At 40.3% G+C, this 72089-nt stretch overlaps 1 pseudogene; it reads left to right on the top strand.

Moving 5' to 3' along the window:
* Positions 1-16846: 16846 nt before the first annotated feature.
* LOC123455972 lies at positions 16847-59650 on the top strand (annotated as a pseudogene).
* The last annotated feature ends 12439 nt before the right edge of the window (positions 59651-72089 follow it).

Here is a 72089-nt window from a genome sequence, read left to right as displayed (position 1 = left end):
ACTCTTACAAGAGTATTGCATGTAATTTTTGTAGCATCCTTTTGCAATCAGGTTCACATTGCTGGTAGAAATCACCCAACCAAGAGCAGTTTGTGGAAAAAAAAAGAGGTTTATTTTGGCTTACAGGCTTGAGGGGGAAGCTCCGTGATGGCAGGGAAAAATGACAACATGAGCAGAGGGTGGACATCACCCCCTGGCCAACACAAGCTGGACAACAGGGACAGGAGAGTGTGCCAAACACTGACATGGGGAAACTGGCTATAACATCCATAAGCCCACCCCCAACAATACATTGCCTCCAGAAGGCAATAATTTCCAAACTCCATCAGCTGGGAACCTAGCATTCAGAACACCTAAGTTCATGGGGGACACCTGAATCAAACCACCATATTTCGCTCCTGGCCTCCATAAACTAATAACTGTACATGATGTAAAATGCAATGTATTCATCCAACGTTAAAAGTCCCCATAGTTGGGCTAAAGAGATGGCTTAGTGGTTAAGTGCTTGCCTGTGAAGCCTAAGGTCCCCGGTTCGAGGCTTGATTCCCCAGGACCCATGTTAGCCAGATCCACAAGGGGGCACACGCGTCTGGAGTTCATTTGCAGTGGCTGGAGGCCCTGGAGCGCTCATTCTCTTTCTCTCTCTCTCTCTCTCCCTCTTTCTGTCTGTGGCTCTCAAATAAATAAATAAAAAACAAACAAAAATGTCCCCATAGTTTTTATCAGTCCCAATGATGTTCAAACATTCCCAAAGTCCAAGTTCTTTTAACTGAACCAAACATCAAAATATAACCTCAAAAAAAAAAACCAAAAACCAAAAACCATAATGGCACAGAACACACATTCACATTGCAAAAGATGGCATTGGGCATAGCAAAGAACTACTCAGTCAATATAAGATTTAAAACAACCAGGGCAAACATCAAACTCTGTAACTCCAAGTCCAACAACTCTAGTTAGTGACAAATCTCCAAGTCTGATAATTATAACCAGCAACAAGTCTCTGGACTTCCAATTCTGTCCCACCAGCTAGGTTACTCACAGTCCTGGAAAACTTCACCCGGGGCTGGAAGCTTCCCTTAGCATCCACCTCGTAGTCTTGGCATCTCCATTGGGTCTCCACTGCAATCCATGGTTCATCCTCATGGCTCCATGGGGTCTCCATGCAGGCAACCAGCAAACCTGCTTCACATTGTCCATGACCATTTTCAAAACATAAGACCATGTTGTAAACTCAATGACCCTCTCTTTCCTGCATTTCTTATACTCCACAGTAACAGGTAGGGTACTAATTTGTTAATAGGAGGGAGTAAAGCAGACTTTGAAGAACTGTTCACTTCTTGAGCACTCAGGCCCCTCCAAAAAAGTCTACATTCTTCCTGTTGTCCCAGTGCAGGTTAGTTGGCCCAATCTCAAAGGTTGTAATACCTCAATCAATTTGCAGGTGAATGGGCAGCAGTTTAGGCCCAAAGATTTCTTTTCTTTTCTTTTCTTTTTTTGTGCCATATCCCTCTGCTCACACCAATCCATTTCTACACAATGCAACCCTGCACAGCTTCTCAGGATATGTCCATAAGAGCATGCTTCTCACACAAACTGCTAGCCCAGTCCAAACAGAGCTCTTTTCCACCCTCATAAGCCAAACCTCACAGTCCATAGTTCTTACTGCATTCAGGTCTTTTAACTCTCACCAAAATAGTCCATCAATCTGTACTTACAGCACTGCAAGTTGTCTCTTAGGCCAAGATTTCAAATCCTTCCACATTTCTCTTGAAAATCAGCTCAAAAGGCCAAAGCCACATAGTCAGGTGTCTAGCAGCAACCCCACTCCTGGTACCACTTTACTGTTGCAGTCAGGTTCACATTGCTGGTAGAAATTACTCAACCAAGAGCAGCTTGTGTGAAAAAAGAGGTTTATTTTGGCCTACAGGCTTGAGGGGGAAGCTCCATGATGGCAGGGGGAAATGATAACATGAGCAGAGGATGGACATCATCCCCTGACCAACATAAGCTGGACAACAGGGACAGGAGAGTGTGCCAAACAGTGGCATGGGGAAACTGGCTATAACACCCATAAGCCCACTCCCAACAATATATTGCCTCCAGAAAGCATTAATTTCCAAATCTCCACCAAGTGGGAACCTAGCATTCAGAACACCTAGGTTTATGGGAGACACCTGAATCAAACCACCATACATCCCTTGGAGTATGATTATATATTACTGCCACCCCCATTTTATAGGCAAGGAAACTGAGGCATGGAAGCCTAAGCTATTTTCTTAAAGTCACACCAGGGATGGAACATTCATTTGAGTCATGTGCTTTCAGTGTGTAGTCCATTAACCACCATGCTGTGCTGTCTTTCTGGGTTAGAAGAAAAACAAAGATTGAAAGAAGAAGAATAGAAACTCCTTGGTATGCCACTTGGGACCACACCTTTTCACTAAATTACTTGACATGATACAGAAATTTGAAATGCAGTTTTGGTGAGGAGGAAAATAATATTAGATAACTTCCATATTCTTGTTAACTGTTGAACAAAGTGGTTTGAGACTTCAGATTTCCCTGAGAAGATACTATTATCATTACTATTTTGCTGAAGAGATTCGGACACAGAGAAGTCAAGTAAGTTGGTCAATATTTCCCACCCAGGAAGTTGTAGAAATGGAATTTAAAGCCAAGTGACTGGGTTCCTGATTTGGGGTTCCTAACCACTTTGCAATACTGCCTACAGCCTTTGTTAGTCAAAAGAAAGAGCCGATATACCCCCCAAATCTAGATTTATTAGTCTCAATGATTTTAGAGAAAATATGTTATTTTTTCCTTTATGCTTTTCTCCTGTATACAGGTATCCCTACCAGCAATTTGGTACAGTTTTGGTTTGGACTGTCCTCCAAAAAGCCCAAGTGTTTAAGGGTTGGTCCCTAAGCAGAGTTATTGAGAGATGGTGTAACCTTTAGGAGGTAGGAGGTACTTGAGCTTTTGGGAGTGTTCCCTCAGAGGAGATTATGGGATCCCAGTCCTTTCTTCCGTTTCATGAGTTGAGCAGTTTTGCCCCACCACACACTTTGTATCTGCGCCACCCAGCACCCCAAGGCCCTGGGGTCTGCCTAGTGTTGGACTGAAACCTACAGATTGCACTAAATAAACCTTTTTTCTTTAGAAGGCACTTATGCCAGGCATTTTGTTAAGGCGATGAAAAGTTAATATTCAAGTAGATCATGTCTCATTATGGGAAAGCCCAACCTAGGACACACCGCCCAAGTCCTGGAGAACAAGGAAAGGACAGAGCAGTCCAAGTGCTCGTGGCCACCTCGGCCATCTTCTCCTTTTTCCTCCCTGGTCTGGTTTGACTCCCTCTGTCCTCACATGTTGCTCACACTAGATACTCAGTTTCTTTTGCCTTTGATCATGACAGGCTTTTATCTGGAAGTGGAGGGCTGACAATCCAGACAGAAAGATAAGATCCCAGTGGCTAAAAGAATTTGCATCTTTCTCCTCCCTGACACAGGGATGGGCCTTCTTTCTGGACACGTTATCAACCTGGCCTCTTTGTAAGCGAGAGTCCGTAAGAAGAAAAGTGTTGGTTACCAGCCCATTTCATTGTTGCCTTGGTGTCTCCAGTCATTTCTGCTCTGCCCGTGAATGAGTTGTCTTTGTAGTTATGGAGGAAAGGCTCTAGGAGATTTCTGGTGGAGTCCTTTGGGTATCTTTTGTATATAATCATATCATCTGCCAATAAGGATAGTTTGACTTTTATTTGTATCCCTTTTATTTCTTTTGCTTATTGCTCTAACTTAGACTTTGTGCAGTGGATTAAATAGGAGTACAGACAGTGGATATACTTGCCTTTGTCTTTGATCTTAGTGGAAATGTGTTGAGATTGTCTATATTTAGTATAATATGGGTTATAGGTTTGTCATGTATAGCCTTTAGCATATGGAGATATATTTTCTCCATCCCTAGTCTCTCTGGGGTTTTTGTCATGAAGAGATGTTAGATTTTGTTAAAGGCCTTTTCTACATCTATTTGAATGATCATTCAATGTCTAATTTTGGATATATTTATGTGATGAATTACATTTATTAATTATGCTGAGTGAAGTCAACTTGATTGAGGTGAATTATCTTTTGATATATTCATGAATTCAGTTTGCATGTAATTAAGGAAGCATACTACTTTTGGGCTCATCATGCATATTGGTATATACTTTAGTTTTTTGTTGTGTCTCTATCTGGTTTTGTAATTAATGTAATCATGGCTTTATAAAAGGAATTAAGGGTTCTTTGTCTGGGTTTCCTCTAAGTAGCTCTCATGAGGGGCCTCTGCTCTGAGGTTGGTAATTCTTAGAGGAGGCATATTGCCTTGGTTTTTCATGTTACCCATTTTGTATTGAGACTGACATTTGGAGGTAGTATGATGGTCATGTCTTTGTGGCATATATGTGTTAAATGAACACTTGGAAGGGTGCTTGGTGTTTCTTTGTGGTCATTGTTCCTCACTCCACTTGTTGCAAGTCAGCCATCGGTCATGGAGACACTTGGTACTGAGGTGTGCATGGGCTAGATTAGATGGTCTCAGTTTGGCTGCATCTGTGTCCACATTCATAAAAGAGGCCTTCTCTAGTGGTATAAATGCCATTGGCAGTGAGGAGACTGTGGCTAAGACATTATTATTTGTCCAAATTCACTTAGTTAAGAAATGATACATGGATATAACTTAGATCACCTCAATTCTAGATGCCATCTTCTAAGCTGTTGGGTTATTTTCTAGGCAAGATACTTTTGGCTTCATATAAAAGTTAATGAAACCACATGGAAGAACTTTTTATTTTAATGTTGGAGATTGAAACCAAGAGCCTTTTTTCATGCTAGATAAGTACTCTACAACAGAGCTACAACCCTACCTCACTGAAGAATTTGGAGAATTATATAGGCTTTTCATTTTAGAAAGATCTGTCTAAAACTTGTGAACAATATAGTAATTTAAATTGGTATGGAATTTTCAAAACTATTTTATTTATTTACTTATTTGAGAGATAGAGGGAGAGGAAGAGAGTGAGCAAGGGAATAAGAGAGAGAGGGAGAGAGAATGGACATGCCAGGGCCTCCAGCCACTGCAAATGAACTCCAGACACATGTACCATCTTGTATATCTGGCTTATGTGGATACTGGGGAAACAAACCTGGGTCCTTAGGCTTCTTAGGCAAGTGCTTTAAGTACTAAGTCATCTCTCCAGCCCTGGTATGGGATTTGCCTTGCACAAATACAGACAAGGTGGTGCTGGATAAATCTCAGTTAAAATAAAAGCCTTGGAAAATGGCTCGGTGGTTAAGGCACTTGCCTGCAAAGCCTAAGAGCCCAGATTTGATTCCCCAGTACCCACCCATGTAAGCCAGATGCACAAGGTGGTGCATCTGGAGCTCATTTTCAGTGGCTAGAGGCCATGGTGCTCCCATTTTGTCTAGCTTTCTTCTCCCTATCTTTCTCTGATTGCAAATAAATAAACAAAAATATATTAAAATTTACAAGCCTTGTCTGTCACTTTCAAATAACTAAATAACAATAAAACAAAAAAAAATTTAAATTACAAGCCTCATGTATAATGCAAAAATGCCAAGTTCTCAAGTGTCATAAAGGAAGAAGGGGGGCTGGAGAGATTGCTTAGTGGTTAAGGCACTTGTCTGTGAAGCTAAGAACACTTGTTCAAATATCCAGGTCCCACATAGCCAGACACAAAAGTGACACAAGTGTGGAATGCTGCATATGCTCACAAGAGGGCACACTTATCTGGAGTTTATTCACAGCTGCTGAAAGGCCCTGGCATTCCCATTCTCTCTCTTTCTCTTTCTCTCTCTCTCTCTTCTCTTTGTCTCTCTCAAAAACAAAAAAAGGAAGATGGGAACCGGTGTCGAGTAACTTCAGAAGTTTCATAACCTAGAAAATACCAGTATGATGGAGTTTTAACAACAGATGGTTGATGAGATCTAAGGCCTTTGCATGGCAGGAAGCCAGAAATGAACCACTTATATAAAGCTGGAAGTTATCCACCCATGAAATAGGCATCAAGTGTCTTCTCTTATAGAGTTCAGAGATACCACAAGAAATTACTTCAAGGGACCATGGATAGAAAACACCGGTGGAAGAAATCAACCATCCAACCTAACTTAGCGTACATGAGACCTCTGTGTGAATCAGCTTTCTGTCACTGTGACAAAATTCCTGAGATAACCAACTTTTAAGGAATCAAAGTCTATTTCAGCTATGGTTTCACAGGCCAAGGTCTTGGGCTTGTTGTGATGCAGTATATCACATACAGCACAGTTTCACATTGTGGCTGGGAAGAACTTCCAGACCAGACAGTTTATGGGAGGAAGGAATTTATAGGTGTTTACAGATCAAGGGCAAGTTCCATAATGGTGGAAAAAGCTGGCAAAGCTCAAGCACTCTGTATCTCCTTAGTGTGGAATTTCATACACCTTAGGTCTGGGCCCTAGGATCTGCCCACAGTGATACCACTTTCAACCAGGCAACTGAAAATCCAAGAAACTTTAATAAAACTGAATCTATTGGGGGACATCCAGTTAAACTACCACATCAGCATGTTATGTGGTGGAAGATGCGTGTTAAACCAGGAAGCACAAATACAGGAAGGAGTTAGGGTACCAGCTTCTCCTTCAGGTCATATTTCCAATGACTTTCCTTTTGGTCCCACTACCTAAAGGTTCCACCACCTTCCAGTAGCACCACAGGCTGGGAAGAACCTTTCAACACAAGGATCTTTGGAAGGACAGTCAAGATCCAAAGAATTTCACTCTTAGTTGCAAACCTGCAGATTATGGAAGTCCAGAGTTGGGATACATTCTCCAGTTCCTCCAGACCAACTGGAATCTGTAGAATCACAGCAAGGGAATTTTACAACTGCCCCAGAAGATTGTTCCTAGGTCCCAAGACATGAGGATCTTCTATAGAAAATAACTATCTTTAAAGATGAGCTTAAGGGGGCTGGAGAGATGGCTGAGCTCTTAAGGCATTTTCCTGTGAAGCCAAAGGACCCAGCTTTGATTTCCTAGTACCCACATAAAGCCAGATGCACAAGGTGGCACATGAGTCTGAAGTTTGTTTGCAATGGCTGGAGGCCCTGGCACACCTATTCTTGCTCTTTCTATCTGTTTCTCCCCAACCCCTCAAATAAAAACAAAATAAATAAAATATTTTTTAAAGATTTTGTAAAACAAATGAATAAAGATGAGCTTAAGATTCAGAAAAATTGGGCTAGAGTGATGGCTTAGCAGTTAAGGTGCTTGCCTATGAAGCCTAAGGACCCACTTTGTCCGACTCTCTAGATTCCCCTGTAATCAGATGCACATAGGTGAGGCAAGTGTAGGCTTGCACATGCCCACTAGGTAAGCAGAAGCATCTGGAGTTCGATTGCAGTGGCTGAGGCCCTGGTGTGCCAATTCTCTCTCTCTCTTTTCTCTCTATCTCTCTGCACATGCACACTTTCTCTAAAATAAAAAAAAGTCAGAAAAATTGTAAGCCACATAAGGAAGCAAACTGCCTTGAGAAGGGAAATAGAGAGATACCCTTAGTAGAACAAAAGAAGAAATTAGACAATCCAAAAGCCCAACTCCATGATTCATATGGAAAAGGTACAGAGAAATAGGCATTCATGTACATTACTAATATCAATGTCAGTGGTTTCACTCCCACAGAGTACAAGTCATCAACATCTAGCACGATAAATGGCTATCCCTGTGATTCTGATTTTCATTAGAATCTAGATGTGGAACCTGAGTAAGTATGTGTTTTCTTGGCTGCTGCTGGTGGTTATAGATTCTTTCCCTGTCAGATGATTTTAATTTCATTACTGGAAGTATCATGAATTGGGTGCCTGCCACTGGTTGGCTCACAGTCCACAGTACTCGATGGTCTAAGAACACTGTTGCAGTCAGGTTCGCATTGCTGATAGAAATCATCCAACTAAGAGCAGCTTTTTGGGGGAAAGAGGGTTATTTTGGCTTACAGGCTTGAGGGGAAAGCTCCATGATGACAGGGAAAATGATGGCATGAGCATGAGCAAAGGATGGACACCACCTCCTGGCCAACATCAGATAGACAAGAAGCAACAGGAGAGTGTGCCAAATACTGGCGAGGGGAAACTGGCTGTAATACCCATACGCCTGTCCCCAACCATACATCACCTCCAGGAGGCTTAAATTTTCAACTGGCGTCAGCTGGGGAGACTAGCATTAAGAATACCTAAGTTTATAGGGGACACCTGAATCAAACCACCACAGCCACCCACTCTCCAAACTGTTCTATGGGTCACTTCCAAGCTTAACTTCCTGTCCTTCCTTAAAATACTATCAAGCAGTTTGACATGCCCTAGAAGCCACCAAGCCCGTGGGCAGTTTGACTTTCATGTATTGCAATACACAAGTCCAGGAAAGGAAGGAGAAGCGGAGAACTGGTTGTTTGGGTCTTGCTTGCTCAGCTCAGGAATGCCAGTCATGGAACTACGACATTTCTTTCAGATCCTTATGTATGAGTCATGCATATAAAGACTGACTAGTATTTGCTTCCAGACTCAACACACACCCAGTTTCTGGCCTACATAAGAAGTATTTAAGGGGCTGCAGAGATGGCTCAGTGGGAAATGTGTTTGATATGCAAGGATAAGAACCTGGATTTGGATACCCAGTACCCACATAAAATTCTGACCATGGCTGTGTATGCCTGTAATCCTGGCGCTGAAGAGGCAGAGACAAAAGGATCCCAAAGACTGGCTGGCTACCTTGTCTAGTCCAATCGGTGAGCTCCAAGTTCAGTGAGAACCTATCTCAAAAAGTAGGGTGGAGAGTGATTAATACCTCCAGCATCAAGCTTTGACCTCCACATGGACACATGTGCCTGTGGACTTTCACATACATGCTTTACATATGAACACACATACACTCACATATACCACAAATGTGCAAAAAAAGAGGTATTCAACAACTATTTGTTCAATGAATAAATAGTTGAATGTATTTTGGATTATACTACATAACTACTCTGAATTTTTGCTCTTAAAACTATACATTAGAGAGTGGCATCTTCATCCAGTTGAATCCCTTTCTCTTTGTTTCTAGGGAATTTCCCTCTTAAAATAACATTCATGTTTGAATGTATTAAACAATAATCTTATGATGCTCATAATAGCTTGAAACTCAGTGGATGGCTGTATAACCACACTTTCTAAAACACATGCAGAAATTGTAATGTGTGCTCTGGACAGCCTAGGGAAAGGGGCATTGTCTGCTAGCTGACTATGTCATTGGATCTTTGTGGGATACCTTTCGCAGACACAGGATGGCTCAAATGTTGGCACATGCCCCTTAAATATAGCATGCTGGACTTGTAATAACCACTAATTAACAATCTTGGAGTATAGTGTGTGAAATTCCATCTTAAAATATTTATCTAAGTGAATCTACTTCTAAAATTTTATATGCTGCCACCAGGTGGCGATAGAGACAAAATTGTATTTTGTACCTATAGCATCTTTCAGTATTAATCATTGCAGAAGATGAAATATATATATATATATCTCACTGACATTTTTATTTAAATGAATGATCAATTATACTACTAATTCAACAAGTGAGGTATTACCATCACATTACAGATGAGGTCACACTAAAAACTTTTATGTCTGAAGGCTTAAAAGAAGAGGATAACACAAGGGGAATGGGACCAACACACAATTTGTTCATACAGTAAATTTTATAATTACTAAATTTTTAAAAAATTAGCAAATATTTCTCAAGAAATGTACAGGTGGAAAGATTTAGCATTACTTTTCTAAATTCTATTTTTCCACTTAAAAAACTTTTAAGCGGGCTGGAGAGATGGCTTAGCGGTTAAGCGCTTGCCTATGAAGCCTAAGGACCCCAGTTCGAGGCTCGGTTCCCCAGGTCCCATGTTAGCCAGATGCACAAGGGGGCGCACGCGTCTGGAGTTCGTTTGCAGAGGCTGGAAGCCCTGGCGCGCCCATTTTCTCTCTCTCTCCCTCCCTCTTTCTCTCACTGTCACTTTCAAATAAATAAATACAAATTAAAAAATAATAAAAAAAAAACTTTTAAGGGACTTTAAAAAAATACTAAATTCTCCATATAGCTATATATATGATCCAGCGATCCCACTCTTAATATACATAAGAGAAATAAAAAACAAATCCACAACTGAGTACTAACACCAGGACACATAGTTCCATAATTCATAGCAGCCCATACTGTAAACAGACCAAACACTTATAACATTGAAAGTGTCTGTGCCAGAGGCTTATTTGAATACCCAAGATGTGGAGTGCTCAAAAGCATTTAGAAACAACTGCTTGTACATATACAAAAGACATGAATCTTAAAAATGTAGGCATGCACTAAGTAACTATTAAAGACTGCAAATATATAATGTCATATGCATTGCTACATATGGCTAGTATAACAACATTTACAACTTAACATTAAACATTTGTCATGAAATCTTTATGAGTATTGAGGGAGAAATAGGAGCAAGTTGTTTCTTGTTTCTTTCTTTCTTTCTTTTTTTAAGGTAGTCAGCTAGGGGAGGGAGCAAAGAGAGAACCAAAAGATGTCACCTGGCCTGCAGTGGCAGAACTGGAATTCAGCATCTGATCTTGGGTCATCCACAATGACAACAGCGTCCCTTACTGCTTCTCCAATTTAGCATACTATCTAGGTGGCTCAGGCTCTGGGTCAATGCCTTGAGTAAGACCAATCAGCTCTCTTCCAGACTCACCTGGGCTGAAGCTATGGGAGGCTTCCCAGGTGTGCAAGGTCTTCTTGGTCTTGGCTACACATTCTCCTCCTGACACCTGAACTCCCAGGTCCACTCCAATAAGCACCACCCCAGCTGGTGACAGGGAGGTTCTTTTTCAGTTACTTACTCTCCTCTGGTAGGGAACCCTGACCAACTGACATCATAGCCCTTTTTTTTTTTTCTAATGTGAAGGTGAGAGGCTTACATGCTTTTGCACCACTTCCCATGTGAGTGCTGGGTACTTGTGATTTTCTTTAAGCCCTGTCCCTTCTCACTTTCCCTAAAAATACCCTCCACTGGCCCAGCCTTTCCCAGGATACCAATTTTCAAATAAACCTTGTGAATTAACCTTTTTGGAATCAATTCCCTCAATTATTTTTTTTGGAATGGCCAAGGTTCTAAAAGTAGGGAATCACAGGCAGGGAAAGAAACACTCTTAGTCCTCCACCCCAGGAATCCTATAACAATATGGTTCAGGTATCTTCCAAAACCTTCTAAACTCACACTTAAGGATTAGACAATGAAGGCTAGTGAAAGGGAACTTAAACAGAGGTGACACTTAAAAAAAAAAAAAAAGATATCTCCATTCTCCAATGGGACAAGCTTGGTCTGAGAAAATATCCAAGCTAAAAGCTCTTACCGATAGATGGCCTTGGACTATGCTGGTAAGGGGAGGAAAATAGACAATTAGTTATGAGTAGCCATGAACCATTGTTTAAAAGTTGAATATTTTGTTATTTGTTTAATTTGATCTGAAAGCCCAAGGGACATCATTAAAAGTTTAGAGCATTAGATATCAAGGGAAGATAGATTTGTTTAGACTTGTTTTAATGAGAAAACATCCCAAAGATTATGTATAATTAATATTCAGTTCTTTCCCTGATCACCATTAGAGGTTTTTTTTTTTTTTTTTTTTTGGTTTTTCGAGGTAGGGTCTCACTCTGGCTCAGGCTGACCTGGAATTCACTATGTAGTCTCAGGGTGGCCTCGAACTCTCAGCAATCCTCCTACCTCTGCCTCCCAAGTGCTGGGAATAAAGGTGTGCGCCACCAGGCCTGGCTCACCATTGGAGTTATTAAATCTAATCCTCAATAGGTAGCTTTTTAAAATTACAAAAATAAGGGCCCTTAAGGGAATGTGGCTGATGGGACAGTATTCAGATAAGGACTTTGCCTTCTGGGACACAAGTGTGTTACTTCTATTTCCAATGAACTTCCCATGGTAGACTAAAACTTGCACATGCAGGCCCTGTGATTTCTGGCATTTTTCTGTCTAATCCTTTAAGCTTATCATGAACTTCTCCTCAATGCAAGATGGGTGGGAGGATGTAGGCTTTTATAAATTCATTCTGTTTTTTTTTATATTTACTAGGTGTTAGCTTAATTATGATTATCCAACCTACCCTAGAAGAAGAAAATATTCAGATAGACTCTGGTTTCCATAGGATTTTTATTATTTTTAAATTATAGCTAGGATAAAACACTACTCCCATTTATCTTGGCCTCTTTTAGTATAGGTGTACACATAACATTGTCATCAGATGTGTTTGTTGCATGGTTTTTCCTAGTGAGACATAAACAAATGTCTACTCATATCTGATAAGGTACTAACATCAGACAAGGAAATGGTTGTACCCAAGTCTATCATAGTGAACCAGTGAGTTCATTGGAGTTTCTTATAGGAACATAGATGAGGGATTACTTACGGGGCCCGTACATGACTCAAAGGCAGTGAATAGCCAAAAATCTCAGCCCAGCATAGGTGATGACTCATTCAGATTTTGTCCTTAGACCTCCCTGCACAAGTTGAAGGCAGCTCAGCTGGCCAGAGTTTCTTTTCTCCAGAAATTGTTAACTGCTTTTATAACCTTGGGAAGGGGTCTTGAAACTCTTATAAGTTTCTGAGCATCCTAAGGCTTGTAAGTTTCATTTATTTCCTGAATCTCACATGCTAATTGCTGTGACCAAATACCTGACCAGAAGCAACTGAAGGAAGAATTTACTTCAGCATGTAGTTCAAGGTAACAGTCCATCCTGTTGGGGAAGCCATGGCAGCAGGGACATGAAGCAATGGGGAACATTTAATCTGCAGTCAGGGAGCAGAGAGCAATGAATGCTTGTGCTCAGACAACTCACTCTTTTTTATACAGTCTGGGACCCTAGATCATGGAATGGTGTCGCCCACAGGTAGGGTGGGCCCTCCTCCATATCAATAAACTAATCTAGCAAAAAATACCTAGTAGATATGCCAAGAAACTTGTTTTTTTTCTAAATACTGTAAAGTTGGCAATCAGAGATTAATTGTCATAAGCCCAACCCTTATTGACTCGACACTTAAACATAACACCTTTAAGCCATATTATTCTACCCCTTGTCCTTGTAGGCCCATGGCCATCTCATAATGAAAAGTGCATTCAGTACAACTTTAAAAAGTTTCCATAGTTTTTAACAGTTACAACACTATTCAAAAGTAGACATAGACTCACTTGCATAAGCCATTTCTATTATGAGCCTATAACTTTTCCTGGTGGATGTCCCATGGTTCTGGGTGATACAGAGCCTTCGGGGCATCTTTGGGAACAATGGAGATTAATCTCGGTTCTCGGGCGAGCAATAATTCAGGAGTGAGAGAGTAGTCACACAAAGCTTTCCTGAATCAGTGGTTTTCTGGGTTCTTATATAGATATAGCTTTATGTTTTAAAAGAAAAACTTAAGAGAAAGATTGAAATCAGAGCCCCTGACCAGGAGTGAGAATTGCTTGAAAATGGGAAGGTCCACCTTGATACCCAGGTTGGAGTCTTTTGAGAGACTTCTGGTTTGGAGACTAAGCTAGTCATTTTAATCTGGATGTCAGAAGTCTGGATGGGGTCAGGTTTTCTGGGAAAGGGCAATGTTTTTAGAAATCTTAATCCTCCAGGAAAGATATAATCTTCTAACAAAGGGGTGATTATCTCTTCTAGAAAGGGAACTCATTTAGGGAAGAACAGGGAACAATCCTCTGACATTTCTGAACTCTAACAACGTCTGATAACCCAGATTCCTGCCCCCTACAGGCTCAAAAACATTCTTCATTTCACTTTCTTTTGGGAGTGGTTGAGGGAAGTTACCTCTTATCTGTATCATTGGCATCTGCAGTATCCTGGTGTCTCCACTGCAACTTAGGAGTCATTTTCACAGCATCATCACAGCATTATGTAGTGACCATCAGAACCTTCTTGCAGGGAATTTGATCCTGCCTCACATTGCCTGGCCTCTGGGGCTCTCTGAACCAGTGATAAAATATTCCATGACCACAACCTTGAAATTTTTTTCGTATTTTGCAAGACTAGTACATATCAATGACACTGCCAAGTTCTGCTGCTAGCTCAGAATGGAGTTTCGCCTCCCTGGATTTCAGCTGTATCAACCTCTACTTGCTGACCTGTTGGACACAGGCAGGGCCCCAGGTTAAAACAGGCCTAAGCTATCAGACATGACTAGGGTCCCAGGCCATGGAGAGGTCACAGCAGCCTGAACCCCAGACATATCTCGGGTCCAGGACCAGTAGGAGAAAGGCTCCTCCCACCTCTCAGGGGTTGCAGTGAGCTTGGACCCCCAGCAGTCTAGGGCCCCAAGACTGGCTGGAGTAGGGCCCCTCCCTCCCCACCAGCCCAGGAAGTCTGGACATCCTGATAAGGTTTAGGCTTGCTCATAGCCCTGTGACCTTTGGCCAGTTGCCTAGGAAACTCCTTATATGGCATCAGCCAGCAGCCTTCATACAGACCATCCCCCTGTGACTCATCCCTATACCTCTTCCCCCCTCTATGTAGATCACATCACTCTACCTACGTGCTGAAATGAACTTCCCTATATGCCAACTAGGCATCGACAAGCAACCTTTGAACCCACCAATCCCTTTAGGACCCTCTTCCTCAACTGCTTATAAAAACTCAGTCCCGACAAATAAATGAGCTGTTCTCTGAAGCTTTCTCCCAGGTATTTCTTCCCATCACACTCACGGTCATGCAAGACCCTGCTCCACAGTATCCTGGACACCTCTGGAGAGCCGGTGCTCAACAGCCCCCTGAGGAACCAGGGACCCACACTGACCATGAGGGTCGGGGTGCTCCTTCAGTATTCTCTCTTCAGGCCTTCTCCTTTTGAAAGAATTCCCATTCATATGTGTTAGCTTTCAGTGGGTTGTGTCTTGCCCGCAGGGCATCTTTCCTATCGTCCCAGTGCAGAGCATAGGTCTTTTTGTAATGACGAGAATCTTCTTAACAAATAAAGCTACTTTATCAGCTGTAGCCTCTTGACCGTTAAATTTGCTCACATTTCATTCCTTGCCAAACTTCATATTTTTTCCCATATCTTTCTGCTTTCTTTGATTGTGAATCCAAGTCAAAACAGTGAGCAGAAACCATGTTACAGAACCAAAGTTCATCTGGCTTGAAATTTCCTCTGCCAATCACATTAGACCAGTACATTTAAATTAAATCTTGCTCAACAGCTCAAGCCGTGGGCAGAATACAGCCAGTTTTGTTGTCAAGATGTAACATAAATTGCTTTAAGCCTAAGTCCTGACAAAGTCCTTGATCTCCTCTGAGAACACAAGTTTCTTTTAGCATCATGGTCTTCCAAACTCCCACCAGAATGGCTTCTTAAAAGTTATGCTTACAGCATTCTAAGGCTTCTCTAGCCCAAAATTCTAAACTCTTTTTACATTATTCTGCAAACAAATTCCAAAATGTCTGGTTCTGGGTTCCAAATAGAGCATTGGGCAGACTGTTTCTTGGGCCCAATGCCAGGAGAAAACAGTGAGTTCTGAAGAGATAGGGAATGAAGCTGCAGAGCTCTGAAGAAGCAGAGGAAGGGTCTGAAAGGTTTTTAGGGAGAGGAGGTGAGAAGCCGCACTGTGAGGGAGGGACCTTGTCTAGGACCTAACTCAGGTGGTAACTGGGGATAGGGAGAGTGACATTCCCTCCTCTTAGTCCAAGTGTAGTACATCTTCCCCAATTAGCATAAAACTATGTAATTCCAAAATCCTATGTGGAGAGCTGCGATGTGCCGCGCCCTAAAGATGGCGTCGGCTTCCGCCTTCCGCTAGCCCGATAGCGAGCGCTCTCTGGGATAAACAAGTCCTTATTTGGCTGAGGCTGCTTAACTGATTCTGCTTCCTTAATCGTGGACCTATCTGCATGGGCCACGTGGCTCACTAGGGTTGGCTAGCGCAGGACTACTTAGCTTGTGGGTCGGCTCTCCCCGGGGTCAGAAGATTGTTCAAGGTTCCTGAATAAACTGTTTAAAGAAGAGCTCTCGGGTTGCGTCATTCTTGCTGGTCGAGGTGGTCGCGACAAGTGGTGGCCCGTATGGGGAACCTCTCTCTCAAAGGAGGCTCAGAACTTTTTGCAGTCAGGGCAATGCTGGTAAGTTCCCTAAGGTAAGGTGGGACAATAAAGATCGCGGGGAAGCGACAACTTGTGCTCTACTCTGTAGATAAAAAGAGAGCGAAGAAGAGTTCACGGTGATAGCGAACCGAAAGTAAAGTCACTGCGGACCAGTGAGCAGAGTTAAAGGTAAAAGTAACTATGGGCGCTTCTCATTCGCACCCAATTTTTTTGGCTCTTCAGGAGCTGCTTCTGTCAAAGAATTTAAAAGTTAAGGAAAGTACCCTAGAGAGATTTTTGAATGAGTGCGATACTGTCACCCCCTGGTTTGCAATGTCGGGTAACCTAACAGTCACGTGCTGGGATAAGTTAGGGAGGGATCTGGACTTCGCTTGGGATCAGGGAACTTTAAAGGCAGGAGTTAGACCAATCTGGAAGCTGATTAGACTCGAGGACCAGAGTACTGCAGAGCAGTGGAGGAAGGACAAACAGATTTAGAAATGTTAAAGGAAGAAAGATCAGAGAAGTCAGGAGAAAGGGAAACAACAGACACGGACTGCTCTGATACAGATGAGGAGCTGCAAGCTTTGGTAGAGAGGATAGAAAAACATTCTTTGAAGGATAAGAAGGAAAAAGAAAAGTCAGGGCCCGATAGTATGGCGGGACAGCTGAACAAGATCCCTTCTGCTCCGCCATTGTACGATGAGTCGGGCAATCCAGCTCCCTCGGGAGGTTCAGGACGTTCCTTTTGCCCGGAAGTGTGGCGAGCTGTAAGATCAGAGCTACAACTTGCTTGTCCAGTTTTTCAAGATGCTCAGGGTAACCGCTGTGAGGAGCCTCTTGATTTTAAGGTCATCAAGTCCCTAGCTGAGTCAGTCAGAACATACAGCACAGGCTGCACCCCCAAGGAAAGAATATCTCTAGCTCTTTTTACTCTTAATTTTTAAAATTTGGACGTGGATGGCCTTTCCACGGCAGATCATCATCAACATCAAGGTGGATCCCTGAAAGGATATGTTAAATGGAAAGATGTGCTCACAGGAACGTGGCATGGCCCTGATCCTGTATTGACATGGACGAGAGGGTCTGTTTGTGTTTTTCCGCAGGATCGTCAGGATCCAGTGTGGGTGCCCGAGAGACTGACCAGAAAAGTCCAACATGAAGATCCTTCCGCTATGGATGCTGATAGGCCTGAGGTGGAGTCTGACTCAGGTGGAACCTCGATGGGGGATCTTGTCAGTGTTTCCAAAGCCTCTTCCGGTTCAATATAATGCCCAAGTTTTCCCTCGCTTTTTTGCTAGCAATAAAAGTTTAGGTCTCTCCTATTGGCCTTTGGATGGGGAAATTAGTCCCGTTGAAGGCAATGTTAGTGTACCACTAGTGGGAAGTTTGTGCTTTTTGTTGGTAAGTAATATTAGTCAAATAAGCCCATGTGTGATGCTTTATAATCAGTCTGCTGCCTGGATGGAAGCCCCTTGGAGCCCAGGCCAATTTTCAGTTAATGCCTCCTGGATTAGTGGTCGATGGCCTTGGAGTTATGGAGATGGCATGGATGTTCCCCCCTCAGCCTAGGTGGGCTCCCTTTTGTCATGGTGTTATTGGGAGCAATGGCTGGTCTCCTGGTGCTGGCCTTCTTGGTGGGCCTGTGGTGTCTATGCAAGATGAGGGTCACACAGCAAAGGAATGCAGCTATGATTATTCAGGCCTTTACAGCCATTGAGGCAGGACAGCCCCCTTACGCATGGCTTGCTGTCATGAAGAGCTAGAATACTCCGCACGTTCAGGTTGCGAGGCAAAGCACTGCACTCTAGGTATGCCGCCTGCAGTTAGCAGCCTAGAGGACAGCATGTCTGAGAGAAAGCAGGTTAGTGCCATCCTTTCCCCATAATATCCATCCTCACTCCCGCCTCTGGAAAAATTGGTACTGGATTTCACTACAGAGCTCAGACCTCTACTCTCACCTGTTTCGTTTAAAACAAAAAGGGGGAACTGTGGAGAGCTGCGATGTGCCGCACCCTAAAGATGGTGTCGGCTTCTGCCTTCCGCTAGCCTGATAGCAAGTGCTCTCTGGGATAAACAAGTCCTTATTTGGCTGAGGCTGCTTAACTGATTCTGCTTCCTTAATCGTGGACCTATCTGCATGGGCCACGTGGCTCACTAGGGTTGGCTAGCGCAGGACTACTTAGCTTGTGGGTCAGCTCTTCCCGGGGTCAGAAGATTGTTCAAGGTTCCTGAATAAACTGCTTAAAGAAGAGCTCTCGGGTCACATCATTCTTGCTGGTCGAGGTGGTCGCGACCATCCTAGACCTAATCTGAGCATAGTGGGCATGGGAAAGGAGAAGAGGGCAGAAGAGACAGCTCTCTTGAAACCTTACAGAAATGTTTATGAACCATATGCTAAGGTTTTCATCACAGCAATGGTCCCCCTTCTTGGTGCCAGTTTTCTGTATCAGTTACTTTCTCACTGCTACAAAAAAAAAAAAAAAAAAAAAAAGCTGACCAGAAGCAAATTAGGGAAAGAAAGTATTTATTTACAGCTTACATGTTTGAGGGGAGGGTTACTAGTGCAGATGACATGATGGCAAGAGCAAGTGCCATCTCATGACATCAGCAGGCAAGAAGTAAGAAGTGAGGCTAGAAAACCTCAACCCGCCCCCATCACCACCACCAGTGACTCACTTCTTCCAAAAAGGCTCGAACTCCTACATGATTCACAGCATTTCCAAGCAATGCCACCAGGTTGGCACCTAAGCCTTGGGAGGGCATTTTACATTCAACCCATAACAGCTCCTATAACGTAAACAGAACCCCACTCATTTCCATCATTGGATAACACAGGATAAATACTCTCATCCTAAAAGTGAAGAACTAGGAAGAATATAAAGGAATGATCAGTCTAAAATCAGGACAAAACCAGGCAGGGAAAACAACAAATCTTGCAGCTCCAGTCTTGTATGAGGGACTCATGACGGTATTATTGGGGCTCCAAAGGACTTGGATGGCAATACCTTCCTTTCCAGCTATTCTGCCTGTAGCACTTATGCTCTGTCTCTTTGGTCAGTTCCACTTTGACCTTGCAGATTTCTTTGGCAGATGTTCTATCTTCTCCAACATTGTGGGGTCTAAATTGCAACATAGGGTCAACCTTTATAACTTCATACAGTGGCTTCTCTGCAGCTCCTTTCAGGGACCCTAACCCTACCATACCTTTTCTGTCCTCAGAAGTTCGCTGGAACTGTGGTTCTGCATTCCATGGACCTCTCAGGATTTTATACCTCCACAACTATTACCATGTTATGGTGCCAGCCTGACCTCTTATATGCCTCCTGGACTGACCATGGCTAAACAGTCTCCTTGGTGGTTGTGTTTGAAAGGGAGGGGGCTCCTTCAGTTTAGGCTTTATTCCTTCAAATGAATTTGGATCTTCACAAGATGGAGCCCAGATGGGTGAGACTTTATGTCACCTTTACTATTGTCCCAGTGAAGCATGGGAAACTATTCTTTAACACTACTGATCTTAAAAAAAAAACAATTATAGCTGCTTTCTCAGCACCAGTTTAAATAATATTCTTTCTTAAGCCTTCATACAAACAAGTCCATCACATCTTCCTCCTTCATCTATAACAGAATGCTGATGGGCCCAATATTGTGCCATATTATGTAAGTTATGCTTTATGTAAGTTAAGCTTTATGGTAAATTTATCCAATATTCAACATCTACAAGTTTTCAGAACATAAGTATAATGTGGCCAGTTTTCAGAACATAAGTAGAATGTGGCCAGTTACTTTGACTGCATGTAACACTAACTACCTCTAGACCAGTTCCTGATAGAGTCTGTGTTCTCCTCTGAAACCTCATATGAGTTGGGCCTCTGCTGTCTGTGTTTCTTTAAGTATTTTTGTCCCCTAGGCTCCCACCTGACCATTAACCCCCTACTTACAGTATTCAAAGGCTTTTCTAGCCCAAAATTTCTGAGCTTTTTCAGTCCCCAAAGCCCACGAACTGCATGTACTTGTCACCAAATGGACCTGGTTCTTGGTACCAATTATCTGTACTGGTCATCTTTTCATTGCTGTGGTCAAATACATGAGCAAAATTAACTTGAGGGAGGAAGGGCTTATTTCAGGTGATACTTCAAGGTCATAGTCTGTCATGTCAGGAAAAGCATGGTGGCAAGAACTTGAGGAAGCTCTTCATATGGCCTCTGTCACAACAAAGCCCTGGGCAACAAGTGCTGGCAAACAGCCAGCCAGCTTTCTCCTTTTTAAATACAGCCCAGAACATCCAGCCCATGGAATGGTGCCTCCCATAGTTAGCTAGGTTAGATCTTACCTAATCTAAAAACATACTCTTTACAACATTTATTCATTCTATCAGTTCTGTGTCTCTAGAAAATTCACTAATGTAGTTGCACTCATAACAGTCATGCCATTATTGCATCAGTGAGTTCATTTTACCTGACACATTTGAACACAGGGTCCATAGGCAAGCAGGATTGTTGTTGGCAGTTCTATGGAGAAGTCTTCAGTGCTCCCTTCAGCACTACAAGAGCCACCTAGGAGGGAGGAAGCTTCCAGTTCAGTATCAGACTGATTTCTTCCTGTCCTGCAACCCAACTATGGCGTCTTCAGCAATATGGACTTGCTAGTTCTATATGCAAGCAAAAAGCAGTGGCAATAACATTTGCAGTTTATGGGTCCTCAGCAGTCTTCCTAACCAGTAGTTCATAGGGACATAGCCCACCCTGTGTACTAGGATTTTTACTCAACAACCCATGACTCCTAGAGGTGCCCTTTTCCACTTATAGGGTGACTTTGTTTAAATGCTTCAATTTCTGTTTTTATTATTCTACCACAAGCTTTTACAAATCTGTAAAAAAACTAAGGGTTTATATAAAGAAACCAGTTTTGAAGTTGGGCAGGATCTCTGAAAGTCCTTTCTCTATTCCATGTGAGTTTCAACTGGCCTTACATGGCTAAAGACATATTAAAAAAGAAATGTTATCAAGATAAATACAGCACAAAAATCTCACCATCTCTATCCATTATTTCATCAAAAAATAAATTTTGCAGAAGTGGGTATAAAGGATGCAAGAGTCAGAGAATTTGGATGAGTGCTGTGGAACACTCCCAGACATTGCATTGCCATGACATTCATGAGCTCACATTGACTGCCATAACTTACATAATATGGCACAATATTGGGACCCTCAGCATTCTGTTATAGATGAAGGAGGAAGACATGCCCACATCCCTCCCTGAGGAGTCATTGGTAGTTAACAGGAAAGATTTTCTGCATTGGTGTATCTACTAGTAAATTCATGTGCTCTGGAATAAATTCTCACCCACATTCATCCAGTCAATCCTGAATTAAGTTCAGTGGGACACAGCCACACACAAAGGAAAAGATAAAGAAAAGTAGAAGAAGGACTAGTTGGGAAGAAGAAAAGGTTCAATGGAAAAGGTACAGAGAAAGAACAGGAAGTAATGGGAGGAGACTATGATTAAATTACGTTATCTATGCATACAATTATAAGTAAAAATAGCATTGGAGGGATGGATAGATTTCTTAGCAGGAATTGAACTGAATGCTGATTGGCTAGTATATAGAATTCCAAACCAAAAGCTAACAGACAAACAAACAAACAAAAACACAACAACAAAAATGAGCCATATGGTTTGCTAAGGATACTCAGGTAAACTCCTGCAGTGATCACGACACTGTCTAAGATGCTGACTAATGTCTGCCAACATCTTCCTTTGGTTCATCTCTTTATTTCAAAAACAAACAAACAAAAAAAAAAAAACAAGAAAATTTGGGGCTGAATCCATAGTTTCGTGGGGGAAAAGTCTGGGGATAAAGGCAAGCATAGTCTAGTAATGAAGATATTTTAGTTAGATGCAGCCAGTAACATGAATCTCATGTCCAGTGAAAGCTTGCCACAGGAGAAGAAAAGGCACATTGTCTAGTCCATGAGGTGCTTGCTGGGTATGTAAGGTATCTTGGGTAGTTTCAGGTAAGGTATTGTAGATGAGTGAGACTATGTGTCAATTTTTTTTTCTGTGATTGGGTAAGTTCACTGAGAATGATATGTTCCAGGTTCAACCATTTTTCCTCAAATTTCTTTGTGTCATTTTTTCTTACTGCTGTATAGAATTCCATTGTGTAGATATACCACATCTTCGTTATCCATTCTTCTAATGATGGACATCTGGGTTGATTCCAGCTTTTAGCTATTACGAATTGAGCCGCTACAAACATGGTTGACTAGACAATAGGATGGATGGGGAGGGCGGGAAGGGCATCGAAGGGTGGAAAACAGTAATCTGGACCCAAACGGCAATGGTACCATAAAATTCTACTTCCTAAAAGACAGACCAAATGGCTGAACCTTCAATAGACCCTTACAGGAAACACCTGAACCACAAGACACTGGAGAGGGTAGGATCAAGATTAACCTAAATCTTCTACATCTTCCCTCCCTCCCTCTCCCCCTCTCCTCACCCCTCTCTCTCTCCTCTCTAGCTCTTGTATATTAGTTATGTTTTTCCTCAAGTTCTTAGTGGGCACTAACCTGTAACCCCCACTACCAGCTGCCAATACCAATATCTGTCCAAGCAACTCATTGTCAAACCTAATTAGCAACAAATAACCTGATGTGATGCCCACACAAGTGCAATAGTGGCACACAGCCATGGTGGGGAACCAACTGCTCTTATTTGACTAACTGATCCCCTCAGTGGTACGAGGCCCATAGCTGGAGCTGGGAAACAAGTCAGAACCATACCCAAACATAAGCCCACTCTCTAATATCAAGCTACCATCAATCATGGGGTACAAGAGGGCCTACCCCTATCAAACTCTCTATCAAAAAAGTGTTATCTCAATTTTCCGGGTGCTAACTTACTCTCCGTTGGAGAATCTGCTTCTCTTTTTCAGATAGATGCAGATCCTAAGGAGAGAGCTGCCCCAAATAACTCAAAAGGGGCCCGACTGAAACTAAGGACAATTGGCGAAACAAGCAAGGGTGATGTTTTCCTGATGAACCGGATACCAGCACAAAGGGGAAGGAGACCAACACAGAGAAAAATCAATTCCTACCAAATCAGAGAGCCAGAGCCTCAGAGGCCCCCAACACTGCAGCACTGAAGCAGACCAAAAATGAACCAAACATGGCTCAGGGAAATTTTGCAGAAGAGGGGGTGGAAAGAATGTCAGAGTCACATGTTGGGTCATGATATGCAGAGACATTTATTGTACCAGTAACTGTGGGCTAACTCCACAATGCACAACCCATTTACATCAACAAGGAGGGTCCAATAGGAGGGGGTAGATCACAGATGAGCCTAAACAATGGTACTAAACTGCCTGTATTTGCTGAAAAGAAAACTAATAAATTAAATTAAAAAAAAAAAGAAAAGAAAAGAAAAGGCACATTGGCTGTGAGCTATCCAGGGTACTGAATCTTTCCTACCTTCATTGTTGATTTTTTATTTTTTTACTTTTTTTTAAACAAGTACAGCAAATTGTTTGTGTCCTTGTCCTAGATACACTATGAATACAGTATTGAATTCTACTTTAAGGCAAACCTTATCTCCTGGTTACAAGTGAAAAGGAGAAAATTACCCATAAACCCATTACCTCCAAGCAAGTATGTCTATTAGCTAGACTAATTTTCATTTGGTCATCTTAACACATATTTAAAAATACCAACCTGAACATTCACTGCCATTCTGTGCATTTTTTTTTTACATACTGGCAAATGTACTTTTGTTATCATACATTATTTAGGTATCTTTTAAGGTAGATTTTTAGCATTTTATCATATTATGTTTCATAATTGATCAAGTCATGCTTATACCTTGGTTGTCAACTTTTTGTTTTAAATATCACTTATAGCATTGCAATAAATAGTTTTATGGTAAATTTATCCAATATTCAACATTTACAGTTATATCCTGAGATGGAGTGTTGAAAATGCATTCCTTGCAATCAATTCTTAAGGGACAAGAAAAACTTAAATTTTAGCCTAATAAAACTATAATGTTGATATTTCACTATTACTTGAAATAAAAGCAAATAGAAAATCAAGAAAAAACAACATTATGCTAACATTAAGTTATGATGGAAATTTTTCTTTAATATCTTCAAAAAGGGTTAAAACCTAATTATAAAACCTATAAACCTTGAAAGTAGATATCAGCATGAATGAGACCAGGCCCAGCTCTCTTCCCACTGGTCACTAAGGGACTAAACTAGAATGTATGACAATAGGCCCTGGCCATTTTCTATTCATTCTTTTTTTTCTCAATTTTTATTAACATTTTCCATGATTATGAAATGTATCCCATGGTAATACCCTCCCTCCCCCCAACTTACCCCTTTAAAATTCCATTCTCCATCATATCCCCTCCCCATCTCAGTCTCTCTTTTATTTTCATGTCATGGTCTTTTCCTCCTCTTATAATGGTCTTGTGTAGGTAGTGTCAGGCACTATGAGGTCATGGCTATCCAGGCCATTTTAGGTCTGGAGTGGGGCACAGTATAAGGAGTCCTACCCTTCCTTTGGCTTTTACATTCTTTCTACCACCTCTTCTGCATTAGACACTGAGCTTTGGAAGCTGTGATGGAGATGTTACTCAGCACTCCAGTCACTTCTTTCCAGCACTATGATACCTTCTGAGTCATCCCAAAGTCACTGCCATTTGAAAAGAGAAGATTCTCTACCCAAAGCTAGAAGAGCATTAATATAAGGGTATAAATATTAAGAGAAGTGCTTACTGGCAGTTTGATAAGCATAGTATATACATTTTTCCAGACATCAGCCAATGTTACAGCCCTAGGGCTCATGACTACCCCTGTTTTAAGTTTTCAGTATCAGGGATGTGTTTCTCCCATGGAGCGGGCCTCCAGTCCAATTGGAGGGCAGTTGGTTTCCACCATGACAGATGTGCCACTATTGCACCCATTGGCTCATTTGGGCTGGCTGGCCAATTATAAGGCTTGCAGCGTCCACTGTAGAGTATCTTCACTGTTGGTATCTCTCCCATTGAACTGCATGCAGAATGGCTACTTCCAGCTTTCTGTCAGCTGGTCTACATGGAGGAGGCTATCCTCTCAGTTCTAGCAGGATTTCTCAGTGGCCGTGCAGCCCAAGTATGTGGAGTCTTCAGCAATAGGGTCTTACCATCTATTCCTGGTGGGAAACCAAGGTCTTGGCAATAGCCTATAATGATTTGGGGGCACCAAAAACCTCCCTGGCCAACAACTCATTGGAGCTATCCAATCCCTGACACTGAAAATTTTCTAACAACGATCTACAGTTCCTGAGTGTTCCATTGTCTGAAACCAGAGGGTTCCATATGATTTATTTGCATCCTATTAGATTTATATTAACCCTCCCTCCACCTTTCCTTTACTCAATCTCTTCCCCTGACCTCACATTGGGCCTTTTCAACCCCAGTTATCTGTTCTTCTACTTACATATATGCAATACCATCCTATCTTCCCTTTATATCTCCTTTTTAACTTACTGGCCTCTGCTACTGAGTTTTTTCCTTCTCACCAGAAGCCCAACCATCTGTAGCTAGTATCCACATATGAGAGAGAACATGTGGCGCTTGGCTTTCTGGGCCTGGGTTACCTCACTTAGTATAATCCTTTCCAGGTCCATCCATTTTCCTGCACATTTCATAACTTCATTTTTCTTTACCTCTGAGTAGAACTCCATTGTATAAATGTGCCACATCTTCATTATCCACTCATCAGTTGAGGGACATCTAGGCTGGTTCCATTTCCCAGTTCTTGTGAATTGAGTGGCAATAAACATGGTTGAGCATGTACTTCTAAGGAAATGGGGTGAGTCCTTTGGATATATGCCTAGGAGTGCTGTAGCTGGGTCACATGGTAGACCAATTTTTAGCTGTCTTGGGAACCTCCACACTGATTTCCACAATGGCTGGACCAGATTGCATTCCCACCAGCAGTGCAGAAGGGTTCCTTTTTTTCCACATCCCCCCAACACTTATGATCATTTGTTTTCATGATGGTAGCCAATCTGACAGAAGTGAGATGGAATCTCAATGTAGTTTTAATCTGCATTTCCCTGATGACTAGTGACATAGAACATTTTTTTGGATGGTGATGCACCATCTGTATTTCTTCTTTTGAGAACTCTCTATTTAGCTCCATAGCCCATTTTTTAATTGGCTTGTTTGGCTTCTTATTATTTAACTTTTTGAGTTCTTTGTATATCCTAGATATTAATCCTCTATCAGATATATAACTGGTGAAGATTTTTTCCCATTCTGTAGGTTGCCTCTTGCTTTATTCACAGTGTCCTTTGCAGTACAAAAACTGTAATTTCATGAGGTCCCAGTGGTTAATCTGTGGTTTTATTGCCTGAGCAATTGGGGTTGTATTCAGAAAGTCTTTGCCAAGACCAATATGTTGAAGGGTTTCCCCTACTTTTTCTTCTACCAATTTCAGAGTTCCAGGTCTGTTGTTAAGGTCTTTAGTCCATTTGGGTTTAATTCTTGTGCATGGAGAGAGAGAAGAATCTATTTTCATCCTTCTACAGATACATATCCAGTTTTCCCAGCACCATTTGCTGAAGAGGCTGTCTTTTCTCCAATGAGTATTTTTGGCATTTTTATTGAATATCAGGCGGCTATATTACCTGGATTTACATCTGGGTCCTCTATTCTATTCCATTGATCTACATATCTGCTTTTGTGCCAGTGTCATGCTGTTTTTGTTATTATGGCTCTGTAGTATAGGTTAATATCAGGAATGGTGATACCTCCCAACATATTTTTGTTGCTCATTATTATTTTAGATTTTCAAGGATTTTTGTGATTCCAAATGAAATTTTGGATTGATTTTTCTATTTCCATGAAGAATGCCTTTGGAATTTTGATGGGGATTGCATTAAATGTGTAGATTGCTTTTGCTAAGATTGCCATTTTTACAATATTGATTCTTCAAATCCAGGAACAAAGGATGTTTTTCCATTTCCTAGTGTCTTCTGCAATTTCTCGTTTAAGTGCTTTATAGTTTTCATTTTAGAGATGCTTTACTTGTAGTTAGGTTAATTCCAAGGTACTTTATTTTCTTTGATGCAATTGTGAATGGGAGTGATTCTTTGATTTCATCCTCTGTATGTTTTTTGTTAGCATATAGGAAGGCTACTGATTTCTGTGTATTAACTTTGTATCCTGCTACATGGCTGTAGGTGTTTATCAGCTCTAAAAGTTTGCTGGTAGAGTCTTTAGGGTTCTTTATATATAGAATCATGTCATCTGCAAATAATGATAACTTGATTTCTGCCTTTCCAATTTTATGTGAGTCTCTTGCCTTGTTGCTATGGCTGAGACTTCCAGTACTATATTAAATAAAAGTGGAGACAGTGGACACTCTTGTCTTGTTCCTGATTTTAGTGGAAAAGCTTCCAGATTTTCCATATTTATTAATATGTTGCTGTAGACTTGTCATAAACAGCCTTTATTATATGGAGATATGTTCCTTCTATTCCCAGTCTCCATAGGACGTTTATCATGAAGGGATGCTGGATTTTGTCAAACACTTTCTCTGCATCTAATGAGATGATCATGTGATTTTTGTCCTTTAGTCCATTTATATAATGGATTACATTTATCGATTTGCTTATGTAGAACCATCCCTGTATCTCTGGGATAAAGTCTACTTGGTCTGGGTGAATGATATTTCTGATATATCCTTTATTCTGTTTGCCAAAATTTTGTTGAGAATTTTTGCATGTATGTTCATGAGGAAGATTGGTCTGTAATTTTCTTTCTTTGTTCTATCTTTGCCTGGTTTTGGTATCAGGGTGATGCTGGCTTCATAGAAGGAATTTGGTAGGATTCCTTGTTTTTCTATTTTATGGAAAAGCTTAAGAAGCAATGGTATTAGTTCTTCCCTGAAGGTCTGGTAAAATTCAGCATGAATGCATCTGGGCCTGGGCTTTTTTTAGTTGGGAGATTTTTGATGACTGTTTGGCTCTCCATGCTTGTTATAGGTCTATTTAAGTGATTAATCTCATCTTGATTTAATTTAGATAGGACATATAAGTCAAGGAAATCATCCATTTCTTTCAGATTTTCATACTTTGTGGAGGATATGTTTTTATACTATGTCCCTATGAGTTTTTTAATTTCTTTGGCATCTGTTGTGATGTTACCATTTTCATCTCTAATTTTATTAATTTGTGTCTCTTCTCTCTTTCTTTTGGTCAGATTTGCTAAGGGTTTATCAATCCTGTTTATCCTTTCAAAGAACCAACTCTTTGTTTCATTGATACTTTGGATTGTTTTTTTTTTTGTTGTTGTTGTTTCTATTTCATTAATTTCTGCCATAATCTTTATTATTTCTTCCCATCTACTGATTTTTGGTTTGCCTTGTTCTTCTTTGTCCAAGGTTTTAAGGTGAAGTCATTTACTTGCAACCTTTCTAATTTTTTAATATAGGCGCTTAAAGCTATAAATTTACCTCTTAGAACTGCCTTCATTGTGTCCCAGAGATTTTGGTATGCTGTGTTCTCATTATCGTTTAACTCTATAAATTTTTTTGATTTCCTTCTTGATTTATTCATTGACTCATTCATCATTTAGTAGTGTATTGTTTAGTTTCCATGATTTTGTGTATGCTCTATAGCCTTTCTTGCTACTGATTTGTAGTTTAATTCCATTGTGGTCAGATAGAATGCAGAATTATTTCAATTTTCCTGGATTTGTTAAAATTTGCTTTGTGTCCTAATATATGGTCTATTTTAGAGAATGTTCCATGTGCTGCTGAAAAGAATGTATATTCTGCAGCCTTTGGATGAAATGTCCTGTATATATCTGTTAGGTCCATTCCTTCTATGACCTCATTTAGTCCAGATGCCTCTCTGTTTATTTTTTGCTGGGATGACCTGTCAATTGATGAGAGTGGGGTGTTGAAATCCCCCACTACCACTGTTTGGTGTTATCTGTGACCTTAGTTCTAATAGCGTTTGTTTGATGATTTTGGGGGCCCCCATGTTAGGTGCATATATGTTTAGGATTGTAATGTCCTCCTGTTGGAGGGTGTCTTTAACCAATATAATATATAGTGACCTTCCTTATGTTTCTTACCTAATGTTGGACTAAAGTCTACCTTGTTATATATTAGGATAGCAACGCCTGCCTGTTTTCTAGGTCCATTTGCTTGAATCACCATTTTCCAACCTTTCACCCTAAGACAGTGTCCATGCTTTGTAAAAAGGTGGGTTTCTTGGAGGCAACAAATTGAAGGATCCTGCTTTTTAACCCAGTCTGTGAATCTATTCCTTTTGGTTGGGGCATTGAGGCCATTGATATTAAGAGATAATATTGAAAGGTGTGTATTCATTTTTGACATTTTTTTGTAGTTCTTCCAGTTTTACCTTTGCTCTCTTGTGTTAACTAGTATTTGAGTATTGTTTGTTTCTTCCTAGTTCCTTATATGTGTGCTTTTCTTTTTCTTCAGCATGGAGAATTCTTACAAGTATTTTCTGTAGAGCTGGTTTTGTCTTCAAATACTCTTTTAGCTTGCTTTTGTCATGGAATGTCCTTATTTCTCCATCTATTTGAATGGATAGCTTTGCAGGATAAAGTAACCTTGGTTGACAGTTGTTATCTTTCAGGACTTGGAATACATCACTCCATGCCCTTCTGGCTTTTAAAGTTTGTGTGTTGAGTAATCTGCTATAATCCTGATAGGCTTGCCTTTGTAGGTAACTTGATTTTTCTTCCTGGCTGCTTTCAATATTTTTTCTTTGGTTTGTGTGTTTGGCAGTTTGATTATAATATGGTGAGGAGAGGTTCTTTCCAGGTTTTGTCTGGCTGGTGTTCTAAAGGATTCCTGTATCTGCATTGGCACCTCTTTCCCTTTGGGGGAAGTTTTCTTCTATGATTTTGTTGAAGACGTCTACTATGCCTTTGGAGTGAAATTCTTCTCCTTCTACTATGCCCTGAATTCTTATGTTTGATCTTTTCATAGTGTCCCAAATATCTTGAAATTCCCACTCATACTTTTCTATTAGTTTGTCTTTGTCTTTGTTGGACTGTATTAGATCTGTCACATGGTCTTCTAGCTTAGATATTCTGTCCTCTCCTTCATCCATTCTACTGGTGAGATTTTCTACAGAGTTTTTTTTATTTCATTAACTGTGTTCTTCATTGCTAATAATACTGACTGGTTTTTCTTTGTTATTTCTATTTCCTTATTTATGTCTAGTATTGACCTCTTTATTTCATTAAATTGATGTCCTATGTTTTCTTTGATTCCTTTGATTTCCTCTTTGAGTTTTTTGAACATATTTATAATCATTCTTTTGAAATCTTTCTCAGGCATTTCCTCTAACTTGTTCTCACTCAAGGTCATTTCTGATGTATTAATACTTTTTGGTAGATTTATATTGTCTTGATTTTTGGTGTTTCTTGTGTTATAATGTATATATTTTTGCATCCTGGATTATTTAATGATTGGATTTTCTAGTTAGCTGGGTATTATTAGATGTATCAGATAATCTGATGTTATATAACTTCATCATAAGAGCTTAAGGAGTTAGATGAGGCTCTCAAGACTCTCAGAGTATTTATCCATGAGTAGGAATTATGACAACCAGATCCTCTAACTGTCCCTTAAGGTTTGTGGTACCCCACCCACACCCTTAATCCTGACAAGGAGGTTAAGATTTCTGATCTGTTGAGGGTTCCAAGTCAGCTTGTGACCAGGTGAGACCCTTCCCTGGTGTAATCCCAGTTACCTCTGCTCCTGCTTCAGTCCTGTTGTTGGTTCAAGTTGGCGTGGCCGGGTCCCTGGACTGCTGCTCTGTTCGCTGGAGCTGGGTACTGGCAGTGGGGAGAGGAGGCTGCTGATGCTACTCTAGTTCTCTCACTGTTCTCCATGTTCTTCTACCTTGTGATCTGCTCCTCCGTTGTTCACTGCTGTTCTCCCTTCATGTTTCTCGAGTTTGTGGAGTGTGAGTGGAAGATACCCTCACCTGGCTTTTCCTGCAGCTCAAACCCAATGCTCAGGATCTCTTCTACTTCTCTGCTGCCATTTCACTTTCCTATACACCTCACTTTTTAGTAAAAGTGTGTATTTTGCTGAGGTGTTTTTTGGCTCCCCTGCCAAGGCTGCTTTGGCGGGGTACCAACACCGCCATCTTAACTGGAAGTCTCTCTTCTATCCATTCTTAAGAGAGTAGGCCATACAGGAAGAGGCTCTGACTTCCACCCATGAGTCAACAAGAGATAAGCACACAGGACTCTGTCCCTGCCCAGTGTTCTGAGTCCAGGGCCCTCCCTGAGCTCTCCCCTGCCCATGAACTAGAATCCATCCTCTGCACCGAGCTTCACACAGGATCTGTTCAGGTTGAATTGTATGTGTGTCTACATTGTGTTCTTTTCTTATGTTTGTGACATCGGTTTTTGTTTTATAACATTTCAGCAGTTTAATTTCTCTTTACAATTGGTTCTTTTTATAATTCTTTGCAACTTTTTACCTGAAGTGTTAACCTATTGCCTTGTGACTGTCATTCAACTTTATACATTCACAAAAACCTTCACCTCTACATTTTTCATGTAAAGTAGTCTCACTATTATCTATCATAGCTCTAACCCATGAACTTCCCACATCATAATATTTATCCTGTTTATTTCCTCCTCCATTCTTTATTTCTATTCTTCAATATTGATAATGTTTTCTCTAAGATAAAAAGTCTATGGATCACTCCTGTAACCAGTAACCAAGTATTACTGCCTCTGAGACATAATGTGGTCAAAAGTGTTACACAAAGGGTCTTCTATACCTAAGCAAAACCAGGATTGCAGATGAGGAAGTGAGGGCCAAGATTGTGACTTTATGTTTAAAGTAATAACTAGTGAGACGGTCTTTAGGAGGTCACACAGTTAATGAAACAACCAGCTGCAGCTGGGGAAAAAGGGAAGACATATCCATTCAAACCCCTCTACAGTGGAAGCCAAAACTACTGATGTAGGGGACATGCCAAAGAAACAATTCCAAATACTACTTTTAGAAAGGACTGTTGAGGCCTTTGCGGAGAAGTAGATAGATGACAAGAGGGGAACAAGAAATGCTACAGAGCTGCAGCAGCAAACACAGCATCAGAATTGACACAAAACAGAGACATAGATCTGTGGAAGAGAACAGAAGATACCCATGTAAATATAGCTACAGACATCTGAATTTGGATTGAAACATCAAAACAGAAAGAAAAAAGCCTTATTGGTGAAATTTTAAAAATTGGTGCTGGGCAGAAAAAAAAAAAAAATCGACACATAGTCTCACTCATCTACAGCACCTAACCAGAATCTACCCAAGATGCCTTAGGTACCCAGCAAGCTTCTCGTGGACTAGACAATAGGATGGGTGGAGCAGGGGGAGGGGAATGGGAAACACAAATCTAGACCCAAACAGCAATGGTACAATAAAATTCTACATCCTAAAAGGCAGACCAAATGTCTGAACCTTCACCAGGCCCTTACAGGGAACACCTGACCCACAAGACACTGGAGAGGGTATGATGAAGACTGACCTTAATCTTCTACAGCCCCTCTCTTTCCCTCTTTCTCTTTCTCTCTCTTCTCTATATCTCTTCTATATTAGTTATCTTTTTCTTTCTTTTCTTAGTGGGCACTGACCTGTAACTCCCAGTACCAGCATGTGGCTATCATCCACAGTGAGCTTTTGACCAGAGAGACCTACAAGGTTTCCTAAAAGAAAGACAGATTTCTGTCAGAGTACTTGATGACCCATCATAGGTTAGTGGTAAGACCCTACTGCTGAATTCACATTATGTGGCTGACATGTAAGATTGAATGGCATGGCTGGAAGCTGGAAGAGAGTCAGTCCCCAGACAGTCAGCACATCTAGTGCCAGAAGGTGCTATATAGGTGACGGGGGAAATGACCAATATCTGTCCAAGCAACTCATGGTCTCACCTACTTAGCAGCAAATAACCTGTTGTGATGCCCACACAAGTGCAATAGTGGCACACAGCCATGGTGGGAAACCAACTGCTCTTGATTTGGCTAACTGATCCCTTAGTGGTACAGGACCAATAGCTGGAACTGGGAAACAAGTCAGAACCATATCCAAACATAAACCCTCTCTCCATTAACAAGGTACCATCAATAGTGGACTACAAGAGGGCCTACACCTATTAAATTCTCTATAAAAAAAGTAAGGGTTACCTCATTTGTCTGGCGCTAACTTACTCTCCATTTGAGAATCTGATTGTCTTTTTCAGATAGATGTAGATCCTAAGGAGAGAGCCACCCCATCATACCTCAAAAGGGCCTGGCTGAAACTGAGAGAAATTGGTGAAACAAGCAAGGGTGCTATTTTCTTGGTGAACCAGTTACCAGCACAAGGGTGAAGGAGATCAACACAGAGAAAAATCAACTCCTACAAAATCTGAGATCCAGAGACCCAGAGACCCCCAACACCTCATCCCTGAAGCAGACCAAAAATAAACCCAACATGGCTCAGGGAAACTTTGCAGAAGAGGGGGTGGAAAGAATGTCAGAGCTACATGTTGGGTCATGATATGCAGACATTTATCCTACCCATAACTGTGGGCTGTCTCCAGAATGCATGACCCATATACCTCAACAAGGAGGGGCCAAGGGGAGTGGGTAGGTAATGGATGAGCCTAATAATGGTACCAAATTGACTGTATTCACTGAGTACAAAGCTAATTTAAAAAAAAACTGGTGCTGGGGAAATTGGATATCTATATGTTGAAGAATGAAAATAGATTCTAACCTTTCTCTACACAGAAGAGTCAACTCTGTGGTGGTTCGAATATTAAAATCTGTCCCCCATAGCTTCATGTGTTTGATGAATATTGATCCCTAGTTCATGGTTCATTTGGGAAGGTTGTGGAGGATTTGGGAGGTGGAATCTTATTGGAGGAAGTGTGTCACTGGGGTGTTACAGCCTAGCTCTGCTTGCCATACTCAGGTCTCTCTACTTCCTTTCTGCTCATATGAAGATGAGATATCATATGTCTACTTTTCACACGTTTTGCCCACCTTGATGAAACTTTCCCTCCAAACTGCAAGACAAAATAAACATTTTTCTCCCTTAAGCTGCTTCTCATTGGAAGTTTGTCTCAGCTGTGAGGAAAGCCACTGGTACAAGTCCAAATGGGTTGAGGACCTTAACCTAAGACTGGTAATTCTGAGAACTGATAGAGGAAAAGTCAAAGAAACAGTTCACGATATAGGCATTGGTAAAAACTTTCTAAATAAGACACAAGTGGCTCAGAAAATAAGGCCAATAGTCAACAAATGTGACCTCATGAAATTAAAAAGCTTTGTATAGCAAAGAAACTATTAGTAAAACTACCAGACAGCACAATATATGAAAATCTTTGCCATCTATACATCTGACAGATTAATATATACAGTTAGAAAAGAACTCAAAATAACTAAACAACAAGAAATAAAACAACCTTCCAGGCATGGTGGTGCACACCATTAATCCCAGCACTTGGTAGGAGGATCACTGTGAGTTCAAGGCCACCCTGAGACTACATAATGAGTTCCAGGTCAGCCTGGGCTAGAGTGAAACCCTACCTCAAAAAATAAAATAAAATAATCCTAATATCTGACAAGGTAGACTTTAGTCCAACATTAGTCAAGAAAGATAAGGAAGGTCACTTTATATTGATTAAGGGCACACTCCAACAGAAGGACATTACAATCCTAAACATATATGCACCTAACATGGGGGCTCCCAAATTCATCAAACAAACACTATTAGAGCTAAGGTCACAGATAACACCAAACACAGTGGTAGTGAGTGACTTTAACAACCCACTCTCATCAATTGACAGGTCATCCCAGGAAAAAAATAAACAGAGAGACATCTGGACTAAATGAGGTCATAGAAGGAATAAATAACAGATATATACAGGACATTTCATCCAAAGGCTGCAGAATATACATTCTTTTCAGCAGCACATGGAACATTCTCTAAAATAGACCATATATTAGGACACAAAGCAAATCTTAACAAATTCAGGAAAATTGAAATAATTCTGCATTCTATCTGACCACAATGGAATTAAACTACAAATCAGTAGCAAGAAAGGCTATAGAGCATACACAAAATCATGGAAACTAAACAATACACTACTAAATGATGAACGGGTCAATGAAGAAATCAAGAAGGAAATCAAAAAATTTATAGAGTCAAATGATAATGAGAACACAACATATCAAAATCTCTGGGACACAATGAAGGCAGTTCTAAGAGGTAAATTTATAGCCTTAAGTGCCTATATTAAGAAATTAGAAAGGTCACAAGTAAACGACCTAATGCTTCACCTTAAAGCCTTGGAAAAAGAAGAACAAGGCAAACCAAATCGGTAGGTGGGAAGAAATAATAAAGATTAGGGCAGAAATTAATGAAATAGAAACAACAACAACAACAACAAAAAAAATCCAAAGAATTAATAATACAAAGAGTTGGTTCTTTGAAAGGATAAACAAGATTGATAAACCCTTAGCAAATTTGACCAAAAGAAAGACAGAAGAGACACAAATTAATAAAATCAGGGATGAACATGGTAACATCACAACAGATTCCAGAGAAATTCAAAAAATCATAGGGACATACTATAAGAGCATATACTCCACAACGTATGAAAATCTGAAAGAAATGGATGATTTCCTTGATCTATATGACCTACCTAAAGTAAATCAAAATGAGATTAATCACTTATATAGACCTATAACAAACATGGAGATCCGAACAGTTATCAATAATCTCCCAACTAAAAAAAGCCCAGGCCCAGATAGATTCACTGCTGAATTTTACCAGACTTTTAAGGAAGAGCTAACACCATTGCTTCTTAAGCTTTTCCAGGAAATAGAAAAAGAAGGAATTCTACCAAACTCCTTCTATGAGGCCAGCATCACCCTGATACTAAAACCAGGCAAAGATAGAACAAAAAAAGAAAATTACAGACCAATCTCCCTCATGAACATAGATGCAAAAATTCTCAACAAAATATTGGCAAAGAGAATACAAGAATATATCAAAAAGATCATTCACCCTGACCAAGTAGGCTTTATCCCAGAGATGCAGGGATGTTTCAACATACACAAATCTATAAATGTAATATATTACATAAATGGGTTGAAGGACAAAAATCACATGATCATCTCATTAGATGCAGAGAAAGCATTTGACAAAATCCAACATCCTTTCATGATAAAAGTACTACAGAGACTGGGAATAGAAGGAACATATCTCAATATAATAAAGGCTATTTATGACAAGTCTACAGCCAACATATTATTAAATGGGGAAAAACTGGAAGCTTTTCCACTAAAATCAGGAACAAGACAAGGGTGTCCACTGTCCCCACTTCTATTTAATATAGTTTTGGAAGTCTAAGCCATAGCAATAAGGCAAGAGACACACATAAAAGTGATACAAATTGGAAAGGAAGAAATCAAGTTATCATTATTTGCAGATGACATGATTCTATACATAAAGGACCCTAAAGACTCTACTAGCAAACTGTTAGAGCTGATCAAAACCTACAGCAATGTAGCAGGATACAAAATAAATACACAGAAATCAGTAGCCTTCATATATGGTAACAACAAAAACACAGAGGATGAAATCAGAGAATCACTCCCGTTCACAATTGCAAAAAAAAAAATAAAGTACCTAGGAATAAACCTAACCAAGGAAGTAAAGAATCTCTACAATGAGAACTTTAAAACACTCAAGCGAGAAATTGCAGAAGACACTAGTAATGGGAGAAACATCCCCTGTTCCTGGATTGGAAGAATCAATATTGTGAAAATGGTAATCTTACCAAAAGCAATCTACACATTTAATGCAATCCCTATCAAAATTCCAAAGGCTTTCTTTATGGAAATAGAAAAAAGAATCCAAAAATTCATTTGGAATCACAAAAAAACCTCGAATATCTAAAATAATACTGAGCAACAAAAATGAGGCTGGTGGTATCACCATACCTGATTTTAACCTATACAACAGAGCCATAGTAACAAAAACAGCATGGTACTGGCACAAAAACAGACATGTAGATCAGTGGAACAGAATAGAGGACCCAGATGTAAGCCCAAGTAGCTATAGCCACCTGATATTCGATAAAGATGCCAAAAATACTCAGTGGAGAAGATACAGCCTCTTCAGCAAATGGTGTTGGGAAAACTGGATATATATCTGCAGAAGGATGAAAATAGATTTTTCTCTCTCTCCATGCACAAAAATTAAGTCCAAATGGATTAAAGACCTTAACATCAGACCTGAAACTCTGAAACTGCTAGAGGAAAAAGTAGGGCAAACAGTTCAACATATTGGTCTTGGCAAAGACTTTCTGAATACAACCCCAATTGTTCAGGCAATAAAACCACAGATTAACCACTGGGACCTAATGAAATTACAAAGATTTTGCACCGCAAAGGACACAGTGAAAAAAGCAAAGAGGCAACCTACAGAATGGGAAAAAATCTTCGACAGCTATATATCTGATAGAGGATTAATATCTAGGATATACAAAGAACTCAAAAAATTAAATAATAAGGAATCAAACAAGCCAATCAAAATATGGGCTATGGAGATAAATAGAGAGTTCTCAAAGGAAGAAATACAAATGACATATAAGCATCTAAAAAAATGTTCTACATCACTATTCATCTGGGAAATGCAGATTAAAACTACATTGAGATTCCATCTCACTCCTGTCAGATTGTCCACCATCATGAAATAAATGTTGGCGGGGATGTGGAAAAAAAGGAACACTTCTACACTGCTGGTGGGAATGCAATCTGGTCCAGCCATTGTGGAAAACAGTGTGGAGGTTCCTAAAACAGCTAAAGACTGATCTACCATATGACCCAGATATAGCACTCCTAGGCATATATCCAAAGGACTCATCTCATTTCCTTAGAAGTACGTGCTCAACCATGTTTATTACTGCTCAATTTATAATAGCTGGGAAATGGAACCAGCCTAGATGTCCCTCAACAGATGAGTGGATAATGAAGATGTGGCACATTTATACAATGGAGTTCTACTCAGCGGTAAAGAAAAATGAAGTTATGAAATTTGCAGAAAAATGGATGGACCTGGAAAGGATTATACTAAGTGAGGTAACCCAGGCACAGAAAGCCAAGCACCACATGTTCTCTCTCATATGTGGATCCTAGCTACAGATGATTGGGCTTCTGCGTGAGAATGAAAATACTTAGTAGCAGATGCCAGTAAGGTAAAAAGGAGTCATAAAGTGTAGAGAAAGGAAGAATAGGTTGATATTGTATATATGTAATTACAATGATTGTAATGGGGAGGTAATATGATGGAGAATGGAATTTCAAATGGGAAAGTGTGGGGGTGGGGAGGGAGGGAATTACCATGGTATATATTTTATAATCATGGAAAATGTTAATAAAAATTTAAAATCAAAACAAAACAAAAAAAATAAGCCAGGTTTGGCTTTATTTGCAAATAAATAAATAAATATTTTAAAAATAAAATAAAAAAAAAGATCATTCACCCTGACCAAGTAGGTCAGGTTTATCCCAGTAGGATAAACCAAGTAGGTTGATCCCAGAGATGCAGGGATGGTTCAACATATGCAAATCTATAAATGTAATCCATTTTATAAATGGGTTGAAGGAAAATATCACATGATCATCTCATTGGACACAGAGAAATCATTTGACAAAATCCAACATCCCTTCATGATAAAAGTCCTACAGAGACTTGGAATAGAAAGAACATATCTCAATATAATAAAAGCTATTTATGACAAGCCTACAGCCAAAATATTACTAAATGGGGAAAAACTGGAAGCTTACCCACTAAAATCAGGAACAAGACAAGGGTGTCCACTGTCCCCACTTTTATTTAATATAGTTCTGGAAGTCTTAGCCATAGCAATAAGGCAAGAGACACACATAAAAGTGATACAAATTGGAAAGGAAGAAATCAAGTTATTATTATTTGCAGATGACATGATTCTATACATAAAGGACCCTAAAAACTCTACTAGCAAACTGTTAGAGCTGATCAAAACCTACAGCAATGTAGCAGGATACAAAATAAATACACAGAAATCAGTAGCCTTCATATATGTTAATAACAGACAGAGGATGAAATCAGAGAATCGCTCCCATTCACAATTGCATCAAAAAAATAAAATAAAATAAAGTACCTTGGAATAAACCTAACCAAGGAAGTAAAGAATCTCTACAATGAGAACTTTAAAACACTCAAGCGAGAAATTGCAGAAGACACTAGAAATGGGAGAAACATCCCCTGTTCCAGGATTGGAAGAATCAATATTGTGAAAATGGCAAATTTACCAAAAGCAATCTACACATTTAATGCAATCCCTATCAAAATTCCAAAGGCATTCTTCATGGAAATAGAAAAACAATCCAGAAATTCATTTGGAATCACAAAAATCCTCGAATATCTAAAATAATGCTGAGCAACAAAAATAAGGCTGGTGGTATCACCATACCTGATTTTAACCTATACTACAGAGCCATAGTAACAAAAACAGCATGGTACTGGCACAAAAACAGACATGTAGATCAGTGGAACAGAATAGAGGACCCAGATGTAAGCCCAAGTAGCTATAGCCACCTGATATTCGATAAAGATGCCAAAAATACTCAGTGGAGAAGATACAGCCTCTTCAGCAAATGGTGTTGGGAAAACTGGATATATATCTGCAGAAGGATGAAAATAGATTCTTCTCTCTCGCCATGCACAAGAATTAAGTCCAAATGGATTAAAGACCTTAACATCAGGCCTGAAACTCTGAAACTGCTAGAGGAAAAAGTAGGGGAAACAGTTCAACATGTTGGTCTTGGCAAAGACTTGCTGAATACAACCCCAATTGCTCAGGCAATAAAACCACAGATTAATCACTGGGACCTCATGAAATTACAAAGATTTTGCACTGCAAAGGACACAGTGAAAAAAGCAAAGAGGCAACCTACAGAATGGGAAAAAAATCTTTGCCAGCTATATATCTGATAGAGGATTAATATCTAGGATATACAAAGAACTCAAAAAGTTAAATAATAAGGAATCAAACAAGCCAATCAAAAAAATGCGCTATCGAGCTAAATAGAGCATTCTCAAAGGAAGAAATATGAATGGCATATAAGCATCTAAAAAAATGTTCTACCTCACTAGTCATCAGGGAAATGCAGATTAAAGCTACATTGAGATACCATCTCACTCCTGTCAGATTGGCCACCATCATGAAAACAAATGATAATAAATGTTGGCGGGGATGTGGAAAAAGAGGAACCCTTCTACACTGCCGGTGGGAATGCAATCTGGTCCAGCCATTGTGGAAATTAGTGTGGAGGTTCCCAGGACAGCTAAAGATTGATCTAGGATATGACCCAGCTATAGCACTCCTAGGCATATATCTGAAAGACTCATCTCATTTCCTTAGAAGTACGTGCTCAACCATGTTTATTGCTGCTCAATTTTAGCTGGGAAATGGAACCAGCCTAAATGTCCCTCAACTGATGAGTGGATAATGAAGATGTGGCACATTTATACAATGGAGTTCTACGCAGTGGTAAAGAAAAAGAAATTATGAAATTTGCAGAAAAATGGATGGACCTGGAAAAGATTATACTAAGTGAGGTAACCCAGGCCCAGAAAGCCAAGCGCGACATGTTCTCTCTCATATGTGGATACTAGCTACAGATGATTGGGCTTCTCCATGAGAATGAAAATACTTAGTAGCAGAGGCCAGTAAGTTAAAAAGGAGACATAAAGGGAAGAGAAAGGAAGGGAGGCGGGTACTTAATAGGTTGATATTGTACATATGTAAGTACAATGATTGTGATGGGGAGGTAATATGATGGAGAATGGAATTTCAAAGGGGAAGTGAGGGGGGAGGGAATTACCATGTGATTTTTTTTATAATCATGGAAAATGCTATTAAAAATTTTTAAAAATTAAAATAAATAAATAAATAAAATAAAATAAAACAACCCAATCAAAAATGGGGTATGGAACTGAATAGAAACATCTCAAAATAACAAATGCAAATGGCTGGGCTGGAGAGATGGCTTAGTGGTTAAGGCATTTGCCTGCAAAGCCAAAGGATCCCGGTTCAACTCTCCAGGACCCAAGTAAGCCAGATGCACAAGGGGGCACATGTATCTGGAGTTCATTTGCACTGGCTGGAGACCCTGGCATGCTCGCTTGCTCTCTCTCTCTCCCATCTTTCTCATAGATACATAGATAGATAGAAAGATAGATAGATAGATAGATAGATAGATAGATAGATAGATAGATAAAATATATTTTAAAAAAATAACGAAATACAAATGGTCAGGTGTGGTGGTGCATGCCTTTACTCCCAGCACTCAGGAGACAGAGGTAGGAGGATTGCTGAGTTTGAGGTCAGCCTGAGACTACAGAGTGACTTCCAGGTCAGCCTGAGAGTGAGACCTTAGCTCAAAAAATCAACATGAAAGAAAGACAGGCAGACAAATGGCTAATAATTTTAAAAGTGTTCAAAATTCTTAGCCATGAAAACGACTATCATCAAAAAATCAAATAAAAAGTTGCCCTAGAAGGTATAGGGAAAGACAAAACTTTGTTTACTCCTATTTTAAATGCAAACTGGTTGGCCATTATGGAAGTCAGTGTGGAGGTTTTTTAAAAAAGTTAAAAAGCTATCATATGACCCAGTTATTTATATACATTTATGAAAAGTGTCAATACAAAACTTTTACAGGGCTGGAGAGATGGCTTAGCTGTTAAGCGCTTGCCTGTGAAGCCTAAGGACCTCGGTTCGAGACTCGATTCCCCAGGACCCACGTTAGCCAGATGCACAAGGGGGCGCACGCATCTGGAGTTCGTTTGCAGTGGCTGGAGGCCCTGGCACACCCATTCTCTCTCTCTCTCTCTCTCTCTCTCCCTCTTTCTCTCTCTTTCACTGTCAAATAAATAAAAAATAAATAAATAATTTTTTCAAGCCTTACTATGTGTACTCCTTTCTTGGGGTACTGTTTTCTGAAGCCACAGACACGTTTGTGAAGGATCATATATCCTCTTTGCCTCACTCCTGTATCCACATATAACCTCCCCTCTGTCATTATACTTGGGTCAGACAGATTTCTGAAGTGTAAGATTTCTCTTTCTTCCACAATTTTATCCCTCTACCAAGTACTGCTTACTCATACCATCCACCACTGTGACAAGGTAGGGTACACATGTCCAGGCTAATTGCAAATCCTCTGCACATAACACCACTCACCATTGCGATTCAGGCCTGATTGGGATCTGTGCAAATCCTCTTCCCCTCAACCCACAAGGGCATACACTAGGTGCTATTGGAATTGTGTTCAACATTATGTTACAGCACGGAAACTTCATGGGAATCCTCTTAATGCCTGTATGTCATTGCTCCAGTCATTAGAGATAGATCCTAAGTGAAGTTTCAGCACCCAGATGCCCTTTAGCAACTCTTCCCCTTGTTTGGTCAGAGTACCAAGTGTACATTGGATCTCAGTGGAAACCATACTGAGGTCACGACATAAACCTTATCTATAAAGCAGTACCAAGTACCTCCAAAAATGAACCTCAAGCATCACAAAGTAGAACAGGGAACAGTGAACACAAATATATGAGTACTGTTCCAAGCATCCACTCAACTGTGTGCTGGAAAAACATATCCAACATATTATCTCTAGATGGGCAAGCCTCAATGAACACACACACGCACACACACACACACAGACACACACACACATATACACACATACATACACAAACACTTACACAGACACACAGACTCTTCTCCCAAGAAATACCAAGGCCATATCAGAAGACACTCATCAGAGCTATTTGGAAGAAAATCTAAACAAAAAGCTCAAATGAATGACTATAAATACATACAGTAAACTCAATGAAGACACAGATAAACTTATGAATGAAATTCTGAGTAAGTTCAAAAGGGCACAAACAAGCAATGAGATGAAATGAAGGAGTTTAACCAGGATATGAAACTGGAACTCAATAAAGAATAGAAGCCTGCTGGGAGTGGTGGCACGTGCGTTTAATCCCAGCACTCGGGAGGCAGAGGTAGGAGGACTGCTGTGAGTTCAAGGACACCCTGAGACTACAGAGTGAATTCCAGGTCAACCTGGGCTAGAGTGAGACCCTACCTCAAAACACCAAACAAAAAAGAGAAAGAGAGAGAGAGAGATAGAAGCCTGAAGAAAAACCAAACTGAAACAAAAATGGAAATCAAAAATACAGTAAGTCCAAAATCCCCATGGAAAGTCTCATAAATAGAATGGATTAAGTATAAGACAGAATATCAAGCCTTAAAAACACAAGAGTAATTTGATTAGTCAAACCAACGGGAAGTTCAAAAACATATGGTCAGAACATGAGTGCATGAGAGTAACACCTTTCAGAGATGAAATTTCTGAAGTGTAGTGTAGTATGTAAGGAGAGGAGCTTGAGAAAAATGGCATAGAAACTTTTATTTCATTGGTTTTTTTTAATATTGTATTTATTTATTTGATCGAGAAAGGGGGAAGAGAGTGAATGGGCGGTCCAGGGCCTCCAGCCACTGCAAACGCATGCGCCCCCTTGTGCATCTGGCTAACGTGGGTACTAGGGACTTGAACCTGGGTTGTTTTGCTTTGCAGGCAAACACCTTAAGCACCAAACAATCACTCCAGTCCATAGAAAATATTTTAAATAAAATTAATGAAGAAAAATAATTCCAAACATAAGGGGAGAAAGGCCTATCCATATACAAGAGGCATACAGAACACCAAATAGACTGAACCAGAGAAGAAATTCACATCATATTATAGTCAAACTGCTAAAAACTCAGAACAAAAAGTATTTTGAAGTATTTTGCACGAGTGAAACATCTCATCACATATAAGGTCAAACCCATTAGAACTATGGCTGCTTTTTCAATGGAAACTGGAAGAGTCAGAAAGGCTTGAAATTAAGTATTTCAAGTACTGAAAGACCACAGCTGCCAACCCAAACTACTTTAGCCAGCAAAACTATGTCTCATAATAGGAGAAAGGAAAATGTTACATGATAAAAAACAGACTAAAAGAATTTATGTGTTGGAGAGATGGCTTAGTGGTTAAGGGGCTTGCCTAAAAGAGCCAAAGGACCCAGGTTTGAATCCCCATGACCAATGTAAGCCATGTACGCTTGTTTGTGGCTGAAGGCCCTGGCATGCCCATTCTCTCTCTCTCTCTCTCTCTCTCTCTCTCTCTCTCTCTCTCTCTCTCTCTCCCACAGTTAAATAAATAAATAAAATATTTTAAAAAGAGAATTTATGAGCAATAATCCAGCACTACAGGGGATACTAAGTGGAATATTGCATGTTGAAGAGAAAAATCTAGAACTCTTTGTGAGCATAGGAAGATCACCCTAATAACAAACTCCACAAACTCATCAACATGAAAAGTATTGGCACACTTTAAAATATTTATTTATTTATTTATGAGAGAGAGAGAGAAAGGGAGAGAGGGCGCACACCAGGGTCTGCAGATACTGAAAACAAACTCCAGATACATGCACCATCATGTGCACCTGGCTTATGTGGGCACTGGAGAATCAAACCTGGGTCCTCAGACTTCACAGGCAAGTATCTTAACTGCTAGATCACCTCTCCAGCTCTCAAAAGATTAACACACTTTCAATGATAACTCTGAATATCAATGGTCTCAACTCGCCAATCAAAAGAAACAGAAATAAGCTGGATCACAAAACAGGTTCCATCTTTTTTTTGCCCTCAAGAAACTACCTTATTGTCAAAGACAGACACCACCTTAGGGTGAAAAAACAGAAAAGATATGTCAAGAAAGTAGAACTAGAAAAGAAACAAGCATGGCTATTCTAATATCTGAGAAAATAGACTTCAAAATTAATCAGAAGATATAAAGGCTACTTCATACTGATCAAGAAAACCAAGAGAGTATTATAATTCTAAACATATTAAAACAAAACCTACTAGATGTAAAGACAGAGATAAGTGCCTACACAATAATAGTAGGTTACTTCAATACCCAACTGTCACTAATTTTTTTTTAAATTATTTATTTATTTATTTGAGAGCGATAGACACAGAGAGGAAGACAGATAGCGGGAGAGAGACAGAATGGGCGCGCCAGGGCTTTCAAGCCTCTGCAAATGAACTCCAGACGCGTGCGCCCCCTTGTGCATCTGGCTAACGTGGGACCTGGGGAACCGAGCCTTGAACCGGGGTCCTTAGGCTTCACAGGCAAGCGCTTAACCGCTAAGCCATCTCTCCAGCCCACCCAACTGTCACTAATTGACAGATCATCCAAACAGAAAACAAACAGAGAAGGAAGGGAGTTAAAGGATGCCATAAAGTAAACAGACCTAAGAGATAATTAGGGAGCACTCCAAACAACAAAGAGTTATTCATGAGAGATGGCTTAGTGGTTAAGGCACTTCCGTGCAAAGCCAAAGGACCTAGGTTCATTTCCTCATGACCCATGTAAGCCATATGTACAAGATAGCACATGCGTCTGGCATTTGCTTGAAGTGGCCAGAGGTCCTGGCACATCCATTCTCTCTCTCTCTCTCTCTGTGCAATAAATAAGTAAATAAAAAAAGATAAGCAAGACCAACAAACCTTTATCCAGACTAGCCAAATGAAAGAGAGAGAAGACTCTAATCAATAAAATTAGATACCAGTAAGCCAGCTGTGGTGGCACATGCCTTTAATAGCAACACTCTGGAAGCTGAGGTAGGAGGAGCATCATGAGTTTGAGGCCATCCTGGGACTACAGAGTGAGCCTGGGCTGGAGTGAAACCCCTATACCAAAAGAACAAAAAATAAATAAATACCAATGAAATAAAGAGAAACTTACAAAGGTTATAGTCATATCCCCCAACCTACGTTCCCTGAGGTTTCTCCTCAGTGGGGTTATTGGTATTCAGTGCGGGGTAAGTAAGGCCTCAGTAAATCTCTGTGGAGGGGGCCTGTGCCTCTTATAGTCTTCCAGCCCCTTCTTCTGCCATGCTCTTTGAGCCTAGGTGGATCTGTTAGCAATCTGGTTTCTTGCTAAGTTCTCTGTAGCCTGTGGGTTTCTGATTCCATGTGTTTTGGTGATTCAGTGTCTGTCACCATTTCCCTGAAGCTGGATGTCAATCTAGCACTGGGAGAAATACTCATGCTGCTGCTTCTTCTGCAACCTTCTTCTGGTAGTTGTGGTATAGGTGACATGCCTCCTGAAGGCAATTGGGCATCTTGTCTTTCTGATAGATCATGGATCTCCCCATTATTCTCTGCTTTAGGTAAAATGAATCAGAGTCTTTGACCAAAGGTGAGAGCAGCTTTGATTGAGGGGGATATGCACAGTGTTTTGAGAGGCTTCTTGAGTGTATGTCAACTCTACTTATGCAGAAAGTGCTGGAGCGCTTCTCTCTGGGTACATGAGATGCCTGGACATGGAGTTTTGACTTGGTTCTCAGTACCACCGAGTGGGTCTCATATCCAACCAGAGGGCAGTTGGTTTTCCTCAGAGGCTGTGTGCACTACTGCACAGGTGTGTACTTCTTGTCCAGCTGGCTGGCTGTGTAGCTTCCAGGATCATCCATGCTGTTGGTGATTTTTATGCCACAGAAGCTCCCATAGCACTTCCCTTCACTATGAGTGCTTTCCAGGAGAGGACTGGGTTTCCTCTTAGTGCTGACATGGTCCCTCAGCATCCTATGACAACAGCTTGTGGTGTTCTTAGCAAGAAAGTCTTACCTCTTAGCTTTGGTGGGTAACCAAGTGTTTTGGCAATTGCCAGGATTGTTTTGGAGACCACTTGGACTCCCTGACCAACAGCTCAGTCTTATTTCCAAAAAAGTATATTTCACCAAACTGGAAAATTTAGATGAAGTGGGCAAGTTCTTGGCACATGTGATCTACCACATTTAAACTAGAGGATTTAAAGAATGTAAATAGAACTATAACAAGTAATGAGACTGAAGCAGTAAGCAAAATCTTCCCAACTAAAGAACATTCAGGCCCACATGAGTTCACTACAGAATTCTACCAGATCTTTATAGAGGACCTGAAGCTACTGCTTCTCAAATTATTTCACAAAACTGAAAGGGAGGGAATGATCCCTAACTCCTTCTGTGTAACCAGTATTACACCAATAGCAAAACTGGAGAAACAGCAATAGCAACAACAAACCAATATCCTTGGTGAACATAGACACAAAAAATTCCCAATAAAATACTGATGAATCGAATTCAAGAACACATTAAAAACACCACTCACCTTGATCAAGCAGTTTTGATTCCAGGGATTCATGGATGGTTCAACATATATAAATCAGTAAATGTAATATGTCATATAAACAGGCTTGAGGACAGAAGTCGCTCACATGATTATCATAATAGATGCAGAAAATTCTTTGACAAAATACAATATCATTTCAAGATAAAAACTTTGGAGAAACTTGGGTAGATGGATCATTTATAAGCACAATGAGACGTCAAAACTAGATTGACTTCTTTGAAAGAAAAGGGTACTCAGTAGAGTTGGGGGGAGGAAGGGGAGACAAAAGAGGGTAATAGGGTGGGGACATGATCAAATAACAGTATGTTCATGTACTAAAATGCTCAATAAATAATCCCTTCAAGTTAAGAAATAAAGCAATTTGATGTAATTTGTGATAAAAGCGGAGGATTGTAGCAATATAGGTAAAAAGTTTTATAAACCATTGAAACTATTTTGATATCAATTTGGAACACATTGCTAAAAATGGTATGGTAAGCGTATTTGACAGGGATTCCACCAAGAAAGTTACCTTAAATATATACTAAAATAAAATGAGAAATCAAGTTGAAACTTTAGGAAATATCTCTATAACACACATAAAAGCCAAAATGAAATAATTGAAGAACAAAAATATGCAAAAAATACAGAACAAAAGAAATTATTGGAAACTGCCAGTGAACAACAACAAATTACATACAATGGCAAATTCATCAATGTCACGCCCGCCTCGCCAGCAAGGAGGACGCCACAATCAGGATTCTTCTGAACACACTTTATTGGGGACTGCCAAACTGCTTGATGCGAAGACGCGAAGACCCAGAACCACGAAAGGCAACTGTTTATATAGGGTTTTAGGCTGCTTACCCACAAATGATTGGTCAACTGAGGATATGTGGCCACCAGTGATTGGTTACTTTCTGGATGCCTCATTAGCATCGGCCCGCAACGGGTTGGAGCATGCGCACTGTGCTAAATTTACACCAGCTGTGACCAATAAGAGGCCAGAAACCGGCGCCAGCTTGTAATAGCGTCTGCGCGGCTCCTAACATCTCCCCCTTTTTTTTATTATTTAGACACCAAGGGACCAAATCACCGATCTAGCCTTTCCCACTTCTGGCAACAGGCGATCAAGGTTATAAGGCCTTGGAAAACTCACAACTCACCTTATCCTGTGCAATGAGTTATTCCTCAGGGATGTGCAAAGGCTGAGTGTGAAATAAAACTAAAAGTCTTATGCCTAACCTGGTGCAATGAGAATAAGCTCTCAGGGTGCAAAGGCCACAAGACAGCTCAAACGAAGGGAGAAAACGTCCAGGTCAAGCAATAGCAAAATTACACACAGGCACATCATGCAAGTACCAATGAGGCCCAGAGTAAGCACCAATCACTGGTTTCAGCTCCCTATTGTTTCAGAGTTATCAATCAAGCATTAGGTGAATGTCCTGTTTCCAGTGCAGCAAATGCTTGCACTAGCATAGCATTGTCTCTGAGTCTTTGACTTCGCATTTTACAAAAACACCAAAAACATCCGATTGCAGCAGCAATCATAAACAGCATCATGGAACCCATTCCAGCCCATTCCTTCAAATAAAGGGTAGCTTTCTATATCCAGTCCAATAATCCCGTAACCAAAAACAAGTCCACTCATGTTGAATTCACATGGGTCAGCAGTCCAGTTAGTAAGCAAATGTGATAACTGGCGTGACAGATTATACACAATCCATTTTCCATTCACATTCCAATTGTGCCAATTACCATAAAGTATCAACTTGTTCTTACACTAAATTAATTCTTTGATTAACAATCATTAACCCTCCTCTTAATTGTGCATTAATAAAAGTTTGAACATCCAAAGTATTAGCTACATTAACTGATAAATTATTCAAAGTCGCCGCAATTTGTATAGTAATAGCAGCCACAATGGCTGTAGTAATCCCAAAATCTCTTTTGATTCTAAACAATGTCATAGAACTAGGAGAACAGCATATAGTAATAGCAGCCACAATGGCTGTAGTAATCCCAAAATCTCTTTTTGGTTCTAAACAAAGTCATAGAACTAGGAGAACAGCATATAATAATAGCAGCCACAATGGCTGTAGTAATCCCAAAATCTCTTTTTGGTTCTAAACAAAGTCATAGAACTAGGAGAACAGCATCATGTATTACAGGTAGAGGTTTTGGGAATACTGAGAGTATTCCCCAACGGGGTTCTGTCCATATCCCCAGCAGGTTGAACAGGGGTAATATCATCAGCACAGCAATCACGATCTTCATCCTTTTCTGGACTCTCTTTTGACCACTCGCGTCAGTCTGGCAGGAACCCAAATGGGATTGTCTTGATCCTGTGGAAAAACACAAACAGCTCCCCTGGATCTTATTAAAACAAGATCCGGGCCCTTCCATTGATTAGATATAACATCTTTCCATTTTATTTTTTCTGAAACTGGTGATGGTGGCAGACAATGCTTGTCTGCTGCTGACCTACCCATCACGTCCAAATTTAAAAAATTAAATGTGTCTAGCCTGAGTGGCGCAGGCATCTTGATAGATAGATTTCCAATCAAGATATTGTCCCATTGTTAAGCAGGCTTTCACTGTATTATACCAATCTGCAGGAGTCATTGCATGAGCAGTGAGCCTCTCTACCTGAGCCTGAGTAAAGGAGGCATTAGTCCCATACGTCCTAACTGACTCTGCAAGATCTTTTAACTGTTTATGTCCTATGGGCTCATGATATCGGCCCTGAACTGGATCGTCAAACACTGGAAATATTTGTTGAATTTTTCTTATTTCTTTTGGCTTGCAGAAAGAAGTTCCCTCCATGTATCTCAGTACTTCCCTATTTGTTAAAGGTGGGGCAGAAGGCACAACAGGTGGGTCAGGGCGATATCTCTCAGCCTGACACCTGTCAGCTTCCTCCTCTAACAGAGCCTCATCATACAAGTCCAACTCCCCTTCGCTATCTGAAGATTCAAAAGATCTTACAGAAGCAGTCTCAGAACTTGATGAGCTTGCCACATGTAAATGTTTGAATTCACTTAATAAAGGATACAAATCATTACCTTCCAAATCTTTAACCTTAGTTTCCTTTTTATCATTAACCTTCATTACATTTTGTTCCTTCCTTTTATTACCTTCTAAATCTTTAACCTTAGTTTTCTTTTTATCATTACCCTTCATTACATTTTGTTCCTTCCTTTTATTACCTTCTAAATCTTTAACCTTAGTTTCCTTTTTATCATTACCCTTCATTACATTTTGTTCCTTCCTTTTATTACCTTCTAAATCTTTAACCTTAGTTTTCTTTTTATCATTACCCTTCATTACATTTTGTTCCTTCCTTTTATTACCTTCTAAATCTTTAACCTTAGTTTTCTTTTTACCATTAACCTTCATTACATTTTGTTCCTTCCTTTTATTACCTTCTAAATCTTTAACCTTAGTTTTCTTTTTACCATTAACCTTAGTTTTCTTTTTACCATTAACCTTCATTACATTTTGTTCCTTCCTTTTATTCTGTTTTCCTTTTTGTTCCCTTTTTTCTGTTTCTGACATACTGTCCTGATGTTCCGCTAAAGTCCTCTGGCCCTCTTTCACTTTAATGAGCACACAGGGCAAGAAGAAAATCATAACAATAGCATCAACCTCCCAGGGCAGCATACCTCTCAGAAAAAAGTCCGGATCCGTCCGTCCCGTGTGTCAGTTCTGAATCCTCCTTAAAACAGGGGTCTTCGCTGGTGCAAGATGTTCTTCAATTCCCGGGGTTTCCGGCACCACTTGTCACGCCCGCCTCGCCAGCAAGGAGGACGCCACAATCAGGATTCTTCTGAACACACTTTATTGGGGACTGCCAAACTGCTTGATGCGAAGACGCGAAGACCCAGAACCACGAAAGGCAACTGTTTATATAGGGTTTTAGGCTGCTTACCCACAAATGATTGGTCAACTGAGGATATGTGGCCACCAGTGATTGGTTACTTTCTGGATGCCTCATTAGCATCGGCCCGCAACGGGTTGGAGCATGCGCACTGTGCTAAATTTACACCAGCTGTGACCAATAAGAGGCCAGAAACCGGCGCCAGCTTGTAATAGCGTCTGCGCGGCTCCTAACACATCAAGATCGCAAGATACCTTTGGCAAGAAAAAAACTCTCAAAACCAGAAAAACATAAAATGATAAATTTCAAAAATTGAATTTAAAAAAATTGATTGTTATATAATTGATATTGATATATTATAGTATATAAGATTATTATATACAGAAAAGCTATCCTTTGATATCAATGGAGAAATAAAGACTTTCCAAGATAAGCATAAACTAAAACAATTCCTAACAACTAAGCCAGTATTGTAGAAGATACCTAACTATTCCTAAACATAGATGAAGAAAGATAGGCCAATCATGAAAACTCAGGAAAAACTAACTTTTACCAGAAGAATAGGGGGAAAATGAGAATTAAGAAAGAATCAAGAGCTGGGAAGATCTCTCAGAAGGTAAGGCACTTGCCTGCAAAGCCTAATGACTTGTGTTCTATTCCCCAGTACCCATGTAAAGCCAGATGAGTCTCTAGTGCATGTATTTGGAGTTCATTTGTGGTGCCTGGAGGCCCTGGCATGCCCATCCTCTCTCTCTCTCTCTCCTTGCAAATAACAAATAAATAAAATGTTTTTTAAAAAGAAAGAATGAAACAGTCATCTCAACAAACCAGAAACCTCTAACATAAGAAGGGAAAATCCACAAAGAGGTCTCAGATTGACCAGGAACACCTCCTAATTATAGGAATTAGCATATCTATCTCATTAATAATCCCACATGTAAGTTGTCTTAACTTTCCAATTAAAATGGAGACTACATAAGGGGATTAAAAAACAATATGCAATGATTTGTTGACTACAAGAAACACACTTCCCTGGCAAAGACACATTCAGAATGAATATTAAAGGGGAAGGGAGAGAGAGAGGGAGAAAGCACAGCTGTGCCAGGGCTTCTTTCGAATGAACTACAGACACATGTGCCACTTTGTGTATCTGGCTTTATGTGAGTACTCAGGAATTGAACCTGGGCTGGCAGGTTTTGCAAGTAAGCAGCTTTAGTCACTGAGCCATCTCCCTAGCCCTTCCCAGTATCTTTTTGAGTTCCTTCTTGATTTCTTTAATGACCAATCTATTGTTAAAGAGCAGGTTGTCTGGGCTGGAGAGATGGTTTAGTGGTTAAGCGCTTGCCTGTGAAGCCTACGGACCCCTGTTTGAGGCTCAACTCCCCAGGACCTACAATGCACAAGGGGGTGCATGCATCTGGAATTCGTTTGCAGTGGCTGGAGGCCCTGGCGCGCCCATTCTCTCTCTGTCTGCCTCTTTCTCTCTTTCTCGCTCTCAAAAAAATAAAAAATGAAAAAAACAGAGCAGGTTGTCTAACCTCTAAGAGTTTTTATATTTTCTGTACTTAAGACAAGAAAAATGTTTTTAATTTCTAGCTTTATTGCATGGTAGTCAGAAAAAAAATATGGTGTAATTTCAATTTTTCTAAATTTGTTGAGACTTGCTTTATGTTTTAGTATGTGATTTATTTTAGACAAAGTTCCAAGGGCTGCTCAGAGGACTATAGATGCTATAGTGCTTGGATGGGATGTTCTGTAAATGTCTGTTAGGTTCATTTGATCCATGATACCATTTAAATCCCTTGTTTCTCTTTTTATTTTCTGTCTAGGTGACCTGTCTTGGTTAAGAGTGGGGTATTTAAGTTGTCCACTATTATTGAATTGTGATTTATGTCTGACTTTATATCTGGAAGGATTCTCCTTGAGAAATTAGGCATACTTGTGTTTGGTGAGTAAATGTTTAACATTTTAATGTCCTTTTGGTCAATTATTCTCTTGATCAGTATGAAATGACATTCTTCATCACCTGCTCTTTTCCCGGTTCCATTCACTTAGAGCATACTTTTCCATCTTTGATGGTAATGTGAGTTTCTATTATTTCAAAATATTTATTTAAATATATTTAAAAAAATTTTTTTAAACTTATTTATTTGAGAGTGACAGACACAGAGAGAAAGACAGGTAGAGGGAGAGAGAGAGAATGGGCATGCCAGGGCTTCCAGCCTCTGCAAACGAACACCAGATGCGTGCGCCCCCTTGTGCATCTGGCTAACATGGGACCTGGGGAACCGAGCCTTGAACCGGGGTCCTTAGGCTTCACAGGCAAGCGCTTAACCACTAAGCCATCTCTCCAGCCCTAAAAATATTTATTTATTTATTTATTTATTTATTTATTTATTTATTTATTTGTGTGTGTGTGAGAGAGAGAGAGAGAGAGAGAGGGAGAATGCTAGGGTCTTCTGCACTGCAAGCATACTCCAAATGCATGCACCATTTTATGCATCTGGCTTCACATGTGTAAATGCATATACATATGCCAAAAATTCAAACAGCAAAAACCTAATAAACAGCTTAGGCAAATAAACAGCTACACCCATACCATGAACTCAGCAATATTATGGAATCTACAATTATTGGCACATGAATCATTCCCAGAGAGATTCCTCTCTGTAATCTTCATAAAACTGTCCTCAGTGAAAAAAAAAAAACCTCATTCTCAAAAGAGTAAGTGCTATACAATTCCACGTATATAGCTTTCTTGAAGAGTGTAGAAATAGAGACAAAATTAAAGAATTGAAGAATAGGTTGTTGACAGAAATTTACAAATGAATAAAAAGATGGTGAATAAAAAGAAAATGCAGGGGTTCCTGTGGTGATGTAATTTCTTTTTTATATTGACTGGATCAATGACCATTTTTTAATATATAGTCACTAGGAAGAAACTGGTAAAAGGATATGTGGAATGTATTTCTTACAAATGTATGTGGACTGGCTTTGGGAACCCCATTTTTCTAAGAATAACTTTAACAATTATGGTAATACTATAGATTTTTTGTTTCTATTGTTCCCTGAAGATAGCAATTTGGCTATGTATCAAATACTGTTCTCAGCTCTGGGATATAGTATCAAATAAAACAAAAGAGTTCCCACTCTTATGGATGGAATGATAGTCTAGTAGGAGAGACAGTCAGCAGCTAAGATGTTCTTATGGGATGAGGACAAAAGAGTTATGAAAAAAGAAAAAGTAATATGCATGCCGGGTGTGGTGGCACACGCCTTTAATCCCAGCACTTGTGAGGCAGAGGTAGGAGGATTGCTGTGAGTTTGAGGCCACCCTGAGACTCCATAGTGAATTCTAGGTCAGCCTGGGCTAGAGTGAAACCCTACCACGAAAAAAAAAAAAAAAGTAATATGCAGTAAAAAAATACAGCTAATTTTACATTATATCCACAGCCATGTGAATAAGTGAAGGTGACACATTATCCCTGGAATGCTTTCATTTATATATATATATATATATATATATATATATATGTATATATATATATATATATATATAATTTATTATTCTTTATTTATTTTTATAGTCTTTCCACCTTTATTTATTCATGTATGTACTCAGATATGTGGTGTGTGCAGGCCCAGAGCAAACCTTGGGTATTATTCTCAGAAATAACATCCACCTCACTTTGAGACAGGGTCTTTCACTGGCCTGGAGTTCCCCAATTAAACTAGACTGGCTAGTCAGTGAGGTCCAGAGATCCTCCTATTTCTACCTCCCCAGCACTGGAATTACATATGTGTGCCACCACACCTTTCATTTTTTTACATGGATACTAGAGATCAAAATCAGGTCCTCATGAGGCAGGCATTTTACCAAGTGGATCAGAATTCTAATTGCTTCTTGCCCTGTGCTATGTGGGTTGAAAATTGGAAGAACTTACCTAAATCTGTATCAGATGTAGAACATATTTGAAGCCTGTATTTATCAATAAACCTGTATCTGTGGATTGATGTCCAAAAGCTAAATGCGTATTTTGTCTAAGAATAGAAAATGTTAGAATGACTAGTAGAAACTGTGAAATGGTTTTTTTGAAAACTGATTAAATAGCTTAAGTACTAATCTTTGGTTTCTTTAACATTTTAAAAGGTTTCACGTGTCCACTAGGTGGCAGAAGTGTTTGGAGTGCAATTTCAGTGGGTGAGGCCCTGGCACACCAATTATCTCTCTCTTCCTCTCTACCCCTCTTCTTTCTGTCTCTAGAATGAAAAATAAAATAGAGAAAATCTTGGAAAAGTTGTGAAAATTACAGATGGGTAGACTTGGTGCAATGGTCATCATATATGAGAAACTTCATAAATTGATATCAATAAGGATATTTCATGAAGCCAGGTCACTACGTCATGGAGAAGACTTTACTTCTAAAGAATAAATGGGGCTGGGCATGGTGGCACATGCCTTTAATCCCAGCATTTGGGATGCAGGGGTAGGAGGATCACCGTGAGTTCAAGGTCACCCTGAGACTACTAAGTGAATGTGAATTTCAGGTCAGCTTGGGCTAGAGTGAGACCCTACTTTGAAAAGCCAAAACCTAAAAAGAAGAAGAAGAAATGGGGCTGGAAAATTGGTTCAGTGGTTGAGGCACGTGCCTGCAGAGCCTAAGGACCTGGGTTCAATTATCAGTACCCACATAGAGCCAGATGCACTGAGTGGCACATGCTTCTGGAGTTTGTTTGCAGTGGCACACCCATTCTCTTTCTCTCTCTCCCTCTCTCTTTGGAAATAAATAAATATTTTAAAAAGAATAAATTGGATAATTTCAAATGGTTTATTAATATTTATAATTTCTTCATGTAAATAACTATAGTCATTTAGCACTTTGAATAAATGTTTCTTTGGCTAATGTGTATCAGTAAAAACCTTAATTCCGGCTGGAGAGATGGCTTAGCGGTTAAGTGCTTGCCTGTGAAAAATGAAAATGACAGTCTCTACCTAGTGTTTGTCACGTGCACAGGGAGATGTATTTCTGGATAAAAGCAGGATTCTATATATCTATCCCATTCTTTGAATCCAAGGAAGGTAGACTTGAAGTACTCTTTGTGGCCTGCCTATGAAAATAGGAGTGGACCCTCCCAGGCACTGAGAAGCAAAGCTCATCTATCTGGATGATGTACACTCCACTTCTCCCATTTTTGAGCCTGTTTATTGCAAAATGAGGCTGGGGACAATTTATTAATGTTCTAAATTAACTAGCATCTTAGTGGCAAAATCAAACTCATCTATGGGTTTTTACCAGTTGTTAACCTGAATTGATCTGTACCTGGCATGAGTCAATTGTCCTTATCACCAGCTTGATGGTGGCAGAATTGATTGATTGTTATTGACCTGTAAATTCAGTTCAGAGAATGGATCCCATTAAGGTGGTATTTGATTTATGGCTATCTGTTTCACTTTTGCGGATGTGGTTAAGGCAAAGCAACAAAACCTGTAATTCACTATTTTTGATCTTACTTTACACTTTAATAAACCCTTCCTATTCCCTACAAACTTGTGGTAGGAGTACTTTTATGGAGAAATTGAATAGCTTCCCAGTTAGAATGATAGCACAAAAATGAAGTTTGGAAGGAATATTAAAAAGCAGAAATCTGAGCAAGGCATAGTGGTGAACACTTATAATTCCAACAAATGGGAGGCTGACAAAAGAGAACAGAGAATTAAAGACCTGCCTGGGCTATTTAGTGAGACCCTGTCTCATAAGAGGGACAAAAAAAAAAAATCACCAATATAATTAATTCCTTAGTGCTTTGAAGTCCTATAATTGTCTTCACAAGCTGTTCCCCTTGAAAATCTCCACTGAAGGGAAGCAGGTGCCTTTTCCAAAGAGATGTCACCTACCAAATGCCAGCTCTGTCTGTGCAGGGCAAAACTAGGGGAAAAGGAGGTAGCACAGGAGAAAGATGTCAGAGAAGGGAAGAAGGGTTGGAAGGGAATACGAAGAAAGGGAGGGAAAATGGTTTGTGTGTGAAGGAGAAGGAAGAGGGGACACTATTACTTGTTCAGCACTTTCTCTGGGCTCAGCCCTGAACCAACATGACGAACACACTTACCGTGTAATTTGTTGGGCTTGTGGCTCTAGAGTAAAACAGTATATTTTAGCACTTTACCAGAGCCCACACTCTATTTCAACAACGTCCTTTAAATTGTTTGTCTCACTTTTGCTGAGACAGATAGCAGCAGCATGTTAGGGTGGGGAGGTCGGGGCCGTCCACCTCCATTGCCCTTGAAAGCCTTCGGAACACAGACCTGGAGGCAGCAGAATTGCTCTTCCCTTGGGCTATCAAGCTTTCTCTTGATCAAATACCTTTGTGGTTAAGCAACGGATTTGAACCCAGCCACTTAGTGTTAGAGCCAATGCGTTCAATCAGGCCTCCTGGTCTTTCTACCGGGGTCTCTGCTGCTTTTTAACCTGGCTTTCTGTTACCCAGCAGAGGTCTTTGCACAGTATCTAGGAGGTGACTTAGCCCTGTAGCAGCAGTGTAGAAAGAAAAGGGTAAGTTCCTATGTGCTTCCTCCAAAAGGACTCCTATAATTTTTTAAGTGATAAATTACTGTAATTTTTTAAAAAAATGATAAAGAAAGAGCATAAAAGTAGCAGCATGAAAACAAGTCCAGGAGACAGGGTTGCAAGCGAGTGATCCCTTTCTATGGGATTTCAACCTCAACAACGATGGATGCCCTGCTCTCCCTGAAGTCCAAGCTAGGATGGAAGGCTGCCCTGTGGGACCTTTTCTCTTCTGTGAGCTGACGTGAACTAGCCTTTGTAGCAAGGCTTAGGAGAGGCAGTGTTAGCAAGTAGGTATGTGAGGTCCAGAGTAAGTCCAAATTCTAGTAAGTACCTCTATCCAGCTAAAGCGCATAGGTGGCTACTTAAGGTCTCCATGCCTCCACATGGAATGTGCCTCCACCTGCAAAGTGCTTACCATCTAGGGTTGCAGTGATGAATATGTAAAGGCATTTGCCTGCCAAGCCAAAGGACCCAGGTTTAATTCCCCAGGACCCACGTTAGCCAGCTGCACAAGGGAGCACATGCATCTGGAGTTTGTTTGCGGTAGCTGGAGGCCCTGGCATGCCCATTCTCTCTCTCCCACTTTCTCTGTCAAATAAGTAAATAAACCAAAATAAAATATTTTTAAAAAGTTGCCAAAAACCTGAGTGGAGAATAAGAACTATTCACTCTCTGTGCCTGTTCTCTGTATAAACTAGAACTGTTGTCTACATTGTACATGCGTCATCATTGAGTGTTCTGCGTCAGAGAAGCCAAAGCTTGGTGATCCTATCCCAGAAAACCAAACAGTAACAGTGGAATTTGTACTCCGAGGATTCTCTTCTGTCTTGCAGCTAGATAGTTCCCTCTTTATGATTTTTTTTCATTTTCTATATCTTAACTATTTCTGAAAATATCCTCATTGTCCTCATAGCTACTGTCTGGAGGTCTGCTATATGTCAAACATTGTCCCCAAGATGTTGCTGATGGTCATAGCTGAATGGAAGACTTATCTCTGTGGTTGGCTGCCTGGAACAGTTCTACTTCTTTGGATTTCTGGCTACAACAGAGTGCCTCATGCTCTTTGTGATGTCCTATGACCACTACATGGCCATCTGCCTAGCTCTCTGCCACCCCATTCTAATGACCGCCTCTCTCTGCGTTAGGTTGGCTGCTGGCTACCTGGCTCTGCTGCTTTCTCCTCACAGCCATAACCATCGTCCTGCAGTGTGAATTCACCTTCTGTGGACCCAGTGAAATTTATACCTTCTTTTGTGACCTCACCCCTCTGATCCATCCCTCCTTCATGGAGGCCAGTGACTGAGGCCAGTGCCTTTGCCTCCGCTTCTGCAGTCACCCTGATCCCCTTTCTCCTCATCATGGTCTCCTGCTCCTGCGTCCTGGCTGCCATTTTAAGAATTCCATCTGGGACAGACAGATGCAGGGCTTTCTCCACCTGCTTTTCCCACCTCACTGTAGTCACTGGTTTTATGGGACACTGATTGCCATTACCTTGTGCCCTCAGTCAACTCTTCACAATGCTTGCACAAAGGGTCCTCACTGCTCTACACCATCCTGACACCTATAATGCGCATCCCAAGGAACAGAGACGTCCATGAAGTTCTGAAGAAGTGCTTGAGTAAGAAATCAGGTTTTCTCAGATGATGGGACAAGAAAAATCCTCTGACAATGGCTGTTGACACTGCCAAGTTCTAAAAGCTTTAATGAACTAGTGTCCTATATTATGCTCTAAACAGGTCTAAGATCTGTCATCTCCAAGAGTCATGGATTTTTGTGAGAAAAAAAAAAAACATATAGTCAAGGTGAGCTGAAAATGAAAAAAAAAAAAGATAAAAACCTATAGAGGCATCCCCTGTTTCCACTGAACTTATAGTCTCAGCAGGAAGAGTAACAGTCAAGTAACCAATGTAGAAACGTCAGACATAAATATAAAATTGTACTTGTGATTCAAAATTGAAAGTAATAAGATGACCATTGCACACCTATTAGAATGTCCAAATGCAGAATATTGACATCATGAAAAGCTTGTGAGAAGGGGAAGCAATAGGAACTCCTCTCATTCCATGCTGGTAGAGATGCAGCATTCCCAGCCACTCTGAAATAGGATCTTGTCATTTTTGACAAAACTTAGTGTACTTTTTCATTGTTTGAGCCATCATGCTCTTTGGTATTTACTCAATTTTATTGAAAACTTATTTCCATAAAAGAAAATTATGCAGATGTTTATAGTAGCATTATTCCTAGTTGCCAAAAATCTGGAAGCAGGTGATTGGTTAAACTCTGGCATGTCCAAACAAAAGAATATTATTCAGTGCTAAAAAAAAAAAAAAGAACTGATCTATGAAAAGATGGAAAACCTTACGTGTGTGTAGATAAGATGAAAGTGTCCATGATAAAAAAGTTACATACAGGCTGGAGAGATGGCTTAGCAGTTAAGGTGCTTTCCTGAAAAGCCAAAGGACCCCGTACGGTTCAATTCCCCAGTACCCACGTAAGCCAGACACACAAGGTGGAACATGCATCTGGAGTTCGTTTGCAGTGGCTGGAAGCCCTGGCACATCCATTCTCTCCCTCTCTCTGTGTCCGTCTTGCTCTCTCTTACTTTGCCTCTTTCCCTCTCTCAAAAAGTAAGATATTTTTTAAAAAGTTACATACTATCTGATTCTGATATATGACATTATTGAAAAGTCTGAAACATGAAGACTGTAAAAGAAACAGTGATCACCAGATATTAGGAGGGAAAGAAGGATGAGTAGGCAGAGCTCAACATTTTTGGCAGAGTGAAAATACATCTATCCAAATTGACAGAATGTCCACAATGTCTACAGTGAGTCCTAATTGGATGTTGCAGGATAATGATGTCATTGTTACTACAATTGAATTGCTGGAATGTGAGATTTGAATATTAGGAAGTCTCTCTCTCTCTCTCTCTTTTTCATGTGTGTGTGTGTGTGTGTGTGTGTGTAGGGGCAGAGGATAGGTGGGAACTCTATTCTTTCTGTGTTGCTGTGAATCTAAACCTCCTTCAAAATAAACACATTTGAAATGAATAATTATCATAAGATTCACCTGAAATTGGGAAGCATCAGTCCCTTTCTCTGGAGTAAAAATATTTTCTAATATTTTATTCTCTAGCACTTAGAAGTGGGAAAATGGATATTTGGGGAAAGGAACCACAACAAAATCTCTAGCACCCTGTTACCATAGCAGCAAGCCCACTCAAACATTGCAGTGTCTTACTTATTGAGTACAATCTCTTATCTATTTATTTTCATGATTGTGGCTGGATGAGAGGTACACCAGGGTCTCTTGCTCCTGCAAATGAATGCCCATCCAGCTTTACCTAGGTGCCTGGGGAATTGAACTCAGGCCAGCAGTCTTTTCAAGCAACTACCTTTAAGCGCAGAGACATCTCCCCAGGCTTCAGTGTGATCTCTTCCTGCCAGGCCTTCCCACCCTTGCTCTCCTTCTTGCTGGCCTGAGCTCTTTGTGGTTAAAGCACCGGATGTGGTGGGTGTGGTTTGTTCCTGGCTCTAAATTGCTGAATTGACTTCAAAGTAGATAAGCTGATGACAGCATTGCACATGCATAGGTTGCCTGCCTCCTTGTGTGTGTGTGGATTATTGGTCCTCTAGTTCTCAGAATCTCTTATCTGAACATTTCTCCTTCAGTCAAGCAGAGATTACATTTACCACTCATGGAAGTTACTCAAGACCCTAGCTGGGAAACAGCGTATGTATATATTGTACCAGATGCCTGGTGACATACTTGGGCTTTGCTTTGTACAGACAGAATTACCCTTTTCTTGCACGTCATATAAATTTAGGAGACTGATGTTGCTATTATCCGAGGGTGTTCTGGGTGAAAGAGTGCATTGTCAGCTTTGTTATCTAAAGGTGGTTCGACTCAATTTGTAGCAAGTAGTCAATGTTTCACTAACTTCAGGAAAACTGGATGGCTGGATAACAGACTATGTTTTTGCACCAAGGATAAGTTTTGAGCTCAGATTATGTCAGCTCCTAGCAGTATGGCTTTGGCTAAGTCACTAAAGTGTTTAATCTTGGCCTTTCTTATCTGTAAAGGAAGAAAAACCCATGCCCATCCTTCCCATTGCTGTTGAGAATGTGAGTGTCCTACTGGCTGGCTCACAAGGACAGCTCAGAGGATGAAGAGCTCCAGTCCTTCTCCTTCCAGGTTCCACCTTCCTTAACAAATCCTAGCCAAAGACCATTATCCAGCAGAAATTTATTTTTACTATTATAAAATGATCAATGTTCAGAGTTGTTAAGATCCAGGAGGAATGTAATGGTGCATCTATTCTCTCTATATTTTTTTCCACAGACAAGGGAAGTGATGCCCTGGGAGGTAACTTTTCCTTGGTAATTATAGAACAATGACTAGAATCCAGCACTTCTATTTCTTTTTTTTTTTAATTTTTATTTATTTATTTATTTGAGAGCTACAGACACAGAGAGAAAGACAGATAGAGGGAGAGAGAGAATGGGCGCACCAGGGCTTCCAGCCTCTGCAAACGAACTCCAGACGCGTGTGCCCCCTGTGCATCTGGCTAACGTGGGACCTGGGGAACCGAGCCTCGAACTGGGGTCCTTAGGCTTCACAGGCAAGCGCCCAACCGCTACGCCATCTCTCCAGCCCCAGCACTTCTATTTCTAAGTTGAGGCCTCTATCCTACATACCACACCAGTGATGAATTCAGTGGTTTCTGTCCATGTCCCCGAACACATAAGAAATTTCCTTTGCATATGCCCCCACTTCCTCTAGAACCCCAATTTGTTACTGTCATTAGACAGAGAGAAAATGTGTACAGTTACAGCTCTTGACATCCCCCACTATTCCTGAGACCCACAGCTTGTCCCCAATAATGTCACAGCCTAGAATCAGGTTAAAATTCCTTGGGGTTTTAGTGGTCAACAAACTCCTATTATCTGGGGAAACACTTCCTCACTATCCCTTCTGTAGGAAACCACAACTCCTGTTTCTCAAATAGGGATGGGAAAAAACTTGGTTAGAAGTGACTTCCTATTTCTGAGACATGAAAATGAAATATGAAACAGGGGAGCTCCTTCTGAGTTAGTGAGGTCTATAGGACAAAAGGAGCCACATCCCCAGCTTCTCAATGGGAAATAAATCCAAAATACTGGCAAGGAATTAAAAAGCATGATCACCCAGACCAGTGGATATTAGAGTTTGGCAAAATTACCTAAGATGCCACCAAAGAAAGGAAGAAGGATACGCTGCCTGAGCCCACCTGTGTGCTTCTGAGCAGTTCTGCTTTTATCTATGTTATTACTGTCTGTTTAAAACTTCATTTGAATAAAGACTTTTGCTCCTTTATATGTACACACACACACACACATACACACACACACGTAACCATATAGATATATCCTGTGAAGTCAAGGACAGCTTGTTTGAGCAAGATAGGAGGAGAAAAGAGAATATTTAGATTCTCTCCAGATGACAAAATTTTATAGATGATGTGCATTGCAGCCATAAGTGTTGTATTTTTAATTACTTTTTGATTGATGTATGATAATTATACCCATTGATGAGATACAGCATTGTTCCTAGTGGTCTCTGGGTGTTTCCAGGTTCTGGGTATCTTACTCAAAAAAACTGAAGAACAGTGCACAAAAGTAATGAAGCAGCAAGAAACCTGATTAACAACAGAGAGTAGCGAGTACTCAAGGGCACCGGGAAGTCGCCTGAGGCTTTTCATCACAGGGTTTTTAGGGGAGGATGCCAGTTGCTAGAGGTGGAGTTTGGGTGATTCTCTGGTTTGATTGACAGGTTTGAATTACATCACATTTCCTCTACTGAGTGTGTACCGTCCTATGATACATGTGATTTCAGTGCATGTATGCCCAGTCATACACAGGCCTAAGATAAATAAGAGTTGATGTAGAGGAAACACTTTGCCTTAATGCACATGTACCTGAGGAGGCTGGCTAGTCCCCTGCTGATTCAATACAGGATCTAGCCAAGAATAAATTTATAAAGGTATTGTAGGTACTGATCATAAAGAATAGTCAGTAAAGGGAGATAAAACTAGTTCATTGTCTGGAGCAGAGCGTTAGGCAACTTGTTGCAGATGTGTGTGGGAAGGGAGGGGTGCCAAGTTTCCAACAGGCTGTTATGTGCACTGGGTAGGAGAAGGTTGTGTTTATTGCTTAAGCCAAGCAGTGTCTCAGGTGCCTAAACTGCTCCCTATGCTTGCCTGCCTCAACTTCCTCCTGGGAGACGTTTCTCCCTAAGTCTTAAGTGGTACTGAAAGCAGGTTAGTCTTCTCATGACTGCCATATGCTGAGTAGTGGCGCACAGCTGGATACTGCAGAAATAGTCTCTCCCACTCTGTCCCTAAAGCTATTATCTCTCCAGGGGCCCTGATGGAGCGTGTCCACAAAATTTATCAGCCTGTTGGCTCAGAGTACAACAGATGGGTCTCTCCCATCCTCCCCCCCCCCATTTGTCAATCCTGATAGCAGCTGTTGATGGAAGACCATCTACAAGTGGAATTGTTGGAATCTGGGAGAGATGAACTGCATGAGTTTATTGAGGAGAGGAGATCAGAGAGCAATCAAAAGAATCAGGAAGCAGAGGGGCACTACCAAAGGAAGATGTGACAACATTACCCAGTTTTTCCAGTTTGGGGGTTGAAAATCTGTGACCTAAATTTTTAATGGTACTAGCACATTGGAGGATATTTTTGATACTTTGTGGGACTTTTCCAGAGTTATCAGCATAAAAATTTACCTAATTGTCATAAGAATGTTCAATCTCATACAGAAATTGATAATCAGTGGCTATTTAGAAGGCCAAAGACAGCCCAAGATGAAACTTGGCTCCCAACTCGTAACATTTCAGCTCTCCACAATCACAGAAGTTCTTAAATGGTACTGTGAAATGTTTAAAACAGATATGAATTCCTTTTGGAACTTCCATTTTACAGTTTCCCCTGTTGGCCAAGCATCACATTCATGAAAATGACAAATCTGCTCCAATGGTGGTAGGAAGGGTGGTTCCTGAGATCCGACCCTTATAAATAGTGTTTCTTCTTTAATAGAAGTTGCTCATATAGTATTTACTTAATGTTGACAGCATGTAAAATACTTATTTTTCAAAAAAAAGCAATTAAAAGGATAAATCTTGGATTTATTTTTAAAATATTAGACTTTTATTTTTAAAATATTATTAATGAAAGTGGCCTAGAAAGCTGGAAGCCTTAGTTAATTTTGACAACTGATGTTATTTGTTCATTTAATCATTGATCTAGAAGACTGAAGGTCATAGGCTCAATGAAAGTTTTCTATAATATGGTTAAATATTTGTCATTAAATAAGAAATCTCTGAATAGGAATAATTCTTTTTTAATAGAACTCTTCCTACTGCTGTGGCCATGGCTATCTGGGAAGTGATGACCTTACCCCAACGGGGGAAAAATAACCTGGAAAGGATTATACTAAGTGAGGTAACCCAGGCCCAGAAAGCCAAATGTCACATGTTCTCTCTCATATGTGGATCCTAGCTAAGATGATTGGACTTCTGTGTGAGTAGGAAGAAAACTCAGTAGCAAAGGCCAGTAAGCTAGAAAAGAGATATAAAATGAAGAGAAAGGAAGGGAGGAAGGGAGAATGGTATTGTATATATGTAAGTAGAAGAATAGATTAATGGGGGTGGGAAGGCCTAAGTGAGGTCAGGGGAAGAGGTTGAGTAAAGGAAAAGTGGAGGGAGGTCTTATCAAAATGTAAGAGGATATAAATAAATCATATGGAAACCTATTTTTTTGGACAATGGAACACTCAGGAGCCGCAGATTGTTACTAGAAAAATTTCAGTGTCAGGGATGGTATACCTTCCAGTGAGTTGTTGGCCAAGGAGTTCCCTGATGCCCCCAAAACATTATAGGCTATTGCCAAGGCCCTTGATTTCCCACCAAGAATAGATGGTAAGACCCTATTACTGAAGATTCCATATACTTGGGCTACAAGGCCGCTGAGAAATCCTGCTGGAACTGAGCTAATAACCTCCTCTATGTAGACCAGCTGACAGAAAGCTGGAAGAAGCCATGCTGCATGCAATTACATGGGAGAGAGAGAAATCACCAGTGAAGATACTCAACAGCGGACACTACAAGTCTTATATTTGGCCAGCAAGGCCAAATGAGCCAACTGGTGCTATAGTGGCATGTCTGTCATGGTAGAAACCAACTGCCCTCCAACTGGACTGGAGGCCTGCTCCATGAGAGGGAATATATCCCTGATACTGAAAACCTACAACAGGGGTAGTCATGAGCCCTAGGGGTGTAATGTCTGCTGCTGTCTGGTAAATGTATATACTATGCTTATCAAACCTCCCAGCAAGCACTTCTCGTAATGTTCATACCCATATATTATTGCTGCTCTCACTTTTGGTAGAGAACCTTCTTTTTTCAGATGACAGTGACCTCAGAATGACTCAGAAGGCATTATGGTGCTGGGAAGAAGTGACAGGAGTACTCAGCACTGCAATATCTCTATCACACCTTCCAAGGCTCAGGGTCCATTGTGAAAGCAGTGGCAGAAAGAATGTAAGAGCCAAAGGAAGGGTAGGACTTCTTACAATGTCCTCCTCCAGACACAAAATGCCCTGGATATCCATGACCTTACAGTGCCTGACACTACCTACACAAGACCATCAATATAGGAGGAAAAGATCATAACATCAAAATAAAAGAGAGAATGATTTAGAGGGGGAGGGATAAGATGGAGAATGGAGTTTCAAAGGGGAAAGTGGAGCGGGGAGGGCTTTACCATGGGATATTGTTTACAGTCATGGAAGTTGTTAAAAAAAAAACATACAAACTTAACATTTGGATAAAATCCAACCTTCAAGTTTTAGATATATCATTCAATTAAAGGTTAAAATACAAAATCTTTATTCTTTGAACCAGTTTTTTAAATTATTCTTACTAAGAGCAGAACAATATGTATGGAAAACCTTGTGCTGTAGACAGAGATGCTGTGGAGGAGGCCCAATCTTAGCCTTTCCTTACTCCTATAAGAAAAGGGGAAGCCACGGCAGGATGGCCCTTTGGCCAACATGAGTAGTTCTACCAATTGTTAGCTACAGGTGTCAGGATGAAGAAATGAGACATGACTGGAGAGTATTGTACTTGTCAGAAAAGAGATAGAAGCGTGGAAACAAAATGTCTTACCTTGAGGTAGACTTCTTTAAATTTAGAGATAATTCTTATACTCTGAAGCTGGCTAACCAAGAAATCTGACATGTGCATATGACTTATAATTGATAAAATCAGGGCAATTGCTACTTCTATCTCTTTTTGTAAATAATTTTTTATTTTTAGAGACAGAAAGAATGGGCATGCCAGGACCTTCAGTGGGCTGCTAACAAACTCCAGACATGTGCACCCCCTTGTGTGCATGGGGGACATTGTGTACTTGCATTACGGGGCATCTGGCTTACGTGGGACCTGGAGAAGCAAACATGAGTCCTCTCTCTACTTCATCCCTGCAGATGTGATATGACACTACTTTCCTGTTCCTGTCATATTTTCTCTGCCATCTGGACTCTGGTATCATGAGTAAAACAAACAAACAACTCCTTCCTTCTGTAAGTTGCTATTGGTTGTATATTTTGTCCCAGCAATGAAACAGAAATTGGTGCTGAGAATTAGGGCCATTGGTATGATAAACCTAATCATGTGGTTCTTAGTCTTCTGGAAGTGATTTGTGGGAGAAATGTAGAAGGATTTGGAACTTTGAACTAGAGAATATTGCAGTCCTTTAATCAGACCTTAACGGGCCATTCTGGTGGGAATTTGAAAGGCCAGATTACCAAGAGAAATATGAACAATAGAGATTTGGCTCATGAAATATCAGAGGGGCAGTATGGACTGTATTGAGAACTGGCCCAGAGTGTCCATGTGCTATCTTGGCAAAGAAACTGGCTGCATTCTCCATTTCCTAAAATCTTGAGCAAGGCTAAATTTAAAAGTAATGTACTAATGTGGTTAATGAAGGAAAATTCAAGGCACAATAACATTGAATCTGTAGTGTGGCTTCTCTTATCTTCCATTATTCAGATCTACAGTGAAAGAGAACAAAATGTAGTCAAAAATATGAAAACTTCTATACATATACATAATACTGACAACCTTCATACACATACAAAATGGAGTCTCATCATAATTCCCTTCCACCACTTTCATCTCCCCACTGAACCCCCTCTTTCCAACTTATCCTTCTTCTGTTTTGATGTTATCATAGTATGCATATCTTGTGTAGGTAGCTTTAGTCACTATGAGGATATGAATACAATGGCCACTTTGTGTCTGGAAGACAGTTCTTCAAATTTCCCCTTCATTTGGCTATTATGTTTTCTTTTTTATTAAGTAGAAACTTTGTATGGACACATTGTATGTTGGTACCATCCTTTTCCCCCTCCCTGCCCCCACTCCACTGAGGGCCAGCCCTAATGAAATTGCTGGTATTCACCATGTAGTTGTAGGTTATGTGTTGTGAGAACAGCCATCTGTCATTGTGGGGAGGGCTATGTCTCTGGATATTCATTCCCACCCTCTGGCTCTTACATTCTTCCAGCCCCCTCTTCTGCAAACTCCCCTGAGCCTTGGTGGGTGTACTTTAGTTCAACTTTAGTTGTGAATTCTAGGTAGCTTCTGGATTTATGCATTGGTGTGTTTTGAGTGTCCTCGGTGTCTTTCTGCCTCACTCTGACCCAGATTATCAGGTTCTCTGTGGTTTCACCTGGGCCCGGGATGCTATGTGAGGGGTGGGTCATCTCTGGTCAGTGAGTCAGCTATCTATTCTTGTCTTGTTGGTAGATTATGGCTATCCTGGATTCTTGCTGTTTTCTGAAAAAGGAAAATAAGATTTTCCAATGGAGAGTGAGACCTACATAGATTAATGGAGATAGCCTTTAGATGAATTTTGATGGGTACAGCCTCACTTTTAGACAATGGCTAGTAAAAGCTTCTCATTGGCATACATTATATTGGTTTCCAACTTGGTTCCTAGTTCCAATTATGGGTTCCTTTCCACTGAGCAGATCTCATAGGTCTTTGGCTATTATATTCTTTCTGCTACCTCTTATGCAGTGGTCCCTGAGTCTTGCGAGGTGTGATAGAGAAGTTTCATTTAGTGCTGAACAATGTCACTTCTCAGGATTTTGATGAGTTCTGAGACTCCCCATTAGTCACTGCTACTTGAAAATAGAAACTTCTCTAACCAAAAGTAATCATGAATATATGGGGATAACCATAAATATTTAAAAGGCAATTTGGTATATATAATTTATTCATTTATCCAAACAAGATAGCTTCCCTCCAGGGCTTGTGAGTTCACCAGCAATAGGCTTTTGAGTAGGTCCTCAGTACCAGGCATGAATTCCTTCCCATGAAAAAGGGCCTCAAACCCAATCAGTGAGAAGTTAGTTTCCTCTATAACAGACATGCCACCATGGAGCCAGTTAGCACATCTTCTCCTGGCTGGACAGCTATGTAGCTTGCAGGGCCCACTGCTATTTAAGCCCAGTGATATATATTTTTTTTTCCACCAATAGGCTATATGGAACTTTACAGCACTCCGATAGCCGGACGGCAGAGAGGAGGCTTTCAGCTTGGTTCCAGGTGGATTTGCCAGTAACCTGTAGCCAAAGGATGTTGTTCTTCAACAACTGGCCCTTACCATCTACTTCTGGTGAGAAAGAATAGCCTTGGCAATAGCCTGTATTGTTTTAGAGGCATCAGAGACCCAAGAATTTAAATTCATTCGAAAGAACTTTTCCTGAAGGAAGAACACAGGGGTCCCCTGTTCTCCAAGGTGAGCATAGAGAAGCTTCTATCTCTGTGACATGACTGACTGCCAGGCTTCATCCTGAGCTGACAGCACAGCTTGGCAGCATTACCCATGTGGTACTGGTTTTGGTAGAATGAAAAACACAAGACGTATGGGAGTATGAAGTATTTCGCCACAGTTTCTAAGAGCTGATGAGGCCAAGCAATGCAACATAAGGCACAGCCGGAGTCCCTGAAAGGAGGCCTCCTTGATGCCACTGTGTGAAGTTGTGAAAGTCAACCTGAAGTTGTGATGAAGACCTCGGGATGTTGGAAGTGCAAAGACCATGGGATAATAACCAAAGAAAGTCACAGGCTTGGGCAAATTCTGCCACCCTCCTCCAAAAAAAAAGAACCTACAGCCACACAGGTGGAGGGGTGGAAGTAACTGAGATTTTTGGAACTCAGACGATTTCACCATGAGTCACAAATACCAGACACAGAGCTGCAGGCTTTGGGGTTTGCCCTACTGAGCTCTGCTCTTGCATTGGTCCAATTTTTTTCTTGCTATGCCTTATTTCTCCCATTTGGAATGGGAATGTTTACTCTGTGCCATTACATGTTTGATGGATATAGCTTGTGTTTTGATCTTACAGAATTCACAGTTGAGAGATTTCTTTGAGTTTCAAAAAAGAGTTTGGGCTTTGGACTTTTTAACCATGTTGGGACTGAATTCATTTTCACTTTGCATCATGAGATGGCCTTGGAGCCAGTGAAGGTCAGGGGCAGAATGTAATGGTTTGAATGTAATCCCCCCACCCCACCTCTCCCAGCCCATGTATTTGAACATTGGATCCTAAGCTTGTGGCACTCTTTAGGAAAGTTACAGAAACTTTTAGGACGTGGGGCCTTGTGAGAAGAAGTGGATCAATGGGGTAAGGCCTTGGACTGTTATGCCTTGGTTCCACATGCTATTGTTTTTCTATTCCTCCCTGCTGATCTGAAAACACAGCGGTGGTTTCCTGTTCCTGCCATGCTTTCCCGGCCATGGTGGACTTATCCTGTAGAATGGTAAGCTGGAATACACTCTTTCCTTCCCAAACAGATTCTGCTCTGATATCTTGTCCAGCAGTAATAAAGAAACTGATACACTCTTTCATTCCAGTGTCTTATAAATGAAGTAGGTTGTTAAAAAGCAGCTATCTTACCATACTACAGAGCACTATATATTTTTGCTTCTATTGAACTGCATTTTGATACTCATTATCCACACTCCTCTACTCTCTCCCATTCATCCTAGTTGCTTATAATCCCTATTCTACACTTGTCCATGAGTTCAACATTTCAGTCTATACATGAACAAAAGTGTGTAGTTTTTATCTTTTGTACCTGATTTATTTCATTTAACACAATGTCCTCTAACTCTATCTATGTTGCTACAAATGACAGGATTTCACAGTTTTATGGTTGAATAAATTACATACTTAAATACATACATATGTACATACATATATACACATATATAGTCAACATTTTAAAATCAACCCATCTGCTCATGGACCAGCTTGGTTGGTTGCAAAACATTCAACTTCTTCAATAATTGGTGTCTGAAAAGCTGGATAGTCATACAACAAAGAATAATAAATAAATATATACATTAAACTAGACCCTTATCTCTTACCCTACACAAAAGAGCTCAAAAGGGATTAAAAAATCTAAATATAAGATCTGAAAACTATGAAATCAATAGAAGACAATGTAAGAGAAACTCTTCAAGACATTTTTATAGGCAATGATTATTTTGGATAAGATCCTGAAAGTACAGACAACCAAAGAAAAATAGGAAGTTGGATAGATCAAAATTAGAAGTGTCTGTACAGTAAAGTAAATAATCAAAAAAATAACAACACAACCTACAGAACTGGAGGAAACATCTTTAAATTACTCATCTGATAAAGCATCAGTATTGCAATTATAATGAAATTTCTAAAAAAACCCTCAAGAACAAAATCAGCATAGTGATGATAATACATGTCTGTAATTCTAGCATTCTGGAGGCAGAAGTAATGAAATTACAGGTGTGTGGCCAGCTTGGGTTATATAGTGAGTCAAGTACCATTCATATAACCCAATTATCCCATTTCTGAGTGTAGACCCAATGGAAATGCAGTGAGCACATAAAGCAATACCTGTGTACCCATGTTTACAATAGCACTATTCACACACACACACAAAAGGCATATGGAATTTACATGATAATTTTGAAGCCTCT

Source organism: Jaculus jaculus, chromosome 19 (genome assembly GCF_020740685.1).
Source record: "Jaculus jaculus isolate mJacJac1 chromosome 19, mJacJac1.mat.Y.cur, whole genome shotgun sequence".
NCBI classification, from domain to species: Eukaryota; Metazoa; Chordata; class Mammalia; order Rodentia; family Dipodidae; genus Jaculus; species Jaculus jaculus.
The sequence above is the reverse complement of the archived record's forward strand: the minus strand, read 5'-3'. Positions and strand labels throughout refer to the sequence as shown.